Genomic DNA, 72,089 nt, shown 5'->3' with positions numbered 1-72,089 from the left:
ATTAGCTAATTCTACGTCTTCCTCATTTCAAACACTAGTGTCCCCACTAGAGGCAAAAATTCAGTGCTTGGTTTTCCCTGTCAATTAGAATTGTAAAGCACGGTCATATTTCTTTTTTTCAATTTTTGTATGGCTCTTAGTTTCCTGCCGGCATACGACGATTCTCCTAGAAGTGATTGTTCCCATTTCACCACCTTATCCTAGGTCATTCAACACATCACCTTCTTGAATGCATTGGAATTCTGCTCTCCGGCATTCACAGAACACGTTTTGTTCTGTAACGCTTTTTCTCTTATTGGTAGCACTATGGTTCTCCCCTTGCACATTCGTATTTCACTGTAGTTATTCTGTAGCACAAATCAACGACGAAAAGTTTTCTAATGAAAGTGCCATATTATTTGGATTTTATAGTGTTTAATCCTAACGTAATAACAAAGAAACCGCATGGACTACAATTTTTGTACAATGAACACTCATTGTATGAAAAAGGCTCTTCTAGCGGTTTTTATGTTACGGGAACCATCAAATATTAGACTGTTTGATGTGGTCCGACACAAACCCTCCCTAGCGTCATCTCAGTAGCAGACGTATACAACATACTCAATATTTTGTTGGAAATAATTCCGTAGCTGTTCTCCCCACCGTTCTTACCCTCTAAGGCTGTCTGCAGTACCACTGAAGTCATTCGTCGATGCATCAACAAATATTCTGTCAAACAGCTCCCTCTTGTCTACTTTTTCCACGTACTTCAAAACTCGCCAATTCTGTGGATAACCTCTCTGTTTCGTATTAGTCCACCTAATTTTCAGCTTCCTTCTATAGCACCAACTCTCAAATGCTTCCACTTTTTTTCTCCTCGGCTTCTCCAAAGCCCATGATCCATTTCCACAACATGTTGTGCTCCAGGCTCCAGAAATTTCTTCTACGACTTAACGCCAATGTTTGATATTAAACGACCTCTTTTATTCAGGAGTGTCCTTATTGCATAAAACATTCTCGGCCTGCTGCCCGCGTCAATCCGGGGTAAAACTCGAGTTTTCGGCGAGTTCCACCATCGTCTTCGTCAGGAGCTACGGGCTGCCAAAATTCCTGCAATGGTGGCGTAATATAGCTAAAGACCACTTCTGATTGGTTGGCAGTTACGTCATGCTGTCGCAGGAGTTGTCAACGTCAGCGCTGGTGGTGCCACTGCTCCCGCCGTAGCGACGAATATCTCTGGCTCTTCTTAGCATCGACAGCTCGCTTCCATGCATCGTTAAGATTATATCCACCCTCACGGTTGATGGTTTTCTCTCACTTTCTTATTTCTACAGCCTCTTTAATTACAGAGTCCCAATATGTGGAAGGCTGGGACAAAATGTATGTCTCTTGAGACAGAATTTTATGTTTCTTTTTGAGGCTCCGCTCAGCAATTATAAATTTTTCCAGTTATCGATATATAATAAGCTGTTGATGTTCTGCACAACTCCGGTCAGCTGTGAATATCACATCAAAAACACTGGGATGTTCATTTAGAAAATTAAACAAATGAGAGTTGTCCCAAACGATATTTAAGTGGTCCTGGATGTGGTATCACCATTTACAAAGTTCCTGTGGAGGAAACATTGAAACTGTTGGCTGAGCATTTTCCTCCTGGAACGATAAAGAAGTTTCGGCATGTTATGACGACCACCTGTTTCTTACACGGCGGTAAATTTTATGACATGACGGACGGAATAGCTATGGGTTCTCCGTTGTCTCCAGCAATGGCCAACTTTTTTATGGAACATTTTGGGGATCGGGCATTAAATTCTGCTCGCTTTCGTCCATCTTCGTTTTATCGTCATGTTGACGACGCGTTTATGGTCTGTCCACACAGGGTAGAAGCTCTTGAGCACTTCCAGGAACATACGAACAGTAGGCACCCGAACATCCAGTTCACCTTTGTGACAAAGAACGAGGGAAATCCTTTTATAGATGTTCTGGTGCAACGAAAGTCGAAAGGACGCCTCGGCCACTCAGTATACCGCAAGCCGACGCACAATGATTTACCTCTTAGGGCCCAGAGTTTTCACCATCCAGTGCAGAAGACAGCAGGCTTAAAGACGCAGGTACACAGCGCAAAAATCGTTTTTTACGAGGACCACTTCCATTCCGAGATTAATCATCTGAAGTATGTGTTCCCGACGAACCGCTATGGGTCAGGTGATACCAGATCAGAGTTCTCCAAGCAAAAGTAAACTTGAAAATGTTGAACATTCACGTGATGAGCCGCCGAGTGCGTTCGTTCCCTTTTGTGGCGCTACATGCAGAAAAAGAGGGAGAGTTCTGGGAAGACAAGGTATCAGATGTATTTTCTGACCTCCTAAGAAGATAAATATGTTACCGAACCTGGTTAAGGGCAGTCTCGGCATCATATTTCCTGGGACTTACAACATCCCATGTGAATGCGGCAGCAGTTACATCGGTCAGTCCAAAAGCACTGTTCCAGACCGCAATGCAGAACGTCAACGGCATGTTAAAAATCCAGAAGTGGAGAAATCTGCAGGTGTCAAGCACAGCCTCACAAACAAACAATAAATGTACAAAATTTTTAAGGCTTTCGTGACCACTTGTTGAAAAAATGCTTGTTGGCTTCTGTCTCGGGTTCTTCGGACGACTTTCGTATGATGATTTTTCTAACGTTTTGCCAGCACGAGTGGCTGGCATTGTCAAAGTTTCATCCTCCATTGCTGGTGGTGCACTGGAGAACGACTAAAACTGCTTCAACCAGAAAGAGAGAAACCTCAAGGTAAAAGGATCCTGGCTTCCTGCGCTGCAGCGAACGACCGTCGCAGATAGCAACAGCCGAACCACATCGGGAATGACCGAGGAGAAGCCCTCGGACGTTGGCGCGCCAGGTACATATAGTCTGCGGCCGCAATCTCGGCTCCAGTCCACCACCAGCAATGGAGGGTGAAACTTTGACGATGCCAGCCATTCGTGCTGGCCAAACGTCAGAAAATTCGACAAACGTCGGCCGAAGAACCCGAGACAGAAGCCAACAGGCAGTTTGTAAACAAAAAAACTGTTTGAAGAAAAGTTTTGTCCCAGGTTTCCACATACAAGGGCTCTATAATTAAAGAGGCTGGTGGAGTAAGAACGTGTGAGAAAACCTTAAACAGGGTATAACCTTAGCGGTGTACGGAAGCGAGCTCTCGATGCAGACAAGAGCCACAGATATTCATATATTCATCGCAATGTGGACGGCGTCACCATCGCAGACGTCGACAACATCTGCGACGGCATGACGTAGCTATCGACCTATCAGAAACCGTCTTTGGGCTATATTAGGCCACCACCGCAGCAATTTTGACGGCAAGTGCTCCTGATGAATACGACAGTGGAAATCGTCGAAAACTCGAGGTTTTGCCTTGAACTGACGCGGCAAGACATTTGAGAATGATTTATAGAACAGCGTCGTGGCGAAAGACTTCGTCCTCAGTGTCCTCATTGCTTGTACTAGTCTGCTTTTTATATCATTCATGTTTCGTCTGTCATGTTATTTAGCTTCTAAGGTGACAGAATTTCTTCAATTCGACAACTTCCTGCTTCCCAAATGTTACTGTTAACGCTTCTCACTACTCTCATTTCTGCTACTCATTACTATCGTCCTTCGTCGGTTATGTCTCACTCCGTAGCCTGGGTTGAGCAGACTATTCGTTACATTCAGTATGTCCTGCAATTATTCCTCGCTTTAAGTGAAGATACCAGTGACATCACTCAATCTCATGGTTGATATTGCCTCTCCATGAATGTTATTCCTCTCTTGAACCTGTATTAGTTTGCGTTATTACATCTTCGACGTATACACTGATAAGCCAAAACATTATCACCATTGCCCGCCGCGACGTTGGATGCCGCCTGGCGGCTTTACAGACAAGTGACGCGGTAACGAAAGCATGTAAGCGGAGCACCCACGGAGGACCGCCCTAGCGAAGGTAAGGGCCGCAGAAGGGAAAGCCATTGAGCTAAACGACTTTGACAAATGGCAGATTATTACTATTACGCAAAGGCTGTGGACCAGTATCTCGAAAAGGGCGTAGCTGGTCGAATGTTCACATGCTACTGTCATGAGCATCTATAGAAACAGTAGAAGGACAGTGAAACTATCACTAGCCGCTAAAGGATTGGACGTCAACGGTTATTCACACAAAGTGGGTTTCGGAGGCTGGTCTGTTCTTGCGAATAGGATAGATGGTGATCTGTGACATCTCTGCCGAAAGAGCACGACTCTAGTGCAGGGACAACTGTATCGGGGCACACAGTTCATCGTACATTGTTGAACATGCGATGGGAACAGAACCGTTGCGATTCGACCGTCGATCAACGGAAACGTGTCGGCTCTTCGAGTGAATGGGGATTTTGCTAGACTAGGTGCATAGTCGTCTCCACGAACGCCGTCATCGTGAGAAGCAGCTCGAAACGTGCAGGCGGCACGGTGGCAGGCTGGTGGGAGCAGTATTATGCTATGGGACATATTGCGCTTATCGGTATAAGCTCTGCCGTATTATCTTTGCTTGACTGCAATTACTTCCCGGTCGTCGTGTGTCCACCAGTCAGTCGGAATGTGGCAGCAGTTAGCTCGGACCTGGCAGTGTTTCAGTTGGCACACGGCACAAGATCAGTCGGGCCGCTGCAGCAGTGAGGTCCGGACTGCCATGCCTCGCCCGACAGTTGCCGACACTCATGATTGGAGTGGGGACGACTTTGGTTGGTCGTCGGTCGGTCGTCTTGCCGGACGACGTGTATTTTGCCGGCGATCACTTATGGGTCGCCTGTGATTCGTCACTGTTATTGTACAGGCACTGCCTTTAGCATTATCTAGCTCTTCGGGCAAGTGTTCGTGAAACTGCTTGTAGTTTGTGTGATTTTCATTGACAAGTTATTTTAAATGTTGTCGGCGTACTGGCTCTGTCGAGTCAGTCAGTTCGTGTGGAGCAGTGAGAAATTCTCGGCGGGGCCTAGTTTGGCCGGGGCCCGCTAGCGGTCTCTACGAGGAGTCGGAGTGTGTGGTGCTGTTCCCATTGCTACGAGGTCCGTGGCTCACCGACGATGGACACGAAAGCTGAGTTTTGATTTAACCTACCAGCATGTCAAGACTGTTCACATTGCGTCGTTTGGAGTTCGTTGTCGGCTGTTGGGATATTCCCGCGAGCAAAAACGTGGTTTTCAAGTTGGAAAATTCTAGCCACCCTCCGGTGGAGTTTCACTGCATTTGGTTATTTGAATTGAAGTGTACCAGCGGAATCTTCTGCCTTGTGGCCGTTAACGTCCCGGTTACCTGCCCTGACCGTTGACGTAAATTTCAGGCAGTGTAGATTTCTCATCGTGTTGTTGCTGTCTACCACGGTGTGTAGTTTGACAGCTCCGTGTATGATTGGTTGTGGACGCCAATATCTTCTACGTTGTTCCGTTGAACTCCCTGTTGTGCCCTGGTCGGGTGATGTGGAATTTATCTTGTCGGTGGGTCCTCTGACTGTCGATACGTTGGGTTGTCGTCGGATCTTGAATGGCTGGCCCGACTGCCAGTCTAAACTAGGCGAGCGTTGGTGTTTGATTTACAGGCCGACCCTCGAGCATCTGGGCGCCCTTGTATGGACTGCCTTTTTTTATTTGTTCTTGTTGTTGGTACTTGTATGGCTCCTAGATGGTTTTGTGTTTTAAATTAGAGTTCTTTTACTCTTAAGGCCTTTAGCCTAGTTTAAGTCTACTGTTACATGCAAGCCCTTCGGAATTTAAAAAAAAATTTGAACTTTTAAGTCTTCGGCCTTCAGCCAATTTGAATTTAGCTTGTTTACTTCAACCTACTGAATTTTTAAGTCTTCGACCTCAGCCGGTTTGAGTTTCAGTTGTTTGTTCTTAAGGCTTTCTGCCTAAATTAAAGAACTGTTGCACATAAGGACTTTGGTATTTAAAAAAAAAAGTTTTGGAGTTTTAAGTGTTCGGCCTTCAGCCGATTTGAATTTAACTTGTTTACTTCAGTCTAACTAAAGATCTGTTTTAAGATAAGGATTGCCTTTTAAATTTCTGATTATGCTTGCGTTTTAAGTTAGTAGCTTTCAGCCGTTTTTAAATTAAAGTGGCTTTCAGCCGGTAATTAAGTCCCAAAGGTTAAATCTGTTTGTTTAAAAAAATTTTGGGCTCTTGTAATGCTTGATGAAATAATAAAGTTGTATGTTCGAGTGTAACTGACAGCCCCTTTGTTGGCCCCTTTCCACAATTTATTCTATCAAAAAAATGGCTCTGAGCACTATGAGACTTAACATCTGTGGTCATCAGTCCCCCAGAAATTAGAACTACTTAAACCTAACTAACCTAAGGACATCACACATATCCATGCCCGAGGCAGGATTCGAACCTGCAGCAGTCGCTCGGTTCCGGACTGCGCGCCTAGAACCGCTAGACCACCGCGGCCGGCTTTATTCTATCCGTCCTGTCCTGCGGGTTAAGCAGGGCGCATCAGTAAGGAAGCTACAGTTTGACAGAACAACAGTAACAGAAAGAAAGGAAGTCAAAAATGGATTCAGTGGTACATAAACTATAAGGCTAAGCTATAACATCACAGGAACTGATACAAAATTTTTTGTTTACCTGAAGAGTCGTTTGTCGGTCATAGAGACTCAGATGTATGACGCTAAAATGTAATGGCGCAATGGATTTCTAAATTTTCGTTTTATTTCAGCTATGAACGTTTGAGGTACAACTCTCACCTCGAGATGGTTGCGTGCTCGTGTTATTCAAATATTCACACAGGTAGTGCCTTAGCGACATGCTGCTATCCGTTTAAATGCTTCGTAAATGTTACGTTCGCAGGTAACCTCAATTTAGATGGATAAAATTGTATTAAAACGATCAAAATGTGAAGGGAAAGTTACACTTACGTCGTTACACGCAGACGGTGGGTCTACTGATATGTCAAATGATTTTTCGTTCTCAGTTATTGGTTTTTAGAATTAAAACAATTCACGAAAATGAAAAGACGTTTACAGTAAAATGTCTCATTATTTGAAAACATGCAGCTTCCACTCACGTAAAAAATCACTTGAAAGTCTCCCTCTTTTGAATTATCACCGCAGCATTATATCTTGACATTTTCGGTTTCTGGCGCGTAATGTGTCTTTTTAATTGATGTCAATTGTTCCAATTTTCTTCACTCGTTTTCTGTCTATCCATATGTGCCTGTTGTGTAAGTTCTATCTCTCCCTCCCTCTTCAGGTACATGTAAGTATGTGTGTGCGTGTGTGTGTGTGTGTGTGTGTGTGTGTGTGTGTGTGTATGAGAGAGAGAGAGTGAAAGAGATAGAGATAGAGAGAGAGAGAGAGAGAGAGAGGGAGAGAGAGGGGGGGGGGAGGGAGGGGTTGGTTCTGACCACCAATTGGGATATGTTGACTACGATGTAGGGAATTAGCACACACACAAACAAACACATTCTGAAACTACCACACACACACACACACACACACACACAGAAAACAAAAACAAAGAAACTGGGAAAGCTGGCACCATTTACAAGAACAAATTACACGTTAGACACAAAATTGACAATAGGGATGTTATGTTACAGTATTGGGTTTTCCGCATCAGAGGAAACTGCTTGGTTCTTCAAATAATGAGTTAGATTTTTACTATAAGTACCTTTTCACTTCATTTTCAAATATTTTAAATCTCTACCTAAAGTGTGACACTCACTAAGGATGTCTAGGTGTATAAATAAAATAGAAAACACACGTGGAGCAGGAAAAAGGTGTTCTCCTACAGTTGGCTGCAAGTTGTACATAGCTACTGCGGAAAATAGCAGCCACAAGAAACCTGAAGCCAATTTTATTTAAACGAGAGAAAAAAAAACATTTATTAAGCGAAATAGACACACAATGAAGTCCGCCATAAAGGAACTCCAACCGATGATCGCAGTTCACTAACACAAAAGAATCTATACTATTATCTTCGTTATTTTATCGTTATGAAAGACAAGAGTTGCGTGTTTTAATTGGTAAGTGCGAAAATTATATACCAATAACAGAAAAATTTTTCATATAAGCTCGAAGTGATGTTCTTTATGTTTTTGTTTTGCGTTTCCTTAATTTTAGCTTCTTTTGAAGAAATTGCATTTTTAGAGATATATGGAAAACTGTATTGTTTTTTGTTTTTTGCTTTATTTTTTGGACAACGTCCCTTTGTTTCGGTTACAAGTCAACAATTTTCGAATAAAGCCTGAATTATGCAATCACAATTTCAGTCTTCCTATAAATACTGTTTATTTTTAAGTAACAGAGAATGAGTATGTAAAAGAAAAATGTTCCGTAAGTTATGTGCCCCTTTATTTATCCACACTCAGTTGAGTGAAATGATGTAACGCCCGATAGATATGCAATACACCTAACGTGCAGGTTACGAATCAACGATCGTAACTGACGAAAGCTAGTAGGAAAGCTAGCGTATTCCACGATTATTTAATATAGTCTGCGGTATCCTACTGTAGTTTCACAACTCCAATTTCAATTAATGTCGTCCGACTGGGTCGTGATTCCCATTGTTGCTTCACCATCAGCAGGCAGCAAGAGAAGGTTGCAGCGATGGTCGCTTGTAGTGGGCTGTGGGGAGAACAGTTACCGCAACAACTGCAGCATGGATAACGTCCGTAACTGTTCTCGGTGAGTGGGGCTATATCAACCAGGAACCAAAAGACCGTATATAAAGAAAAATATAAAGCACACTGTAAGTCATTAGGTCACCACAAAACCAAAGATAACCAACACGTTTACTCAACAGTTAATTAATAGTGGGTGGACAAAGAGCACTAATTCTGTCCCTCTGCTGTTAGACCTGGGAAGAGCACGATTCCAGGTAGAGTTCAGGGAAAATACTCCGTATCTGTTTATATGGTCACTTGCTAGTTTAAGATGAACAGATTCTTTAGTAACACTATCCCAGAAACGGGAAACTCACTGCAGAACGTCTGCTTTGCTACACTCCTAGGCTCAAGTAAATTTCATGCAGTCGCAGATTTGTTTGGCTATTACAATAGTGTGTGACGCTCATGCTGTCTGTGTACACCGGTCCTCCCAGATCTTGATGGACTGATCAATGTATGGCATGCGATAAATGCACGTGACACAGTACACACCCCATCTTAAATATATTAAGATTATCCTTTAAAGACCCTAAAAGTGCTCTAGTCCCAACTGGTGGTCTAAATACACGCTTCACTCTGCGTTTCTTCATAAACGAGCAATCCTGTTGGGAATGGTACTTGCGTAAGGGAAGAAAGCGCCACATCGTTATTGTCACAACGCACGGGATACGCATTGATTTGTTTCTCATTGTACCAATTCTGACGAAAATTCTAGATCAAGAGTTTTGTGAAACCACTACTGATTTCAGTATAGAAGATAGTAATTTCTCTTCGTGTTTGATGCTTACTGTGTAAGTAGGCTGTTTAGGTTCATATATTGGTAACGCCACCGCCACGTAGAGCTCTGTATGAAAATCACTGGCTGTGCTGCGTGCAGTCTGTGGCTGGTTTGCATTGTTGTTGGCTATTGTAGTGTTGGGCAGTTGGCTGTTAACAGCGCGTAGCGTTGCGCAGTTGGAGGTGAGCCGCCAGCAGTGGTGGATGTGGGGAGAGAGATGGTAGAATTTTGAGAGCGGACGATCTGGACGTGTGTCCATCAGAAACAGTACATTTGTGTTATTTGATGTCATGAACTGCTATATATATTATGACCTTTGAACACTATTAAGGTAAATACATTGTTTGTTCTCTATCAAAAGCTTTCATTTGCTAACTATGCCTATCAGTAGTTACTGCCTTCAGTAGTTTGAATCTTTTATTTAGCTGGCAGTAGTGGGGCTCGATGTATTGCAGTAGTTCGAGTAACGAAGATTTTTGTGAGGTAAGTGATTTGTGAAAGGTATAGGTTAATGTTAGTCAGGGCCATTCTTTTGTAGGGATTTTTGAAAGTCAGATTGCGTTGCGCTAAAAATATTTTGTGTCAGTTTAGTGTTGATCAGAATAGGTAAAGAGCGAAATGTCTGAGTACGTTCAGTTTTGCTCAGCTGTTTGAAAATCAAATAATGTAAGAGCTTTATCAGCACAGTAATTCAGTAATTTTTCTAAGGGGACGTTTCAACTTATGAGACTGAATTCCTGTTAACTGGAAAAGTGCATGATTACCAGTATGAGTCTCTCTCTCGTGCAGCCTATTTGGTCTCTCGCTCGTCCATAAGAGTTTCTCCACGATTGCACAAAGATAATTTCTTCGCATTTTGTATTCAGTGATAAGAATATGTTCCATTTACATGGAAAAATGTATGACTACCTTCAGGGGTCTCCCTATGCTGCCAGCTTGGTGTCCTGGAAACTGGAAAAACATGCCAGAAATGTCGTTTTTCAAGACAACTGGGAATCACCACACTGGTATGATGAGCTACTTTAACAATGGATCAGCCGGTGTACGGATCTAACAGTGATCTACGAGTTTTGGAGGATTTGGGAATGACTAAATGTGACCCCACTCCCACTAAATATGACCCCTACCCCCGTCTCCCCAGCCATCTGTCTACCATTCGGATGTGCAAATATTAACTTAGAACAAATTATTTCTAGCGTGCCAGAAGATTACTTCCTGTGTGGTCCGCCATACAGCAGTTTGGCGAGAAAAATTTCTTCAGTCTGTCGTGAAGGATATTCGAAACTGGGTTTTCGTGTTCTGCTTTCAGCTCTACGAATCGATGGGGTAATAAAAGTGATTTAACATTTCGCCAATGTGATACGAATTTCCCGCAGATACGAGGTGACTTCGCGCATTTTCTAATTCGCTATAGTTTCGAATATGTTTGCTCTTAAGAACGAAGAGCTTCTAAAGAAGTGGATCATTGCTGTGAAACAAAAGGCTTTAATCTTACACCTATCTTGCAGTTTCATCTGTGGGAACTGTTTCCGACGAGAAGATTACGTAATAACTTCGAGGAAATGTCTTAGACTAGAAGTAGAGTTATCCCGTCTTGACTTCCGGCCCATTACATGCTACCACAAACGGCCAGGGCGCAAGCTTTTAGAATTTTGAGTAAAACATTGTGCTGCTACGTTGAAGGTAATTTTATTGCATTCGAATGTTTGTGCCCTTTTACTCGTGTGCTGTAAATTTGTCTGAAAATATTTCGTACCTGAATACAGAAGTGATGTCGTAATGTGGAGTCCAAATTTTTTGGTTTTAGACTTCAATCGCGGAATATATGCCGGAACTACGCACCGTAGAAGCGAGAATTTTGTATAAAATGTTAGTAAAAATGTCTCCACACCTTAAAGTTCTATTTAATATTTCATTGGGTCAAAATTTAGTTTGAGTTTCTTTAAAATATACAAAAAACATTTGTTTCTGACTGCAGTTGGTTCTCGAGCAATAAAGATTGTGGAATACAGCCGACGATAAAGTTAGTAGACAAGGAAACTGAAACCTGCCACTTTTCGTCACAAGTTATACGACGAAAACAAAATCGTGCCCGCGAAAACATAAGGAAAAGAGAAAAGAACGTCTTTTCAGTAGGAGACGTAATATGTGCGATGAAGGAGGAGGATCACATTTCTGAGAAACTGTATAATTTTTCACCCAGCGAAGAGGAACACAAGTGGAAATGGCAAGCAATATGCTGACTAACTACCTTTCTTCCAAGGAAAAGAGGGATACAACAAATGTAAAATATCTACAATGACTGTATATTTGTGTTCACCAAAGACATATGAATATTAAAAACTAATGCTTCTGTCACGCAAAGAATTCATTTCTCAACGGCTGGCAAGTATATATTCCGAGCCAAGTTCTCTGAATAATGTATTCGAATGCAATGATTTGAACCCTGTCATAAGAGATATGTTCAAAGATTCATGCTGAAGTACAAACAACAAGGCAATAAGAAAGCAGCTAGCTTGGGACCAAGGAACTAAGGAGCACATAGTTTTCGTAGACATTTGTGAGGAACAGCCTCAGTCAAAGGAAACAATGGAAGTGTTTGATTTAACGATTTTCATGCTTGTCTGTATTAAAGTTAAATTGAACTGTTCTGTTATATACGTTCACAGTCCACTAACATTAATGGGACGACAGCCTATGATCGACGTCAAAGTGCAATAACCATTCACAGACAACATGCGGCAGCATTAGCAGTGGCCTTTTCCGATGAATCATGTTTTATCCTCCATCGGACAGATGGCAGTTGGTGAGTACGTCGTGAAACGTCAGAAAGTAATCAAACTGCAACAATCCTAGGAAAGGTGAAGGACGGAGAAGGAGCATTGTGATCTGAGTGATGTTTCCGCGGCATTCCCTAGGTGATCTCGTCATAGTGGAAGGCACATTGGGTCAACACAAGTATGTACCTATCCTTATGGACCATATTCACCCCGACATGCAGATTGTTTCTCCTCGGCACTGTGCCCTCTACCAGCAGGGCAAAGCAACGTGTCACACAGATCGCAGTGTACGTGCGTGGTTCCAGGAGTACCAGATGGGTTCACCGTACTTCTCTAGTCACCAAACTCCCCGGATTTAAACGCAATCCAGAATCTGTACGACCATCTCGACTGGGCTGTTCGCGCCATGGATTCTCAACCGAGAAACCTAGTGCAGCTGCCGACGGCTCTGGAATCGGTATGGCCTCACATTCCTGTCGGTATCTTCTTGCACGTCTCAGTGATCCAGGCTGCAGAAGTTGGTTACTCAGGCATCTGACAAGTGGTCACATTAGTCTGACTGGACAGTGTATTTATCAATAGTATAGAAGAACATAACTAGGTAGTAGTGCTGATATAGCCTGTTCCGGCGAGGCTACACCATTCTGGTGTTAGGATGTGGTATGCTACTTGTAATATATGCAAGGTAGATGTAAGTACTTTATCATCTGATACTGAGTCGCTGACTGGCATTAGATGACATGTCATTCAGAGTCTGACAAACTTTCCAGCTGAAGGAGGCTTAACACTTATCAAAAGATTGAACAACAGGTCAGAGAAATGACTGGAATTAGCAGCATAAACTAAAATGACTGGAATTAGCAGCATAAACTAAGTTCCACGTGGCAGACAGCAGTTGTAACAAGAATTGGTGATGCACATTTTAAACGTAGTAAAGTAACTGTTGAATTCATGTATTACACTGCAAGGAATTATTGTACTCTTAAGTCGAGAAATCCATTTGCTGAAGAGTATAAGAGTTCTCTGAGACTTAGCAGGCAACCTTATAGGCTTGATATCTTTTTTTTCAAAAATATTGAAAATTAGGTTTAAAACATAAAAATGAATGGTGTTCCTTTGTTGCAAGAAATAGTTTCACCTTCGGTATATTTTTCAACATGCAGTGAGTTAGATGCATAGATCTTGTTCAATTTTCTCTGAAATATTTATTAACTTACAAACTTCTGCTAGGCCACACATAGTTCTTACGTTCATGGAATTCGCCCATCGTTGTTTGGAATAACAATCCCAATCCATACCAGTTTAAATGTTCCATGTGCAAGTTGCTCTTCACTAACTGTGTCAGTTAAATGAACGAGAAATGCTTGAATTCTAAAGTGTGTAAAGAAAACATGTAGTGGTGGAAACTGAAAACGCTGCTACAGAAAATTAAGCAGAGAAGGGTTTCTCTCTTCTTAATGATAAAATTAAGTTTTCTTTATACAAAAAAAACTTAATGTACTATACTGAATGATTGAATGATATCTTTCCCTGCAACTATTGAAACAAACCGCTCGCTACGGAGGACTGTCTTCACATACTGAAGCCACTAGCAGTCAATTTTCTATCGGAATATGTAGCCCCCTACGCGTTGCTATCATACACATAAGAAAAAGGCGTTTGTAAAATTTGTCAGCCCGGGAAAGCCGGTTGAAACAAGTTACTGTGTAATGAGATGTACACCAGTCGGAGAAATTGTTCCAAATGTTTGTATCTGGGGACATGAAGCAAATACATTTACAGGACAAAATTTTGCACTGTGTAGAAAAAGAGATTTGTAAGCCATCCTCTTCCTGGTACACGTCATGATTATCACACTGGATTTACACCAGTCTCAGCTTGTTTGCAAGACGGCACCCATGTACACGCGATTAAGCCTAACAAAATATGGCAAAAAGTTCTGCTGAGAATCATGTCCGATGCAAAATTGCGAAGCATTGTGTAATGTTCAAATTTAAGTGGCTTCTATTTAATAATATTCACTAGAGGCTATTAGAGTTTTCAGTCAGTCAGTATAAGAGCAAAAAAGTTAATTGTTAATCTCTGTTTGCCCGTTTCTTCAGTATTTTCTAGAACGAAACTAAAATTCCAGTTTTTTCTTATACACTTGTTATCACTTCCTGAATAGCAGCATGAAAAAAGAAAGCAGGCTTCTGATGAATGTCCATATAAATTGAAACTTCCTGGCAGATTAAAACTGTGTGCCCGACCGAGACTCGAACTCGGGACCTTTGCCTTTCGCGGGCAAGTGCTCTACCAACTGAGCTACCGAAGCACGACCCACGCCCGGTACTCACAGCTTTACTTCTGCCAGTACCTCGTGCTTCGGTAGCTCAGTTGGTAGAGCACTTGCCCGCGAAAGGCAAAGGTCCCGAGTTCGAGTCTCGGTCGGGCACACAGTTTTAATCTGCCAGGAAGTTTCATATCAGCGCACACTCCGCTGCAGAGTGAAAATCTCATTCTCCATATAAATTACTCAGCTAAAACTATTCAGATTTATCACATAGTTGTTACAATAATAAATGTATTCATGGTCTTTCCTGAATCAGCAGACTGTATTAAAAGCATGATGATGTACTTTATTAATAACTAGCTGAGCAATTGGGTGTTAACTTGGTATTTGTTTATTCCAAACTATTAGTCTTTCTCCTCCTTTCAGCTCTATTTATCCGTCTCCCCCTTCCCCCTCTCTGTCCTCATTCCCCTTCTCTCTCTGTCCATCTCTTCTTGCCTCCTCTCTTTGTCCATTTCCTCCTTCCAACTCTATCCACCTCATGCTCTCCTTTTATCCACTTCTCCTCCATCCTCTCCCTATCCCCCTATCCCCTTCCTTCATCCCTGCCTCCCTCTGTCCCTCTCCACCGCATCCCCTCTCGGTTCACCTTCTCCATCTTCCTCCCCACCCCCCTTCTGGGTCCGGGGGTTATGATAGGCCCAAGGTATCCGTGCCTGTCGCAAGAGGTGACTAAAAGGAGCCTCAAATTTTGTGGTCCTATACGTTCAGACCCCATTTTATGGTTTGACCTGTCACTTTCCACATTCAACAGAAGTGCGGGCCATATGGGGAAGGACGCATTACGTGGTGCATTAGTTATCCATATTGCCCTTACCTTCAATCTCTTGAACCTCTTGCCTTGTCTTTGCATCTCTACCTGCAATTCAACTATTTAGGCGACAACATTTTCCGTGGTATGTCATATTCTTCCGTTGTATCCTGTCCTCTTTCGCTCCCATGACAGCACTGGATTTATCTGCGCCCAGTATACAGCATGGTAGGCAGTCCATTGTGGTGGGGGCATCACGTACCTATTTGGTGGTAGCCCCCTGAGAGCACAGGGATCGCACTGCTGATGCCTGAGCTGTAAACTCCCCACGTATGCCAAGGACTAAATGCCTGTCTTCCTAGGGTATCAGGACTCCCTGCAACGGCCTTTGCTGTGGTTGGGTGGCGCAGATGGGAAGAGCCCCTGATCGGAGTGGGTGGCATCAGGGCGGATGAACCGCGATGGAGTGGACTGTCATCTCTTGCTGGTGACCGTAGGGCGCCAGCCATCTCTAAGAATGGTAAGATAGAGTACAATGTTGGCTGATATGACCATAAATCGTTTCCCTCCCTCGTTACACCATGGGAGGAACGTAGGGCTGTAGAAAAAAGAGAGCCATATTCGCCTCAGTATTTAGTCTGTAGCAGAATGAACAGAGACTCGTTTGTACCTATGAAGCCTCAAGTTTTTGTTGAACACTTTGAGGATAAGTTTGGGGAAGTGACAGCACTGTCCAAGATGAGAAGCTGTGCTGTCTGGATTCAGGCAGCATCCCCAGCCCAATTCCGTGAGTTACTCGCTTGTGACAAGCTGGGCGATATTCCTGTTTCCGTCATTCTCCATAAAAACCTTAACATGGTCCAGGTGATTATTTTCCATCGCGACCTCCTCTTGCAGTCTGACGACGAGCTCCGCGCCAATCTAGAACGGCGGGTGTTCATTTCATCTGGCGCGTTTACAGGGGACCCAAAGACAACAGGGTTGCTACTGGTGGCATCATCTTGGCCTTTGAGGGTGATTGATTCATTGCCTGAAAATCTCAAGGTGATGGTTTACTGCTGTGACGTTAAACCGTACGTCCCTCCCCTTATGTGGTGCTTAAGTTCTGGAAATTCGGGCACATATCTTCCCACTACGCTTCCAACGCCACATTTCGAGATTGTGGACGTCCACTGCATACAGACACGCCCTGTGCGCCTCTTGCCACTTGTATCAACTGTGGAGAGCAGCGGAAAATCATGGAGTACAAGACCTTGGACCAATTGACTTACCAAGACGCTAAATGTAAATCTGAACGATTACACCCCGTTCAGTTGACGTCCACATACGCTGCAGCTGCATTACTATCGCCATTACAAGTACCAGTCATATCACACTCTGTGCCACGAACAGTGGGCCCTCCAGGCCTCCAGAATACATCCTCTCCCTTGGTGGTAGGGGAAAAATCTCCTTCTGTTGCTCCCACAGTACCTACTTCAGGAGCAAGGAACCCCCAAATGCAGGGGACATCGGTCCCCTCCCCCAACCGGAGAAGAAGCAGCCCCCTCCGACTCCTCTCATGCAGCAGGGGTCTGTAGGGACCCTCTCTCCTAAGCTCACCACTAATGCCACAGTAGACACTCGCCAATGGCTAAAGGAGCCAAAAGAGCTGCTCTGTGCCTCAAGCTACTTCAGAGAAGTCCTCCCAGCGAGCCCCTAAAGAGAAGCGAGAGACCAAGCAAAGAATGAATTATGCTAAGAAAAAGACCGTCTGGTGGCCCCAACACCGCCACTCCCTACCATTTCTGTACCTGCGGATGAGGTAGAGATCTCAGCATCTCCTGAGGACCTGGATCTCACTAGTGCCTTATCCAAAATAGCAATGGATACAAATACTTAATCGGTGGCAACAGGTGACCCTGAGGCGTACCCTGTCTGCTTGCATGCTTCATGCTTTCCCAGCCTCACAATAACGGCATCCTCCAGCGGAATTGCTGCGGTTTTTTCAACCACCTGACTGAGATACGGCAACTGTTAAGCTTTACACCTGCTTTATGCATTGCCCTCCAGCAAACCTGGTTCCTGGCATTGCGGACCCCTGCCCTTTGCGGCTATAGGGGATATTACAAGAACAGTAGCGACTATAATAATGTGTCAAGTGGAGTTTGTGTCTATGTCCTGAACTCATTATGCAGTGAACGTAGGCCCCTTCAAACCCATCTTGAAGCTGTGGCTGTCAGGATAAGTACAATGTAGGAAATAACTGTGTGCAACGTATATCTTCCTCCAGATGGTGCAGTACCCCTGAACGCATTGGTTGCACTGATTCGTCAACTTCCTAAGCCTTTTCTACTTTTGGGAGAGTTTAATGCCCATAACCCCTTGTGGGGTGGCACTGTGCCTACTGGCTGAGGTAGAGATGTCGAAACTTTACTGTCTCAACTCGACCTCTGCCTCTAATACTGGCGCACCCACACATTTCAGTGTGGCTCATGGCACTTACTCGGCCATTGATTTATCCCCCTGTAGCCCAGGACTTTTCCCATCTGTCCAATGGAGAGACCACGATGATTTGTGTGGTGGTGACCACTTTTCCAGCTTCCTGTCAGTCCCCCAGCGTCATTCCCCAGGACGTCTACCAAGATGGGCTACAAACTAGGAAGACTGGGAAGCTTTCACCTCTGCTGTCATCGTAGAATCTCCCCACATGGTACGATCGATGTGGTAGTTGGGCAGGTCGCTAGAACGATCGTTTCTGCGTCGGTAAACACCATTCTTTGTTCCTAATGGAGCCCCCAGAGAAAGTCAGTACCTTGGTGGTCGCCAGAAATCGCTGAGGCCATTAAAGAGCGTCGGCGAGCTCTACAGCGACATAAGCGGCACCCAGCCCTAGAGCACCTAATAGCTTATAAACCTTCCCAAGTATGTCCGGGGATACCAGACCCCAACAGACACTGGCATTAACATCAATGGCATATTACCTACCGACCCAAACGCAATTGCCGAGCGCTTTGCTGAGCAGTATGCTCGAGCCTCCGCACCTGAAAATTATCCCCTAGCATTTCGCACCCTCGAATATCGGATGGAAAGGAAAGTCAGATGATCAAACATCTTTCGTCCGACTACAAGCGCCATCTCCTCGTCATCTTCCACCGTATCTGGTGCGATGGCGTCTTTCTGTCGGGAGAGCACCATCATCCAGTGCTCAAACCCGCTAAAAACCGGCTTGATTTGGATAGCTATCGGCCCATCAACCATAAGCTGTTGGAACGTATGGTTAGTCGGCGGCTGTGTTGGGTCCTGGAGTCAGGTGGGCTACCGGCTCCATGCCAGGGCGGTTTCCGCCAGCGTCGCTCTATAATTGATAATCTAGTTTCCCTCGAGCCTGCCATCGGAACAGCCTTCTCCAGACGCCAACATCTGGTTGCCGTCTTTTTGGATTTACGAAAAGCTTACGACACGACCTGGCGGCATCCTTGCCACATTATATGAGTGGTGTCTCCGGGGCTCGCTCTCGATTTTTAACCAAAATTTTCTATCTCTCCGTTTTTCTGTGTCCTTGTGTGTGCCTCACATAGTTCCCCCCATATTCAGGAGAATGGGGTCCCGCATAGCTCTGTACTGAGTGTATCTTTAGTGGCCATTAACGGTCTAGCGGTATCCGTCAGGCCGTCAGTCTCACCTTCTCTGTTTGCAGATGACTTCTGCATTTCGTACTGCTCCTCCAGTACTGGTGTTTCCGAGCGGCGCCTACAGCGAGCCCTGCACAAGACGCTGTCATGGGATTCAGCCATCGGCTTCAAGTTTTCTGCCATGAAGTCGTGTGCCATGCACTTCTGTCGACCTCGCACCATTCATTTGGAACCAGTATTTTACCTTAATGATGATCCACTCACTTTATTAAAGACATATGGATTCTTAGAACTGGGTTCTTCGTCAGATGAAGCGGAAGTGCTGGCAGCACCGCAATGCCCTCCACTGCCTGAGCAACACCAACTGGGGTGCATATCGCTCTACGCTGCTGTACCTCTACAGAGACCTCGTTCAATCCCACTTTGACGATGGGTCTGGTTTATGGTTCGGCGGCGCCCTCAGCTTTGCGTTTACTAGAGCCATTGCACGATAGTGTCGTTCGACTGGTAACAGGAGCTTTTAGGACGAGTACGGTGACCAGCGTCCTGGTGGATGCCGGAGTCCCTCCATTGAAGTTTAGGCGTGCACAACTGCTCGCGAGTTACGTTGCACACTTTCGTAGTTCTCCTGAGCATCCAAATTGCCATCTCCTTTTCCCATCCACGGCGGTGCATCTCTCGCATTGGCGGCCCAGATCAAGGCTTACGATTGCGGTTCTCGTTCGATCTCTTCTGTCTGAAGTTCTTGCCTTTACCACCTATACTCCAGGTCCATTCACGTACTTCCCCATGGTGTACACTTAGGCCGAAGCAACGCGTCGACCTTTCACATGATCCTAAAAACTCAGTTAACCCCGCGGCTTTCCGCTGTCACTTCCTCTAGATTCTTGACATGTAATGGGACCATGAAGAGGTTTACACTGACGGCTCGTTGGCTGATGGTCACGCTGGCTTCGCGTATGTTCATGGAATACATATTGAACAGCACTCCTTCCCAGATGGCTGCAGCGTTTTCACTGCAGGCCTGGCGACCATTTCTCGTGCTCTTGAACGCCTCCGCTCATGCACTGGTGAGTCGTTTCTTCTCTGTACTCACTCCTTGAGCAGCCTAAAGCTATCGACCAGTGCTACCCCCGCCATACTTTGGTGGCGACAATCCATGCCATGGAACGGTCCAGTCGATCCGTGGTGTTTGTGTGGATCCCAGGTCTCGTCGGAATCCCAGGAAATGAACTTGCCGACAGGCTGGGCAAACAGCCTATACGGAAACCGCTTCTGGAGATCAGCATTCCTGTAACTGACCTGAGATCGTTATTACGCCGCAAGCTTTTTCAGCTTTTGGAGACGGAATGGCATAATCTCAGTACGTGCAACAAACTGGGTGCCCTTAAGGAGACTATGAACGTGTGGAAGAACTCCATGCGGACCTCTAGCAGGGACTCTGTGATTCTCTGCCGGGAGCATTGGCCATACGTAGTTAACACATGTCTACCTCCTCCGTCGCGAGGACCCACCTCGGTGTCACGGTAGCTCACATATGACCGTCCTCCACATCTTGCTGGACTGCCCACACTTACCAGCTCTGCGGTGGACTTTTAACCTTTCCAGCACCCTACCTTCTGTTTTGGTGACAATTCCTCAACAGCAGATTTAGTTTTCCGTTTTGTTCGTGGTTTTGTTTTATCACAGCATCTAAGGGTGGGCATTTAGCCTTCTCTCCGAGGTTACCACCCTCCCTCCATTTTAAGTCTGTCGCACTTTCTTTGCATTTCTTTGTCTTGGTGGTCGTCTTTTCCCTACATGTGTTGGTGGAACATTTTAATGTGTTGCAGAGTGGTTGGCTCATCCTCTTTTATTATTGTGATCAGCCTGCCCAGATCATATGCTCTAAAGTTTTAATACCTCCTACTTTTCATTGTGGTGTGTGTTTTACCCGTTTTTTGTTCGTTTTATTCCCTTTGTTTTTAGGTGTAGTGTTGGGTACTTTTGTACCGTGAGCCTTGCTTGCGTCAGGAAAAACGGACTGATGATTGTGTAGTTTGGTCCTTTTATACCCCAAACTAACCAACCAACCAATCCATCCTCCCCCCCACTCTCTGTCCATCTTCTCCTGTTTGTGTCTCTCTCTCTGTCCCTCGTCCTTGCCCCTCTCTCTGTTAATCTGCATCTCCTCCCTCTGTCCATTTCTTCACCTCCTCCCCTTTTGTCCATCGCCCCCTCTCTTTCTGCCCACCTCTCCCTTTTCCCTTTTTCTGTCCATTTGTCACTCCCTGTCTGTCTATTCACCTGCTCCTCCTCCATTTCTCTGTGTGTCTCTTCCTCTCCCTATCTCTGTCCATCTTCTACTCTTGCCTTTCTCTATCTGTCGTCTCCTCTCTATGTCCGTTACACCCATTCCTGCTTCGATCCATTCCTCCTCCTACCTGTGCTCATTCTCCTCCTTCCACTCGTTGTTTTTCCGTCGCCTCCCTTCTTTCGCCACGTTATCAAACTGAACGCAATAGAAAGCTGATGATTCTTACCCCTATAGCATTTCTTTCGAGATTGTAACTACAGTTAATACACTCCTGGAAATGGGAAAAAGAACACACTGACACCGGTGTGTCAGACCCACCATACTTGCTCCGGACACTGCGAGAGGGCTGTACAAGCAATGATCACACGCACGGCACAGCGGACACACCAGGAACCGCGGTGTTGGCCTTCGAATGGCGCTAGCTGCGCAGCATTTGTGCACCGCCGCCGTCAGTGTCAGCCAGTTTGCCGTGGCATACGGAGCTCCATCGCAGTCTTTAACACTGGTAGCATGCCGCGACAGCGTGGACGTGAACCGTATGTGCAGTTGACGGACTTTGAGCGACGGCGTATAGTGGGCATGCGGGAGGTCGGGTGGACGTACCGCCGAATTGCTCAACACGTGGGGCGTGAGGTCTCCACAGTACATCGATGTTGTCGCCAGTGGTCGGCGGAAGGTGCACGTGCCCGTCGACCTGGGACCGGACCGCAGCGACGCACGGATGCACGCCAAGACCGTAGGATCCTACGCAGTGCCGTAGGGGACCGCACCGCCACTTCCCAGCAAATTAGGGACACTGTTGCTCCTGGGGTATCGGCGAGGACCATTCGCAACCGTCTCCATGAAGCTGGGCTACGGTCCCGCACACCGTTAGGCCGTCTTCCGCTCACGCCCCAACATCGTGCAGCCCGCCTCCAGTGGTGTCGCGACAGGCTTGAATGGAGGGACGAATGGAGACGTGTCGTCTTCAGCGATGAGAGTCGCTTCTGCCTTGGTGCCAATGATGGTCGTATGCGTGTTTGGCGCCGTGCAGGTGAGCGCCACAATCAGGACTGCATACGACCGAGGCACACAGGGCCAACACCCGGCATCATGGTGTGGGGAGCGATCTCCTACACTGGCCGTACACCACTGGTGATCGTCGAGGGGACACTGAATAGAGTACGGTACATCCAAACCGTCATCGAACCCATCGTTCTACCATTCCTAGACCGGCAAGGGAACTTGCTATTCCAACAGGACAATGCACGTCCGCATGTATCCCGTGCCAACCAACGTGCTCTAGAAGGTGTAAGTCAACTACCCTGGCCAGCAAGATCTCCGGATCTGTCCCCCATTGAGCATGTTTGGGACTGTATGAAGCGTCGTCTCACGCGGTCTGCACGTCCAGCACGAACGCTGGTCCAACTGAGGCGCCAGGTGGAAATGGCATGGCAAGCCGTTCCACAGGACTACATCCAGCATCTCTACGATCGTCTCCATGGGAGAATAGCAGCCTGCATTGCTGCGAAAGGTGGATATACACTGTACTAGTGCCGACATTGTGCATGCTCTGTTGCCTGTGTCTATGTGCCTGTGGTTCTGTCAGTGTGATCATGTGATGTATCTGACCCCAGGAATGTGTCAATAAAGTTTCCCCTTCCTGGGACAATGAATTCACGGTGTTCTTATTTCAATTTCCAGGAGTGTATGTGAACCCAATTCGACTGAATCGTTACAGAGATCTGGATAAGTTCTTTACCCGCAGCTTTGCTCGCAAACACGTGCATCAAATACATTTCAACTATATTTAACATACGTCACGAGTATTTGCACACACATTTCACCTGTATGTCTAGTGAATTTTTGCCCTGGAGTTACATTTTCACGCAGCTTAATGTTTACGACGTCGTGTTTCTTGCACTACGCGCTGTACAACGATATAATTTCGTAAGTACCTCCAGTGGTATATGTGCCTACTGTCTTAGAAATGTGTTGAAATAGGCTTAGTAGTAAAGAAACAATAAATTAAAACGTCATGCATAATGCGAGTGTTTATCACGCATATCAATGATTATGACGTAATGTCTCCTGAACTATGTATGGAACTATGACACATTCGACTAGGTAGATTCAGCAGCGTATGTGCATAACCGTGCGTCGTACAATGACATATTCTTCCAGGTACGTTGAGTGGCTTATGTGCATGCTGTTTGCGGAACGTGCTGCGAATACAGTTAGTAGGAAAGCAGTAAGAAATTGAAACATCAGGCATGTTGCAGCAGCTTTACTGCATGAAAAGCAAAAACGTAGGGTGCGGCAATTTTTTTTCATTTCTTGATTTTTGTAGAGGTCGTCAGCGATAAAAAGTTTCGAAAATTTTGAAATTGTGTGTAAAGTTTGCTGCAAGACTAACTTCTCATTCTCACATACTACTAAGGGTATTCTCGCTATTTAGATTTTTTTCCCGTCAGGTTTTGTGTGTGTGTGTGTGTGTGTGTGTGTGTGTGTGTGTGACAATGATTTTTGTTTGTACTGAACCGTCTGATGAACCTTGAGGAGAAGAAAATAGGAGAAAGAATTTTCCAGAAAATGCTATCAGGAAAATATAATACACTGTATTTGTGGAGGTACATGGATGACATGCTCTACTTGACACATTAACCAGAAAGTAAAATAGAACTATTACCAGACATAAACACATTACACCAAACATTCATTCAGCATTTACGGGGAAAACACCACAGCAGACAAAATATTACATCAATCATGTAACCACACAGGCCCAGAAAAAAATCTGCCCTGAGACATATGATCAACAGGTGCCATACAGTACCACTTGACAACTATAATCAGCAGCTGGACATAATTATTCAGATAACGTTTTACGGATCGGAGGGCGTAATGTTAGATCCCTTAATCAGGCAGGTAGGTCAGAAAATTTAAGAAGGGAAATAGATCGGTTGAAGTTAGATATAGTGGGAATTAGTTAAGTTCGTTGTCAGGAGGATCACGACTTCTGGCCAGGTGAATTCAGGTTTATAACTACAAAATCAAATAGGCGTAATGCAAGAGTGGGGTTAGTAATTAATAATAAAATAGGAGTGCGGTTAATCTTCTATGAACAGCATAGTGAATGCATTATCGCAGGCAAAATAGGAAAGTAGCCCAGTGAACCACAGTAGTACAAGTTCAAATGCCAAGTAGCTCCATAGATGAAGAGATTTAAGAAATGTATGATGAAACACAAAAAATCATTCAGATAGTTAAAGGTGACGAACATTTAATTGTAATGGGTGACAGGAATTCAAAAACAGGAAAAGGAAGAGAAGGAAAAACAGTAGATAATACGGAATCGGAGAATGAAAGAGGAAGCCACCTGGTAGAATTTTGCACAGAGCATACTATAACCATCGCTAGCACTTGGATTAAGAATAATAAAACAATGGTTTACACGTGGAAGAGATCTGGAGACACTGGAGGTCTTAAATTTGATTATATAATGATAACACAGAGATTTAGGAACCAGATTTTAAACTGAAATACACTTACAGGGTCAGATGTGGACTCTGAGCACAATTGATAGGTTATGAATTGTAGTAAACTGAAGAAATGGGAATAAGATAGAAAATTAAGAAGATTGGACCTGGATAAGTTGAAAGGACCAGAGATTGCAGAACGTTTAAGAGGGAGCATTAGCCAAAGGTTGACTACAACAGGGGAAAGGAACACAGCAGAAGGCGAACGGGTAGCTTTACGAGATGACATAGTGAAGGTAGCAGAGAATCAAATAGGTAAAAAGACAAGTAGAAACCCTTGGATAACAAAAGAAATATTGCATTTAACTGGTGAAAGGAGGAAATACAAAAATGCAGTAAATGAAGCAGTCGAAAGAAATACGATCATTTAAAAAATGAGAATTTAAGGAAATGCAAAAAGGCTAAGCAGGAATGGCTAGAGGAAAAATGCAAGAATTTAGGATCATATTTCACTGGTGGAAGGATAGATACCGCCTACAGGAAACAAAGTAGGCCTTTGGGGATAAGAAAAGCAGCTTCATGAATATCGTGAACTCAGATGGAAAATCAGTCCTAGGCCAAGAAGCGAAAGCTGAAAGGTGGAAGGAGTATAAGGAGTACATGGCCGGCGTATAGAAGGGAGTTGAAGGCAATAATTTGGAAAGGGAAGTGGACGTAGATAAAGATGAGATGGGAGATAGAATCCTGCGAGAAGAATCTAACATTGTTCTGGAAGATCTAAGTAGATGATATTCCGTCAGAACTGCGGAAAGCCATAGGAGAGCCAGCGATGACAAAATTCATCTTGTGTCCAAGATGTATAAGACAAGCGAGATACCTCAGACTTTGAGAAGAATGTAATAATCACATTACAAACAAAACAGTTGCTGAGAGATGTGAAAATTATCTATCCATCAGTTTAATAATTCAATGTTGCAATATACTAACACGAATTCTTCACAGAACGATGGAAAAACTGGTAAAAGCCGACCTCGGGGAAGATCAGTTTGGATTCCAGACAAATGTAGAAACACGCGAGGCAATGCTAACCCTACGGCTTATCTTAGAAAATAGTTAAGGAAAGGCGAATCCATGTTTATAGCGTTTGTTGTCTTAACTAAAGCTTTTGACAATGTTGCCTGAGATACTCTCTTTGAAATTCGGTAACAAAGGTAACATACAGGGAGCGCAATTTATTTACAACTGATTCAAAAACCAGACGGCAGTTACAAGAGTCGAGGGTCACGAAAGGGAAGCAGTGGTTGAGAAGTGGATCAGACAGGTTTGTAGTCTTTGCTTGATGTTATTAAATCTGTACAGTGAACAAGCAGCAAAGGAAACAAAGAAAAATTTGGAGTAGGAATTAAAGTTCCAGGAAAAGAAATGAAATCTCTGAGGTGTGCCAATGACATAATGCTATCAGAGACAGCAACGCACTTGAAAGAGCAATTGAACAGAAAGGGCATCGTCTGAAGCAGGATATAATATGAGCATCGATAAAAGCAAAACAAGGGTAAAGGAATGTAATCAAAATAAATGAGGTGATGCTACAAGAATTAGATTAGGAAACGAGACACATAAAAATAGCAGATGAAGTATGCTATTTGGTCAGAAAAATAACTGATGATGGCAGAAATAGAGAGGATATAAAATGTAGACTGGCAAAGGCAAGAAAAATATCTATGATGATTAACATAGGACGAAGCGTTCTCTGAAAGTATTTGTGTGGCGTCTACCCATGTATGGAAGTGAAACATGGATGATAAACAGTTCAGACAAAAAGAGAATAAACGGTATCGAAATATGGCCCACTAAAGAAGAATGTTGAAGAATAGATGGGTAAATCACATAACGAATGAGGAGGCAGAGAATAGAATTGGAGAGACAGAAAATCAATGGCACAACTTGACCAAAACAAGGGATCATTAGATAGAACACATTCTGAGGCATCAAGGGATTACGAACTTAGTAGTGGTGAGGAAGGGGGGTGGAAGGTGGGGGCGAATTCGTAGAGGGAGACCAAGCGATGAATAAAGTAAAGTCAGAAGGGCGCAGGTTGCGTTTGTGATCCAGAGATCGAGAGCCTCACATAGGTTAGAGTAGCATGGAGAGCTACATCAAACCAATCTTTGGACTGAAGACCACAATAAGAACAGGGGCAAAAGATAACGGATATGAAGAATACCTCGTAACAAAACTGGACAATTAAATCTAGACCAACTTGAAAATACAAGAAGCACAGAAATCTAGTGACCCCCAATACTCACCACAAACACACAATCACACCGTTACCACCATCACGCAACTAGGGAACAACCCACAGGGAAACAAACTGACATACCAAACTGGGGACATCCTGAAGGAATAAGGAATAAAAGTTGCATACCCAAGCAATAACTATACAGAAATGTCCAAAAAAGTAAGACCACAGTAACATGTAACAAAAATCTGTCGTTTACCAGCCCCAGTGTAACAACTGTGATGATCTGTATTTAAGAAAGTCAGAATTCTTTAAATAATGTATGACCAACACGAAACAGCATGAAAATAAGGCACCAGCCATTCAATATTTGCAAAACACCACATGCAAGAAAAGCACCATCCATCCACAACAGATAAAGACATGAAAACAGACATATTTAGCAACAACAAACATCTCCTAAACCTACGAGAGAACTTACAAGTTCAAAAATCAATAAGAGAGTAGAAACACATAGTAAGTGACGGAACAAACATTAGCAACCAGACGCTATATAAACTAAAAAAAATTATATATATATAAAGTCCAACACATACCTGGTGAGTATAAGAGGAATGAAGTAAACAGACAACTGAGAATAACGTAAGAATTAGCACTGGTTATAATAGTAAGCAAAGGATGCGAAATATTCATGATTTATAATGAATAAAATTGTGAGAGAAAGAAACTATTTTTATCCAGTGACTTCTGAAGATGCTTTAGAATGAATCGAAACGCTTCTGATCTTAATACGACTTTCATTACATTTGCAAAAGACGGTAATGTGGTTCGTTGGAAAAACCCATGGATTAGCGATATGCAAATATACAGGGTGGTCTATTGATCGTGGCCGAGCCAAATATCTCACGAAATAAGCGTCAAACGAAAAAACAACAAAGTACGAAACTTATCTAGCTTGAGGGGGGAAACCAGATGGCGCTATGGTTGGCCCGCTAGATGGCTGCTGCCATAGGTCAAACGGATATCAACTGCGTTTTTTCAAATAGGAACCCCCATTTTTTATTACATATTCGTGTAGTACGTAAAGAAATAGAAATGTTTTAGTTGGACCACTTTTTCGCTTTGTGATAGATGGCGCTGTAACAGTCACAAACACATGGCCCACAATTTTAGACGAACAATTCGTAACATGTAGGTTTTTTAAATTAAAATACAGAATGTAGGTACTTTAGAACGTTTTATTTCAGTTGTTCCAATGTGATACATGTACCTCTGTGAACTTATGATTTCTGAGAACGCATGCTGCTACAGCGTGATTACCTGTAAATACCACATTAATGCAATAAATGCTCAAAATGGTGTCCGTCAACCTCAATGCATTTGGCAACACATGTAACGACATTCCTCTCAACAGCGAGTAGTTCGCCTTCCGTAATGTTCGCACATGCATTGACAATGCGCTGACGCATGTTGTCAGGCGTTGTCGGTGGATTACGATAACAAATATCCCTACTTTCCCCAAAGAAGAAATCCGGAGACGTCAGATCCGGTGGACGTGCGGGCCATGGTATGATGCCTCGATGAACAATCCACCTACCATGAAATATGCTATTCAATACCGCTTCAACCGCACGTGAGCTATGTGCCATGTTGGAAGTACATCGCCATTCTGTCATGCAGTGAAACATCATGTAGTAACATCGGTAGAGCATGACGTAGGAAATCAGCATACATTGAGCCATTTAGACTGCCATCGATTAAATGGCGACCAATTATCCTTCCTCCCATAATGCCGCACCATACATTAACCCGACAAGATCACTGATGTTCCACTTGTAGCAACCATCGTGGATTTTCCGTTGCCCAATAGTGAGTATTATCACGGTTTGCGTTACCGCTGTTGGTGAATGACGCTTCGTCGCTAAATAGAACGCGTGCAAAAAATCTGTCATCACCCCGTATATTCTCTTGCGCCCGGGGAAGAAGTGTACACGACGTTCAAATTCATCGCCATGCAATTCCTGTTGCACAGAAATATGGTACGGGTGCAATCGATGTTGATGTAACATTCATAAAACCGACGTTTTTGAGATTCCGCATTCTTGCTTTGTCTGCTACTGATGTTCGGATTAGCCGCGACAGTAGCTAAAACACCTACTTGGGCATCATTATTTGTTGCAGGTCGTGGTTAACGTTTCACATGTGGCTGAACACTTCCTGTTTCCTTAAATAACATAACTATCCGGCGAACGGTCCGGACATTTGGATCATATCGTCCAGGATACCGAGCAGCATGCATAGGACACGCCCGTTGGACATTTTGTTCACAGTAGCCATACATCTGCACCGTATCGACCTTTTTCGCAATTGGTAAACGGTCCATTTTATCACGGGTAATGTATGACGAAGCAAATACCGTCCGCACTGGCGGAATGTTACGTGATACCACGTACTTAAACGTTTGTGACTATCACAGCGTCATCTATCACAAAGCGTAAAAAGTGGTCCAACTAAAACATTCATATTTCTTTACGTACAACAGGAATATGTAATAAAAATGGGGGTTCCTATTTAAAAAACGCAGTTGATATCCGCTAAACGGCAGCGCCATCTAGTGGGCCAACCATAGCGCGATATGGTTTCCCCCTTCAAGCTAGACGAATTTCATTCTTTGTAGTCTTCTCGTTTGATGCTTATTTCGTGAGATATTTGGCCTGGTCACTATCAATGGACCACTCCGTATAAGTAGCGATAGTGTTGTTTACACAAGATGTAAAAGGGACATAGATAACTCATGTGAAATAGTTCCCGACATGATTATGGCCTCACGACGGGAATTAATAGACTTTTAACGCGGAATGTATGTTGGAACTAGACGTGTGGAAAATTCTATTTCGGAAATCCGTCCCTCCCCCCCCCCCCCCCCCCCTTCCTTCCCTCTTCCCACACCTGATACAGGTAGGCCAGCAGCGGCACATTACGCCACCACTCTTCGGCCACAGAGAGAACTAAAGATACAAAAGAAAACTATCGTAGAACAAACAGGGTGGATATACAGACGTAGACATACAAAATTAAAACACACGAAGCCGTTCATGGGCGCAGAGTCCAAGATAAGAATGTTCAGGTACGTGGACACGCACAGAGATGATAGTGGTACACGCGAACGTTGGAGTACGAACAAATAAACACTGGAACACTTGACCACGAACACGACGCCACAAACAAACACTAGGTGATGATCTCTCGCGCGTGAATGTCCACGTATCGTGTGCGAGTCCAGGGACCTGCCTAGAGGGAAAGAAGGGGGTGGGGGAGGGAGAGGGGAAAGCAAAGATGCCAGTGGCAGAGGAGATGGTAGGAGGAATGGAGGTATGGGGGTAGTGGAAGCCCAGGGGAGTAATGGGGAGCAAAGGAGGAGGGAGGGAAGTGGGAGAGAAGGGAGAGAGGGTGCCCATAGGAACAAACATAGGAAGAGGGAGGGAGGATCAAAGTTGGTAGGAGGGGTAGATAGAGGGGTGGAGGGCATCATCAGGGAGGGGGAGCTGGCGGAAGCCACATTGGGAGAGGGTATGGAGAGTGGAGAGATTGAGAGCAGGTGGGACGTGGAAATACAGGCGCGGCAGCGGACAGAGGCGGGAGAGGATGGGAGAGACCAGCGGGTGAGGAGGATCGAGTTTATGGGAGGTGTAGAGGATCCGAATCCGTTCGAGGAAAAGGAGGAGGTGGGGGAACGAATAAGGTCGTACAGGATCCGCGTGGGGGAGGGGAGACAGATGCGATAGGCGAGGCGAAGAGCATGGCGTTCTAGGATCTGAAGGGATTTGTAAAAGGTAGGAGGAGCGGAGAGCCAGGCAGGGTGGGCGTACGCATTTATAGGTATGGAGGATGGTGGAGGGGTCCAGACCCCATGTACAGCCAGAAAGGAGCATGAGGAGACGGAGTCGGGAGCGTGCCTTGGCTTGGACTGTCCGGAGGTCGGGGGGTCCACGAGAGGCAACAGTCGAGGGTGACGCCAAGGTACTTAAGGGTGGGGGTGAGGGCGATAGGACGGCCATAGATTGTGATATAGAAATCGAGGAGGCGGAAGGAATGGGTGGTTTTGCCTACAATGATCGCCTGGGTTTTGGAAGGATTGACCTTAAGCAACCACTGGTTGCACCAAGTGGTGAACCAGTCAAGATGGGATTGGAGAAAGTGTTGGGAGCGCTGCAAGGTGGGGGCAAGGGCAAGGAAGGCTGTGTCATCGGCGTAGTGGAGAAGGTGTATGGGGCGTGAAGGCGGCAGCACGTCCGCTGTATACAAAAGGTAAAGAAGAGGGGAGAGGACAGAACCTTGGGGCACACTGGCAGAGGGGAAAAAGGTGTAGGAATCCGTGTTATGGATGGTGACATAGGAAGACCGTTGGGAGAGAAAGGAGCCTATCAGATGGACATAGTTCATAGGAAGGGCGAAGGATTGGATCTTGAAGAGGAGACTGCTGTGCCACACGCGGTCATAGGCTCGTTCAAGGTCAAGGGAGAGGAAGATAGTGGAGCGACGTTAATTAAGCTGTTCAGAGAGGAGATGAGTGAGGTGAAGGAGAAGGTCATCGGAAGAGAAGGACAGCCAAAGGCCACACTGGGTAACGGGAAGGAGGTGGTGCTGGCAGAGATGCTGGTGGATACGTCGGGTTAGGATTGATTCCAGGACCTTGCTGAAGACCCAGGTAAGGCTGATGGGACGGTAGGAGGAGACAGCAGACGGCGGTTTACCGGGTTTAATGAACATCAGGATAAGGGAGGTTTTCCACAGGTCAGGGTAGTAGCTGGTGGACAGGACTACATTATGGAGCCTGGCCAAGGTGGAGAGGAAGGAGGCAGGAGCTCCACGAAGGTGGCGATATGTGACACGATCGTACCAGGAGCGGTGTTCGTTTCGTGCGGAGTGTAGCGATGAGAGCCTGTGTAGTGATAGGGGCATTGAGTTCGGTGTGTGCAATGTTGTCCAAGTACTGGAAAGCAGGTGCGAGGGAAGGGACAGAGGTGTCAATTCGATCGCTGACATCCAGGAAGAGGGAGTAACCGAACTGGGGATCGTTGGGGTGGTAAAGACATAGGAGAGGTAGGAGGCAAAGTGATTGGCCTTACTAAGGTTGCCAGGGAAGGGATGATTATCAGGAAGGAGAGGATAGTAGTGGGGGGGGGTGTAGATCCGGTAAGGCGGCGGAAGGCTGTCCAGATCTTGGACGAGTTTATAGGAAGTGCAGCATTTAAACGGGTGCATGTCTGTCGCCAGTCCCGGCGTTTCTTCGCCGCGAGCAAGTTTCGGATGTGTCGCTGGAGTTGCCTGTGGCGTCGTAGTGTGTCCGGGTCACGCGTGTGGAGGAAGGCACGGTAGAGACAGCGTGATTCATGGAGGAGGAGGACGGCCTGTGGGGGTAGGGTTGGAGGGTGGGGGTGGATGGCGACAGAAGGGATGTGGTCCTCCACAGCCTCAGACAAGGTCTGCTGGAGAAAGGAGGCGGCATAGGTAATATCATCAGAGTGGCGGTAGGTGAAGGGGTGGCCATCGACCTGAGTAGATAGGGTATCCCAGGAGGCATTCCAGTCCGCAGGGGAATAATCATTAACGTACTTTGGGGGAGGTTTATTACAAGGGTCAGGGTGGGGGCTACGATCGTCTGAAACGGTGAGGGCGACAGGGAGATAGTCACTACCAACGGGGTTCAGGAAATCCACCACTATGTGGCCAATGGGGTTAGGGGAGGAGAGGATGACATCTGTAGTAGTATTCAGGGTGGGTGTGCTGGGGAATGGGGACGAGGTCGCCTTGGAAGGAGGAGAGGAACCGATGCCACCGCCGTAACTGGGTGGCGGAACGACTATGGATGTTGAGGTCGGCGGCGATCACGTAGGAGGAAGGGAAGAAGAGACTAAGGATCAGGTGTTCGGTGGGGTAGGGAAGGTTGGAGCCGAACTGGGATCTGGCGATGGTGAACAATGGCAACTCCACCACACGCTATCAGGAAGGGGTTATCGGAGCAGTGAAGGTGGCAGGCCGAGGTATGTACTGTGTGGTGGGGCTGAAGAAAAGTTTCATTGAGGAGGAAGGCATCCACGCGGTGGTTGGCGAGGGTGTGCATGAAGAGGTTCTTGTTGATGTGAAGGGAATGGATGTTGTTGAATCGAAAATCCTTAAGGTGTTCAATTTTTCAAGAGCGACAGTGTCTAGAGTGTACCGAGAACATCAGATTTCTGGCATTATCTCTGACCACAAACAACGCAGTGGTGAATGGCATTCTCTTATCGAAAGAGAGCAGCGACGTTTGCGTTGAGTTGTCACTGCTACCAGAAAAAAAACATTGCGTGAAGTATGGCGAAATATGAGTTAACCAGCTGTAGTAACAGACGACCGACACGAGTGCCTTCGCGAACGAGACTGGTCAGATGAGTCCTGATTTCAGTTGGTAAGAGCTGATGGTAGCGTTCGTGTGTGGCTCACAAATCCACGGACCCATGTTGTAAATAAGGCTGTTGATGGCTCCATAATGGTGTAGGCTGTTTTTACATGAAATGGACTGGGTCCTCTGGTCTAACTGAACATATCATTGAGTGGAAATTGAGCATCTGGAGCCCTTCATTGACTTTAGGCCCCGAAACAACGATGGAATTTTTATGGATGAATATCCGTCATGTCATCAGGCCACAATTATTCACGATTGGTCTAAAGAATACTCTGAACAATTCGAACGAATGGCTTCCCACCCAGATCGCTCGACATGAGTCCCATAGAACATTTGTGGGACATAATCGAGGGTTCAGTTCGTGCACAAAATCCTGCACTGAAGCACTTTCGCAATTATAGGCCGCTGTAGAGACAGCAGGGCTCAGTATTTCTGCATGGGACTTCCAACCACCTAATGAGTCCACACCAAGACGAGTTTCTGCAATATGCCGGCCAAAATGAGATATCCCAGGACTTTCGTCGAAGCAGTGTACAACTTGTATATTTACAACTACGAAAAAAGACTGAAAAACAAAGGGACGACATGAATTTAAAAGTTGAAAATTGAAGATGAAAGTGGCATTAATCATTCAAACAACATGAAATTTAGTAGCCGAAAGTTTTGTGCTGTCACTGTGGGTGGCTGTTAAGAAACCTGTGGTAAACAGCCATTAACAACTGATAACAGAGTGGGAAAACACTGAAAGCCCTTGAAGGAGTGGTTTAATGGTCGTGTTAATTATCAATATGCCACTGTCCGCTCAAAATGAAAATTCTGCCAATTCATTTCGACCAACATTGAAGACAGTAGCACGACAAATATGACAAACTAAGAACATCTGTCTTCAGACTAGGAAAGCTAGTGCAATATCTGTAATTCCTCAGGTACTTCTGGTAATAAACCCATCATTGACTGAAGCAAAGTGTGAAGCAGGGAACTGTCGGATGAACACAGAATTGCAATTCTTCTTTGGATGACATTCACAATGCCAGAATAATTCCCTCCTTCACACAAGCTAAGAATTTTATAACCTCTCTTTTTTCATTTTATTGCTACAAAGGTAATAAAAACTGTTTAATTGTGAATATGCGTTTACTGCGTAAATCTTGCAGGAAACTGACTGTCACTTGCAACAGTATCCCCAAAATATATCATCTGTCACATTGCATATGTAGCTCTGTAATCAAAATATACGATACCATACGTAGCATACAGAAGTGTTCGTTTTCTCAATAATGTAAAATCATTTAAATGTTCTATTCAGAGAAATACAAAGTAAAACTTGCGGTACATGTCGCAGTTACACTGTGTGCCGACGTAAATGTAGATATGCAATACCTCAGTTCTGAAAAAAAAGTAAATGGAAAGCAGGTGCCTATTAATATTTAGACTAATATGTAATGCGTACTTTAATTTTTCAAACATACTCTTCGTCTTCAGCAGTTGTGCGTCTAAGTATACGGCGTGAATAAAATTAAAATTTTCGGGGTTGTTGGGCGACGTCACATTTTTTTCTAAAATAATCTACTTTTCGACCTCTCTGCTTGGATCTTCTTCAGTATGTTTCGCTGTCCAGTATTGCTACAACATTGTCAGAGACCAGTGTCGCGTTCTCTTATAAAGGGGAGCTTCCCGCGTTTATGCTGGAGAAGTAGGAGTATTGGTTAAAATTCTTGGTTAAAATCCCGTTGGTGGCCCATCGCCTTAGGCTAAAATTCCCGCGCTGATGCAGAAGAAGGGACGTTATTGGCTAAACTTTTATGGATATTATTGGTGGCCCATAGTCATTGGATAGAAAGGCACTATTTTACACTTACGCTGGAGAAAGATTATTGGTTGAAATTCCTGCTACTGCTATTGGTCGGCCATCATCATTGGCTAGATACGAAACGGGCAGAGCAAGAGAAGGGAAACGTTTACCCAAAATATTATTGTCTGCAGCGCGGGAATATTAGCCAAAGACGATGGCCCACCAATGGTAAGGACAAGAATTTTAACAAATACTCCTTCAGCACAAACGCGGGAAAATTCCCCTTTATAAGAGAACGCGACGCTGGTCTCTCACAGTGTTCTGGCAATAGTGGACACCAAAACATCCTGAAGAAGATCCCTGCGGAGGGGTCGAAATGTCGATTATTTTAGAGGAAATACGACGCGGCCTAACAATCCAGAAGATTTTAACTTTAATGTCAAGGGGCCACGAGCCGGCCGCTGGTGGCCGAGCGGTTCTAGGCGCTTCAGTCTGGAACCGCGCCACCGCTACAGTCGCAGGTTCAAATCCTGCCTCGGGCATGGATATGTGTGATGTCCTTAGGTTGGTTAGGTTTAAGTAGTTCTAAGTTCTAGGGGACTGATGACCTGAGATGTTAAGTCCCATAGTGCTCAGAGCCATTTGAACCAAGGGGCCACGAAAGGCTGCTGACTTATGCAGTACGGAGTGACCTTCGTTCAAAAGGTGTCTGCTTTGATTGCGTATTTTGTTTTACTAATTACACTTACTTAAATTTTTAAAAAATAGAGTAATTTTTCGTTCTATAGCATGTGAAGTGTAGCAAATCATTGAGAGAGTAAAGCAGAATCAAACTTCCAATCAGCCTGTCAGATGTCCAGAAGTGTCGCCGTTTTATGCTAAATTTGAAAGCGTTCCTTCTATTGATTTGCAGATCCTTTTCTTTCCCATTACGACCATGCAGATACAGTAAGGGGAGCTCGCGTGACGTCACAAACTGGATGCCTTCGTCGCCGTGTTAGCCGCTCAATATATTAACTTCCGGTGAAGCGATTTGATCAAAAATATCAGCTTGTTTCATTTGCGGGTGTGTTGATCATTTTGATTACAATCTAAAACGAAAAAGCATTACATTCCAGTCGTAAGTGAACTCATTACAACCATGTATTCCTTTATATACATATAAATTTTGGTTGCGCTGTTTATGAAATCTTGTACATGGCTGCACGTTTAGAGACCGTGAGTAGTTACAACTGAAAGAAAAACAGCCCTCGGTCAATATTTTTAACAAATTAACCTGGTTTCGACACTGCTAGGAGTGTTTTCCTCCGAATTGAAATCAAAGAATGGTCTATATTCTACGTTTCCAGTCATAATTCTGTGACTATATTATAGAATATAGACCATTCTTTGATTTAAATTCTGAGGAAGACACTCCTAGCAGCGTCGATACCAGGTTAATTTGTTAAAAATAGCGACCGAGGGCTGATTTTCCTTAAATTGTAACTTTTATTATAGTGATTTTATTTCTGCCATCTGACTTTAGACTTGTTATCAGTCCAATTCGGAAAGCTCTCTGGACTAACTCTGTGATCAAGAGAGAGTGGTAACAGACAAAACATAACAAAATATGTTCTCAGAGGGCTTAGACCGAACACCAGTTCCGGCAGCTCTCATTTAAAGAAAAAAAAATACTTGGCTTCAAAACCTAGCGTATCATATCACATACTTCTCTTCTAGGGGTACACACTGGGGAGACAAAAATTCATATGATAGAGATTTGCACGTATACAGGTGTCGGTAGCACCGCGTACACATGATATAAAAGGGCGGTGCACTGGCGTAACTGTCATTTGTACTCATGTCAGAAAGTTTCCGAAGTAAGTATGGCAGTGCAATGGAAATCAACGGACTTTGAACGCAGTATTGTAACTGGAGCTACCTGTAGATGCATGGGATATTCCACTTCGGAAATCGTTAGGAAATCCAATATTCCGAGATCCACAGTGCAGAGGATATCAAATTTCAGACATTACCTCTCACTACGGACCACGCAGTAGCCAACGTCCTTCACTTAATAACAGAGCAGCAGCGTCAGCGTAGACTTGTCCGTTTTAACTGACAAGCAACATAGCGCGAAATAGCCGCGGGAAACAATGTGGAACGTATGACGAACGTATCCGTTAGGACAATGTGGCGAAATTTGGCTTTAATGGGCAATAGCAGCAGACGGCCAACGCGAGTGCCTTTGCAAAGAGCTCGACATCGCCAGCAGCAGCTCTGCTATGCTCGTGGCCGTATCAGTTGGACCCAGATGAGTCCCGACTTCAGTTGCTAAGAACTGATGGTAGGGTTCCCAGACGGCGCGAACCCCAAGAAACCATTGACCCAAGTTGTCAACAAGGCGATGTGCAAGCTGGTGATGGCTCAAAAATGGTGTGGGCTCTGTTTACATGGAAAAGACCGGTTCCTCTGGTCCAACTGAACCGATCATTGATTAGAAATGTTTCTGCTGGACCACTTGGAGACCACTGTCAGCCATTGATGGGCTTCATGTCCCCAAAACCGAAGGAAAATTTATGGACTACAGTGCGTCTTGTCACCAGGCCGCAATTGTCCACGATAGATTTGAAGAACATTCTGGACGATTCGAGCTAACGACTCGGCAATCGGTTCGCCCAACATGAATCCCACAAACATTTATAGGATATAATCAAGAGGTCAGTTTGTGTACTAAATCTTGCACCGGTAACAATTTCACATTTATGAGGGGCTATAGAGACAGCAGGGCTCAGTATTGCTAAGGGACTTCCAACGACTTGTTGATTCCGTGCCATGTCGGATTGTTGTACTACGTGTGAGAAAAGAGGTCCAACACGGTATTAGGAGGTATCCCATGACGTTAGTTACCTCAGTGTATGAAAAGAAGAAAATTACATTAAAGTGGCGAAATGCGTCATATTGCTGCGGCAAACATCCGCGTAAGACCCCAACCAATTTTATGTGACGTAGCGTGTGAAAGTTGCTGGATTTGTACGGGTTACTCCTGTAACTGAAATATCAGATCTGAAGATGGTTCTCATTGAACCGAAACCGGTCATATGAATAAAAAAAATTTTGCAATCAAGACGGATTCTAAGTAACATTATAAAATCACTGATTGCTGTTATCCCATAAGACATTATGTCTATTTTTTCAAAATCTTTTACTTCCATGTTTATGACACTTCGTGCTAAACTTGACATAGCGACCAGGAAACAACAGGATCTTTGCATGGTGTGCTCAAACAGCTAAAGTACTACATCCACTTTAGATAAAGGCCACTGGTGCCTCCCCTCACAACAGCTTTAGTTAAACTGCGACGCCGCAAGTGGAAAAGAACTGCAGCGTATGCAGTAAAGCAACATATGCTCGGAGATGTAAGGGACGTGTTTAACTATCGACTGAATGTTTGTCGTGCATCCGGTGGAGCGGTACTGAATATTTGTGAAAGACGATGAAAACTTTAACCTGAACTCAACTATAAAAAAAGTACTCTAGGGTTGTATGTGCACCCATGTCATGGGCATACCCAAGCAAACTCGCATGGTTCTTTGGAAAACGAAAGTTTTGAAGTTTTATGCGGAAGTAGAAATTCATCCCAAGGTTCTATATTCGTGCATGCACAAGTGACTACAACAGTGTGTATAATTTATTAATGCCTTTTGGACTAAAACTGTCTAGATTCCTTATTGAAATTTCTTTATTTATAACAACGTTTCGGCTGCCGCATACATCAGACATCAAAAAGCTTAGAACATATAAATGAAAGTTGTGTGTCAATATTGAAATCTACTTTTAGAGGATCAGAGATTTTTGATGTCTGATAATGGAGGTAGTAGAAACATCGCTATAAATAAAGAAATTTTAATAAGCTATGCAGATGGTTTATCCACAAAATATTCACAATGATCGCAGATTCTTACAGAATTTCTATTTCCTTTAGTAACAAATTTTTAATAGGTAATAGCCGTGTAAAATAATTTGGAATAAGGGAAAGGCTACAAAGAGAAGGGTAAGCTTTTGAGAGTACAGGGAGTACCCTAATAAAATATCCGCCTCTGCGTTGCCTCGTAAGCTGATAACCGTGCAGCGCTGCTACCCCCTGCCATATACTCGCCTCCGTGAGCCCCGCCACATCGACTAGGTCGTAGCACGTCTCGCATGGATTATGTAAATATGGTCACCCGATAAAGCGTATCGCATCTGATACACGTTGCCTGAGTTGCCCCGTTCTGAAAATGGCAGTATAATATTGTACGGGGATCTTGTTTTTATTGTTTCTGACCGCCGATAAAATGTAATTTATTATTCAGTGTTTTCCCTCCCTTGCGCGCTGCACGTACCAATAAAAATCTCCTGACTGTAATAAAATGCTCGATTAGGACTTTATCATGATGAAAAATACCATTTCCAAGATTTCAACCAACGTAGCTCTATAAAACATGGCACACATTTGACATGGGTGAGTGGTACGACAAGTGATAGGTTTAAGCTGTTGTGTGTGGTATTTCTAGCTGCAGAGGAGCACTTTGTATAGCTTATGTGGGGAAAAAGTATCTTAGGTTGTGTACTTATACTTTCTGTGCTAGCATATCACTTATCTGGTTCCCCCCTGTTAAATTATTTCCGTGTTCGTCTGCTTCGCATCACTTCATTTCTCGATGTTCCATTTTGTTTACACATTTAAAACATTTTCTTAAAACTATCACAAAATCTCTGATGATCTACTATAAAATAAATTCTGATTACCTATCATGAAACAATTTCCGTCTATTACACCTCGCAATTACTGAAATTTTTAGCATCGTCTGAGACTGATTCGAAGATACGAATTTATGGAAATCGCTCACATTCATAAATATTTCACACCTATGCCATTTATGTCGTATTTAAATACCTCAGATTAAATAGTAACATCTCTAGTTTAAGTGGATGACTGCTTCTATCTTAGAATACGTCAGAAGCAGTAATGAAATGTTTCAATATTAGACTGAAAGAAGTGTCTTTGCTATTATGGCGCACTCGCAGAAGATAGAGAACTAAGAATAAAGTTTAATTCCAGACAATAAACTACAGTGCTGATAAAGCATACTGACGCATTAAGAGGCAATGAAATGAAGGGGCATTTCTTAGAGCGTCAAGACAAGAAGGTAAACAAAGAATAAAGTGTAGGAAATTGTGGAGAAATGTCACATTATGAAGCGGCAGTCTGTCATTTACTGAGAGGGTACATTAACATGTCGATGAACAAATTGAAGAGTAAAGTAAATTCAAAAAAAGACAAACATCGAGTTAGGTGGAAAGGACAAGAATATGTGTTATAAAATACGTTTCCAAGAGGCCGCATTTCATAAGGAGCCGGCCGCGGTGGCCGTGCGGTTCTAGGCGCTCCAGTCCGGAGCCGCGCTGCTGCTACGGTCGCAGGTTCGAATCCTGCCTCGGGCCTGGATGTGTCTGATGTCCTTAGGTTAGTTAGGTTTAAGTAGTTCTAAGTTCTTGGGGACTGAAGACCACAGCAGTTGAGTCCCATAGTGCTCAGAGCCATTTTTTTTCATTAGGAAGGAAGGCCGTCGTAGGATGTATTTCTCCTCTGGCTGTAAGTAGTATCAGATTTGACTCAGGCTTGCTCTTAACACTGTTATGGCACTACGAATCATTATGTTATACAGTGGATTAGTTTACTGCATACGTGATTTACTTCGGAAAACATAAACCAAACTGCGACTGTGAGGCTAGCTGGTGCACGAACGTTAGCTTAACTGTAGGAACAACGCAGGAGGACTCAGGAATCTCTTTTTATTAATTTATTGCATGTATCTGAAACAGAATTACGGAAATATGCGTTTCCAGGGAAACCTGGGCTCCAACAACGAAAATCAATTACGCGTAAGGCACTGGTAGTGAAAGTACGTCAGCAATATTTCTCATTCATAAATGAAACGAGAATGTAATTTAGGAACAGAGTACTTTAAACACGATTGACAACATTACACTCCAGGAAGAATAAGAAGCTAATCCGCAGAGAGAAAGAGGAGCTTAGATTCTTTAAAAGTAAAACCCAAGGAACAGGCAAGGAAAGTAAGTGGATGAACGTAAGAAACAGGAACTTAGACCGTCGGAGATGACATTGCACAGTATTTACAATAGGTGAAAAAATATTTTTAAAAATCTAAGAAAGTACTTCAAGAGAAATAACATTCCCAGTTAGTGTCACAAATTCAGTGATAGGTTTATAGCAGTTACTGATCCATTTCATTACCTCTGTTTAATCGATGTGCTAAAGGGAATGTGAATATAAACAATAATCATCAGGCAATGATCACCGACCACTTCCAATGATTCTACGTTTCAGATGTAACAACATTCAATTTAGCAGAGCCTTGATGACTCATTGATGTTTGTTATTCACCCTCGTCACCTGTCGAATTTGAAATACCTCAATACAGAATCGAGATTATTAAACGGCTGCATTTCATCTCAATAATTATGCAATTTACATCCAATTAAAATTGTTGTCATATTTGCAGTTTTATTTTATACGATGATTTTTATGTTAATTTACGCTATTATCCGTGAAAATGGTACAATGAGCATATAACCCTTGTATGTAATGAGACCTTGCAGAGCAACCACGGGTTTCATGTGATACAACAACATGACTGCCCCAATCATCACTGAACATTGTGCATGTTTCACTCTTGGGACGCAAACAAACACGGGCAGAAGCTGGAAATAGTGTGCACCAAGACTCACCCGACCAAACAACACTCTTCTATTGCTTCGTAGTATAGATTCTATTGCTTAGGCACCTCAGTTTCCTGTTATGGATCTCTCGCATTATTGATATAGGTTTTCGCAATCCAGCTCGCGCTGCGATTCCCTGCTTCTGGAGATCTCTGTGTTGTTTCTTTGCTGGCAGGGACTGTGGGAACATCGGAACACAACAGAATCGAAGCATTAGAGATGTGCTGCTGCAGAAGAATGTTGAAAATTATGTGGACTGATAAGGGAAGGAATGAGGGGGTCCTCCGCAGAATCCGCGGAAGAAGGAGAGGATAATAGGACATCTGCTTAGACTTCAGGGAATAGTTTCCTTGGTACTAGATGACGCTGTAGAGGGTAAAAGCTGTAGAGGAAGAGAGAGATTGGAATATATACAGCACATAATTGAGGACATAGATAGCAGTTGCTACTCCAGAAGAAAAGGTTGGTACAGGAGAGGCATTCGTGGTGGTTTGCTTCAAACCAGGAAGAAGCTATGTTGCACTTCTGAATGGGACGTAGTATTTTAGTGAATTTTTACAACGTAATTCCATGGATATGGCATTGCGTGTCCCATTTTGAGAGTATAAATTTCATATGCTGTGAAGCCGCTAAGACCCATGCTCAAGTTATAACCGGTTTAAAGTGATACAATTTCGGTCGAAGGTTTTGGCGATGGCTACGGGAAGCAGCAAATACTTCATCGCAGTCCAGTATTAGATTGGCTAATCGCATAACAATCAAATCTTAACAGAACCGATATGTGGCCCAAATCGCGTGACAAACGTCAGCGGTAACTACGAGGGGTGGTCATCAAGTTTCAGTTATGACTTCCAAATTTTAAACTCACGTAATAAACTTTTTGATAAGTAACTTCCTGCCAGATTCAGACTGTGTGCGGCACCGAGAGTCGAGCCCGGGACTTTGCCTTTGAGGTACACAATCACGAAGACCGAAGCTGCGCAGTGGTTAGCACACTGGACTCGCATTCGTGAGGACGACGGTTCAAAACCGTTTCTGGTCATCCAGATTTAGGTTTCCCACGATTTCCCTAAATCGCTTTGGACAAATGTCGGGACGGTTCCTTTCAAAGGACTCCGATAACTTCTCTGTTTAGTCCCCTTCCCCCCACATCAACCAACCAACAAACAAATCAACCAAGCACGACGCTCAGCTTTACTTCCATCAGTACCTCACACCGATAACTTTTACTTGACCGCGATAGGCAAAGGTTCTGAGTTCGAGGGTTGCTCTGACACACAGGTTTAACTTGCCATCAGGAAGTTTCTTACCTGCACACACTCCGCTACATAGTAAGAATTTCACTCTGGAAGCTTTTTGATAGTTTGTAGGTACAAATTTGCACGTTGGTAAACAGCGACATTCCCCTACAGAGCACCGTAGCACATCTTTAAAGCAGCCAAAATACAGTGGGCTAATTGTTGATACAATAGAGTATACGTGCAGTAATCCCTTGAGGGCAGCAGCAGAAATATTGAACCTTTACCCGCACTGGCGAGCCTTTCCCTGCTGCAACTGTTTTGCACTTACGAATGAAGATTCACCGTACCACATCCCCCTCAATTAATGTGCTCCGCCATTTTGTTTTGGCTGCATTTGCAGTTCAGTATGGTACTGCAGCGCGGATATTCCAACTAGTATCAAGCCTGCAAACATATACCACCAAAGAAACAGAAACATAACTATTGAGTTACATGTTTTTCGAGGAGATACTTAAGACTGTATGAATACGCTTCGTATCAGTAAACTGTCTGTGGAGCTTTGCTGTAATACCAAAATTGCAGTTTTAGAAAAAAAATTGTTCATTGTTACTTGCTCAGAGCGACAAATCTGCGCACGATACGTCTTTCTATTTGTGTTCCTTTCCCGGTGATGAAATACCTCATCGCAAAATCGCCGAGCGATGTAGCGCAGTGGTTGGCGCACTGGACTCCCATTCGGGAGGACGACGGTTCTACCTCGTGTCCGAACATCCTGATTTAGGATTCGCTTGATTTCCCTAAATCGCTCCACGCAAGTGCTAAGATGATTTCTTTGAAAAGGCACTGCCAGTTTCCTTCCCCAGCCTTGACACAATAGGAGCTTGTGCACCGTCTCTAATGACTTCGATGTCAACGGCTAGTTAAAGTCAATCTACCTTCTTTCGCTCCTTTATGGTATAATCATTGACATTGCGACGGGGCTATGAGAGTATGGAGCAATATGTACTGCACAAGTGATTCCAGTTTGCGAATTTGTAGAAAAGAAATACCAGTGGTAAAGCAATCACAGGTAATTCTTGAAAGATGGATAATCTGATGACTGTATCAAGCCATGAGGAAGCAGTTACCAACAACGCTGTACCAACACATACAGTTAAGCAGTGCAGCAGATCACCGAAAATAGCGCTCTACTGCGAGGCCGAATCCTCTATGAGTTTGGAGATAGAGGAGATAGGGCCGTGTTGCATGAATCATAAACTGAAATAAGGGGCGCAGCTCACAATAGCACCCTGTCAAGATAACTTACTATGAAATGAGTACTTCGAAGAATGAGCGCCAGATGGATCTGAGCTAAGAGAACAAATCTGTCTGATTTCTGTTTTTTTTCCATAGTCTTGAAAATGGGGTACGTTCAAATGTTCAAATGTGTGTGATATCTTACGGCACTTAACTGCTAAGGACATCAGTCCCTAAGCTTACACACCACTTAACCTAAATTATTCTAAGGACAAACACACACACCCATTCCCTAGGGAGGACTCGAACCTCCAACGGGACCAGCCGCAGAATCCATGACTGCAGCGCCCAAGACCGCTCGGCTAGTCCCGCGTGGGTAGGGTACGTCAGGTGTGAAATATTTGGTGTGGGGGAACTGGCACTGATAAGCGAAGCCTTTTTTCACTTTTCTCACTCACACTCTATTGTCTCGAAAGGTATATTTTGGTCCTATTCCGTGCATCGATCTACAATATTCTTAGACCAAAAAGGGACCATGAGACTGACCTGCGTTGCCAGTTCGCGAACTTCTGGTAAGCCATCGTTCTGGTGTATCGGCATTCTAATTGTGCTGTCCCTGCACATACACTGTCCAGACACGTTGATGTAACCACCAGTCAAAGCTTGAATAATCACCTTTCGCAGTGCAGACGTACACGATGAGGATCAGTGTAGATCCATACCATGGCCAGCTGTGCTAAGACTCTCGCTTCAAGATTTGTGGCGCGAACAGCCCAGAACTTCTCGACTGGATTTAAATCCGGCGACTCTGGTGTCCAGAGGAGTACGCAAAACTTCGAACCACGCAGCTGCGTGACTCATTGATTTCTCCTGGTGGTAGATGGCGTCGTGCCGAGGGCAAAACAAACTGCATGTGTGAGAGGACATGGGCTCCAAGGTTAGATGCATACTTCTGTTAATCCACTGTGCACGACGAGATCACCCAGGGAACTACACGACAACATTCCACAGGCCATAACGCTCTCTCCTTCGACCTGGAACCTCCCTGCTGTTCTTGCAGGGCCGTACACGCCACCGACCATCTATCCGATGAAGCATAAAACTTGATTCGTCTGAAAAGGCCATCCATGGTCACTCAACGGACGTCTTGTTGCGATACTGGCGTGCAGTCTCCAAAACTGGTCGCCCATTGACAGCAGTCAGCTTGGTTGCCTGAACCAGGGGGCCTACGGCTCATGACGCAGGGGCGATAGATGTACGGTCATTGAGGAGACACTGTAGGTAGTCCCGTGTTTCAGCTGGGTGGTCAGTTGGTCAGTAGTTGAACGTCTATTCGTCCGTACACATCTTCGTTCACCCCTCTCATCTATGGCCTATGGTACACCACAGTTTTCTCGGTATCAGTTTTGAATAGCGCCAGTTTGTCATGCTCGGTTACTTTACCTACGGCGACACGCGAACAGTTCATAAACTTATCCGTTCAGGAAATGCTTCCTCCATTAGCCCGAAAGTCAATGATCATATCTGCTTACGATCTTACCCTCTGGGACGTAGATAAATCGTTCCGTTTTCGCATTACTGCAACAACTGCACTGTTAACAGCGTCCCCCCGACGTTCTTTATATTCCCTCCATTGCTTGTGGTACCATCTGCCTTCTGAGTGCTTACTGAACATTAACGTCGTAAATACGGAACGATCACATTAATGTGAATGTACCGTCTATGTTCCATCACATTATTTGTTGTTGACAATGCAGACTCATTCGCAAGAAACTACAACATTTGTACAGTATTTTACAGACTAAGACGTAGCCGCGAATAAAGACACTGATCCAATAAGTACTGAATTCTTTCTGTAATACTAGTCAATAATCAAAAATAAACTGTCATAGGATTTTCGATTCCGGCCCATAATGACCATCTTAAGACCTGATTTAAAAAGTGTCTTATATTATCCTAATATGATTAATCCAAAGCGGCTCCATCGTAACATACAGATGAGCCAAGCTAACTTTATTTATATCTTACGAGGATGGGACTTTGGTTTAATCATATTCGAATAACACAAGGATTCATCAGTTTCAATCACATAATCATTACAAGCCGAAATTGATTGTTCAACAACTGGTTAAGTTTTTCAAACAGAATTAAGGAATAAAATTCATTCATGGGCTGTAGACGGAAAACGATGTACACTTGGCTGGTTTAAGACTTGCTTAGGCATTGTACAGGTGTCTGTTCATTATTTAGACATTTAATTTTCAGTAGGCTTCCAGTATCACTGAAAAAGTTGAGTGACAATTCCGAAGTATTCAAATGGAGGTTGCAGGTCTTCCTTGTGACAAACTACTTCTATTCCGTTGAGAATGTGTCATCTAATCGTATAATCTCTCACATTATTACGTGTTTTATTAATTCTTCCATTCTTCTGTTCATTTATTTTGTAACTAACATTTTGTGAAATATGCAGTATAGCGAATCGTTCAATGACCTGGTAGATTTTCCTCCCGTGGTGACGCGGAACCTGATAACTAAATACTAATAAATAAAAATTATGCATTGCAAACAACCTGCTGTATTGACAGAACTACGTTTCTGTGGAGGGAGAGCTGGAAATTGATAATTTACAGGTACGGATCAGTACTGTGGCACCTCACTATAAACTTGCCTCTGTTTCGGCTCACACGATATTTGCTAGTCTTTACAGAAACTTACGTATGAAGATCACTTGAAATATAACACTCCAGCGATCATTGTTTTGTGAACCGAGCTAGAGAAATAAAGTTTTGTTGGAACAGCTGGTGGTTCCAGCGCACTATTTCAGGTACTTGGTAGCTCTAGACTGTTGCTTGAAGAAAAACATAAGATAAATAAAAACTAATTTTTAATCAAGAAGATGCGATTTTCTTTCGATTTATTTGGTATCGATATCGGACCAACTACTACTCCGTCGTGCAGCAGTTTAGCAGTGCAATCGACGTTATACCGGGTGATCACAAAGTCAGTATAAATTTTAAAACTTAATAAACCACGGAATAGTGTAGACAGAGAGGTAAAAATTGACACAAATGCTTGGAATGACATGGGGTTTTATCAGAACAAAAAAAAAAGTATTGCTAGTCGCGTGAAAGATCTCTTGCGTGCGTCGTTTGGTGATGATCGTGTGCTCAGCTGCCACTTTCGTCGTGCTTGGCCTCACAGGTCCCAAGACCTCAGTCCGTCGGATTATTGGCTTTGGGGTTACCTGAAGTCGCAAGTGTATCGTGATCGACCGACATCTCTAGGGATGCTGAAAGACAACATCCGACACCAGTGCCACACCATAACTCCAGACATGCTTTACAGTGCCGTTCACAACATTATTTCTCGACTACAGCTATTGTTGAGGAATGATGGTGGACATATTGAGCATTTCCTGTAAATAACATCATCTTTGCATTGTCTTACTTTGTTATGCTAATTATTGCTATTCTGATCAGATGAAGCGCCATCTCTCGGACATTTTTTTAACGTTTGTATTTTTCGGTTCTAATAAAACCCCATGTCATTCCAAGCATGTGTGTCAATTTGTACCTCTCTATCTACATTATTCCGCGATTTTTTCAGTTTTCAAATTTATACTGACTTTTTGATCACCTGATATATCACGATAAGTATGTCGTGTTATTACACCCCAACGTCCACTGGTGTGTTAATGCCTGCACTATTTATATGTGCAGGATACTGTGATGATAAATCCCAAAGACGTGCAAGGGAAGAAGTTGCTTAGTCTTCATGGTTTGTTCAATCTGATCGTGTCATCTACTTGGCCAGTATCAGTTCCTGAAAAGACTGAATAATTGCTGTGCCATTCATTCTATTCGTCATGAGACGTATAACGCAGCTACGGAAGCTAATCAGCCGTGTTTAAAACTCTAATCAGGCAACTTTAGAAATAACATATCAGTTCCTTGCCTAACTATTTTCCTCTGTCTGAATTTGTTATCTGAAGACCCGCTCCTCCTTGCTATGTTAACCACAAGCCGCTTCGCGACTGACAAGTGTATGTGTTGGACAGCGGCAGCTGTATGCGGTGTGGGGCCGTTAGCACTCGCGGGCTGAGTTGTCCAGCCGGCCGGAGATTTACGACCAGCTGTGGACGCAGCAGCAGCAGCACGCAGGCTGCCGTGCCGCGCCGTGCTGCCTATGTTGCAGGCGCGCTACGCGTCCCGCGGCAGCCGTATTTCAGCGGCAACTGTGCCACGGCGCGCTACTGCACCCCGCTGAATTGCCGCACGCACAGCATAGCACCGCCTGCTGTGTACATCTGCCGCCGACCACTCGCAGCTGGCCACTGAGAATAGCTCTGACAGCTTAATGCAAAGAACACACCTGTCCTCCCAATCAACCACCTCCCCAGCCTCCCCCATGATAGCGAACAAGCTCTGCCATGCAGAAAGTCAACGGTAACTCTGCCGAATTCCCACCACGTCTGGAGTTACATGGTGCTGGAACTACAGTACACTTTTCTATAGCAATTTTTGCGTATAGTATTCAGTTTAACTTGAACTTTCTAGGTGAATGCATACTGTTTGCAAAGGGAGTATAGGCCTGTGCTACAATTGGCCACTTCTCCTGCGGGGTTAGGTCAACTTTGCATTTCAAAGTGGGTAGTCTCCATTTTTATTACATATTCGGATTCTACGACAAAGAAATAATTACGGTTTACTCAAACCGCTGTTTCGCATTCGTCGTAGATGGTGCTGTAATCGACAAATACCAAATGTACCTGTTTTTGCAATTAGGAATTTGATTCCACATTTCATTTGCGATATCATCGTAAATTAAATGGGAACAGAAAAATATTACATCCACGTCGTTGTCTCTGGATCACGCTAAACGTATTTTCCAACCATACATATTGTACTGTACGGTCAAACCTGGAACATTAAAGTAAATTTCTAACATTAATCTCAACCGTTGGAACAAAAGGATTTACATTTACGACACCTTGCCTCTCACCATTGCTGTGCTTGATTTTTGTTAGTATCCATGGAATTTGTGCCAGTCATTATCACTTCATGGACATTTTACAATGTTTGCGGGTTTTTATTCCGCAGGTAGCCGCGTTGCGGGCAGCGCGAGCCATACGGCGACTGGATGGATGCTCACGCCAACGGCAGGATTCCTGGGCGGCTATCGAAATAAGGCGTTCCCATGGTTTGTGGACTCACCACAGTCAATTTTGTAGGTAACAGAAAAGTTTGTTTCCCATACAAGTAGCTTATTTCACAGAAATGTCAATCTCTAGCCATACTGTTAGCACTGTACAATGACATTAGCAAAACTCAAGTAACGTTTGAACATTAGTACCAATCGTTGGAAGACAAAGGCGTACATCTACGTCTTAAATGAAATCTATAATCAAATGTGTCGGTTCTTAATGGCAAAAACAGGCAGAAATGCTATTTCTTGATTACAGCGCCGTCTACCACGAATAGGAAACAATCGTTTGAGTAAGTAGTATGTATTTTTTCGCGACGAATCAGAATGTGCAATAAAACGTGGGAGTTCCTATCTGAAAATATAAAGTTTACCACGCCCACGCAGGAGAGGTGGGTAGATGGAGGCCTGTTGTTGCACAAACAGTCCCCTTAAATAACATCAGATTTTCGCCAAGAACAATTGTTTCGCACGATGCCTCATTTTTGAGAGATTTATCTGTCTCATGTTAAAAGAAGGACTCTGTATGCTAAACAACGATAGGACAGTGTACTGTACCGCAGTCAGCTGTCGAGAAAACTGTAAATACAGCTAATAATTTCGATTGTTACTTAACATCATCAGGTGCAGGAAGTTTTTCAGTTACACTATTTTCTGACTACGTTCCTTTCAATCTGCATAACCAACAACACGAACTGACTTACAGACCTCAATACATACAATTTATATAAGGTTATGGAGTTCAAATGCGTTAATACTACTGGACTCACGATGTTAAAATTCTACGTAATGAGTTCTGGTGTCCAGTTCCTATTTCAGACCTTATGTAAAAGAGATGAATTCTTAGCGGGTGACGTTTAGACCAGTGTGAGTGGTCAACATTTATCTACTAAAAGATAACGCTGAGTACTGAGTTGTCTATGTGCTCTACGGTCTTCGTAAAAGGGGAAATTCCACAGAACCAACAATGATGTTCAGTATTTTCCATCTTCATGCGTAAACAACTGTGCGATACAGTTCCGCACTGTCGCCTGATAAACAAAGTAAGAGCCTACGGAATATCAGACCAGCTGTGTGGCTGGATTGAAGAGTTTTTAGCAAACAGAACACAGCATGTTGTTATCAATGGAGAGACGTCTACAGACGTTAAAGTAACCTCTGGCGTGCCACAGGGGAGTGTTATGGGACCATTGCTTTTCACAATATATATAAATGACTTAGTAGATAGTGTCGGAAGTTCCATGCGGCTTTTCGCGGATGATGCTGTAGTATACAGAGAAGTTGCAGCATTAGAAAATTGTAGCGAAATGCAGGAAGATCTGCAGCGGATAGGCACTTGGTGCAGGGAGTGGCAACTGACCCTTAACATAGACAAATGTAATGTATTGCGAATACATAGAAAGAAGGATCCTTTATTGTATGATTATATGATAGCGGAACAAACACTGGTAGCAGTTACTTCTGTAAAATATCTGGGAGTATGCGTGCGGAACGATTTGAAGTGGAATGATCATATAAAATTAATTGTTGGTAAGGCGGGTACCAGGTTGAGATTCATTGGGAGAGTGCTTAGAAAATGTAGTCCATCAACAAAGGAGGTGGCTTACAAAACACTCGTTCGACCTATACTTGAGTATTGCTCATCTGTGTGGGATCCGTACCAGATCGGATTGATGGAGGAGATAGAGACGATCCAAAGAAGAGCGGCGCGTTTCGTCACAGGGTTATTTGGTAACCGTGATAGCGTTACGGAGATGTTTAACAAACTCAAGTGGCAGACTCTGCAAGAGAGGCGCTCTGCATCGCGGTGTAGCTTGCTCGCCAGGTTTCGAGAGGGTGCGTTTCTGGATGAGGTATCGAATATATTGCTTCCCCCTACTTATACCTCCCGAGGAGATCACGAATGTAAAATTAGAGAGATTAGAGCGCGCACGGAGGCTTTCAGACAGTCGTTCTTCCCGCGAACCATACGCGACTGGAACAGGAAAGGGAGGTAATGACAGTGGCACGTAAAGTGCCTTCCGCCACACACCGTTGGGTGGCTTGCGGAGTATCAATGTAGATGTAGATGTAGATGTAAAACTGGTATGCATATGGTACAGAGGGGGCACGGGCCCTACGATCGATATATAGTGCTGCCAGCGCTGACTGTGGAGAGGTGAGAGGCGAAAATGCACCTGTCGTCACGTGTTTGGGTTTTCTACACTATGATCTCTCTTCTTCCTCTGAGATGCGAGCAGGTGACCAATTTCTCATTAGATATTTCCGAGAACATTTATTGAACTAGCCGAACTCTGCTCTTTTGTCCTTTGTGTGTCGCTACGAATAAGGGTCCCCTGCACTTTCCTTTTTCGGACACTTACTGACGAACAAGAACTTTCCACGTCCAACTTGTGCACCGCCATAATACTAGAGACTTGCCTGAGCGAAGTGTGGTTCGTAGGTACTTTCAGAGAAAGGTGTGACGTATGAGGAAGCTGCAGAAAAACTAGAGGTGACTTTGCGGAAATTCTTTATTATTTATTCAGCTTACAATCTTCTGAGTGCGCTTTATTTTCTTGGTGCGTTCTAGTTTTCTCTCGTAATATTCCAGCGCAGCGGCTGAAGGCGAAGTGGTGCAGCGTACGGTGAATAAAGGCTGCTCGGGAAGCCGAGTGCCGAGCTGGAGGCGCTGTGTTGACAGCCGTGAGGGAGCACCCCTCATGAGTCTCTGTGGTGCGAGGCGGCGCGGGTGGCAGCTGCAACGAGGACGTCAGGCTGCGTCACGCTCCAGGATCCCGAACGTAATGGTCAAAGATCGACATCCGGGTAAGGACAAAGATGGCTGGACCGTCACGTCGTATTCCTGGAACAGTGGCAAAGTGCAGGGCTGGCTTGGCATAAGTACGTTTAAGCGGTATGAAGCGATTCGTGCCCGGTGGAAGTAGATGCGTCCGCATCGTCGATGTAGCTCAGGTTCGACGTCACATGACTGCCCAGCTGTTCGACACAATGATGAGCCGGCTCAGCCACGCTTAGATGCTGCTTCTCCCTGTTGATGTCATGGTAACAGCGGTGAATAGTCTGGAACCGGCCGCCTACCCTTTAGTCTGCAATACTCCCTGCACGCTGTCCCCGTGTCGGAACTTGAGACCTGTCGACACAGACACTGTTGCGAAGCGACTGACCACGCAGTCCACTTGCCAATGTCTGACTCGGCTGTAGCCCGATTCCTTCCTGGCGCTGCATCTCTGAGTCTATCTCATTTGTAATGTGTCGCATCGTGACTGAAAATGACGTAAATCATCAGATGCTTCTTATTATCACTTGGGAGGGATTTAAGAAGCTTAATTTGTGAGTTACACACATACCTACATTCACCAGTTGTTACTATTTCATTTTCACAGGTTAAGGTCTTTCGAAGTGAAAGCAATTATAATTTGTCTACGAATCTGCTGCCAACACTACCACATCGATTATTCTCAGTTACTCAGAAAGTAGTATCATTGGCACCTATCGCCAGGCATAAGTTACACATTGAGCTGAACGCCCACTGAAAGCTCTTGTTACATGGAGCAACCTGCTGTACCTTCAAGGCAATAACATGTACCAGAGACATGACAGTCCAGTTAAGAGCCTATAAGACACTGGCAGACAATTGTACACACTGTACACAATTGTACAAAAACTACTGATCTCTGGCAAAGAAGCAGGCCAGATTCCGTCATAACGAACAGAGCCTCGGGTTATTACCTCCTATCCGACGCAGTAAATACCAAAGTTCTCCACCTCTGAATTCACTTGGTTATTACGTTCGAAGGCGTTAATACCGAAGTACACGTGTTAGATGTTCCAACATATGATACTTGCTGTTCCCGAGAGGGCAACATCCAAGTAACCATGACCCGCCACTCGCGGTACTTTGCATTGGCCGTATACCACATCGCTCATGAGGAAACTGGGTCATATCATCACTTCTGAATGAATGGAGAGCCATAGTGTGCATCTGTTCCTGATAATCACTGCTGAAACTTCTGGATGCAACGGGCGACCTTTCCGGTGGAACCAGGCTCAGGTGACTGAATGGATTCCGACAGCGCAGTGCATCCCAATGGGTCACAGCGAGTTATCGTCATCTTCCGTAATGGCATCGGGGACGCTCTATTGCAGTTTGGGGCATCATATCGTGCAACGGCTTCGCCTGCAGACTGTAGAGTCACCTGCTAAACTTCAACTGAATTGCTGAGGTAGCAAGTTTGCCAGCGAAACCGTCAACACGAGTCAGCGGAGGTCCTCTGTGTCACTAGCACGCGGCGTCAGTCGCCGCTGATGAGAAGACACAGTACTGTAAATCTGAATCAATGAATTTTAACTTGATAACCATGTTTCAGCAGCACTGAAAGACGCTCTACAGGTTCCCGACAACGTCGAGGTATCTCCGATCAGCACCCCTACATAACTAAGAATGACCGGGTGCGGAACTGGCAATATACGCTATTTATTTCTGACTCTAGTATGTACTGCCTTTTCGAACGTAAGTGTTCGTATCCACGGTCGTTTTACGTGACGAGCAGTAAAGTGTTCGTTCTCATCTAGAAGGGAACAGGATTTTCTCAACGAAAAATGACATGGCGGAAAATGACCTTGCGCATCATGGCTATTTAGGAAAGAGTGAACTAGAAAATGTATTCACCACACCTTTTCCCACCTCCTTCATACCGCCGCCAGAGAATCCTAGCACGCTATGGTTTTCTTCATCTGGTGGTAAAAGTAAAATTCACTGGATCGCAACAGTTGGATTATTACCCTATTTCGATTTAATTACTGCGCAGTTTCGGATATGAAGCCAAAGTGCACATGTTTGTTTTAGTAAGGACGATTTCGTAAAGACGAGCTATAGCACGATGTGATCCAACGGTTGATTATCGGCATCAACGAATAGGTAAAGGAGGCTGTGCAATCTGGTCAAGACGATGCAACAGTCAAAGGTTGAGGTACATAAAAGCGATCGTGGTGGACATAATATGTAGCGTGTATGCAGAGATGCAAAAAATTGACAACATAGGAAACGGTGTGTAACGTAATAAAACAACATTTTGTATGTTACTTCGAATATTTATTACTGTATTATTATATTTATTGAGTCATATGTAAGGGACTTGTGTGAAATAATTATTTAACTAATGTTACATATCTCATATGTGTATAATATATGTTTTGTCCTTGTTTTTAGTATTATAAAGAAAGGTTAGTTGAGTCGGTCAAAACTTGAAAATATGAAACTGGTCTTTAACTGAGGAATCTTAATACTATTTCTGAACGCTGTCTTATGTCACTCAAGTACTCAAGTAGAGGAGGTACATCACCTTTTACTTTGGCGCCTTTTCATCCCTTGGTGTGCTATGTTAGGAGAGCGGCAACACTTTGATGAAGTAAGTCGGAGGCAACGAACCGTCATCATGTGCGATGGACTGCGTTGCACAGTGCCCAACGAAGGGTTCACTGTAGTAAGTCGTCTCTTTTATATTTTTCCCTCGGACTCAAGGTTTCCGAGGCATTAAAACGTTAATGTTGCTCGCTCCAAAAGTTCAGTTATGGTTATGGAAAGCAATATGCCGAACTGTAGCTTGATCAGATCTTGATCAGAGACAAAGATACCCTCATAATCAATGACAGTCTCATCAAAGAGGTATCATCAAAAGTCTTGCGTGAATACCGTAGGGACAATCAATGATTAGGGCATATAGCCAAAGACCTATACGCACCTGTCCCATTCCGCCGGGGCGCGGACTCGTCGACCGCCGTGACGGTCGGGATCCGCCGCGTCTTGGATTAGGGGGGAGGTCCGTTACCACCCGATCATGACATCGCAAACCGATTATGACTGGTAGGATTAGGTTAGTTTATAAGTAGAACTTAAGTTAATTAATAAGTAGGAATTAGTTTTTTGCAACACTGAAGAGATAACTGCAGCGAATTCAAGTTCTAGAGCGAGCCCCGTGCCAGGGGCATGCCCGCTGGGGTTAACTCGGTGGGCACGGCCAAACAAAGTAGGTTTATAGCGCTGCAGGTAGTCTAGTTTGGTAGTTCGTCTAGCAGCTTTGGATCTTCACGAGTAGTTGTTTACAAACAATAACTAGTGTAGACACTTCCTGTAGAATTGTACATATGCTGCAAATTGTTGCATTTAAATATCAGCCACTGATGTTCCAGGTGGTGGGTTGATGTTGTATCGCATTATTGTTGAAACAGAGATTATTTAAGAAAAAAGCGGACGATCTCCCTGAACACATCGACGTTCCTGGTGTCGCCTAGCGCTTCTCCATGCCTTCATCCGTTTGCAGGTGGATGCGTAATATAATGGGCGGCATTAATAATGGGACAGCAGACCCCTTTAGTTACCATCTGCGGAGATTTGTCGTCGATACCTGCAAGAGGTACTTCAGATGATTGTAATGTCCTACAGGCGTGAAGTTGGTGATAACTTCATCCTAATCGTTGACAGTGCAAGATCGCTCCGTACTCTAACAGCATCTCGGTATCTTCAAATATGCAAACTAAACCGAATGCATTGGTCAGCACATTTCCCATACGTGAACGCAACTGAGCACGCAAGGGACCTGTTGGAGGTGGCCATTGCACACCGTCCGAATCCATCCTACGCTCTCCAGGACCCCACTGAGGCTGCTATTGTGGCGTGTGACCCCATACCCCAAGGTGAACCTGGCGACCTTACCCAGAGAATGCCTCACTACTAAAGACTCATAACCATCATCATGAGAAAGATTTTCACTATTTTGGTTTTCAAGATATGCACTTAGAAGAGGGCCTCCTTAATTTAGTAATGATTTTTTGTAACCAACGAAAATATTTCTTGTTTTCAGAAGGAATTATGTTTATTTTGTTAATAAGGTATTGTACAAACCTCAATGGGTATATTATAAGAAGTCATTGTAGTGTACACTGTGATATTCCAACCTGTTTTGAGGTGTGTATGTATATGTACCCTAAAAATTGAATGGTCCAATGCAACACGTCGAAACACACCCTGAAATTTTTTACAGGAAGAATTCACCTAAAGAAATGTCCTATCGGTGTGGCCGAGTGGATTTAGGCGCTTCAGTATGGAACCGCGGGACCGCTACGGTCGCATGTTCGAATCCTGCCTCGGGCATGGTAGTGTGTGATGTCCTTAGGTTAGTTAGGTTTAAGTAGTTCTAAGTTCTAGGGAACTGATGACCTCAGATGTTAAGTCCCATAGTGCTCAGAGCCATCTGAACCGTTTTTGAATGCTCTATCACAATTTTAGATGATAAGGCGCACTGCAAGCATTTTTTAACAAAATGCTGAAAATTTCCAAATTTGTAGCTCACCAGGCAGCTGGAAAACCGTATGTCCCAGTCGCAGCTGTAACAGACAGTGAAAGCGCAACATGGTGGGCGTATATACTTGCCTGACGGCACATCGGTACTTTTGTTATGTCTCACGGCGATAAACGTGTGTAGATTCTATCCATTTTGTGCAACACTGGCTACAAAATAAAATAATTTGCTTACGGGCAAATGTTTAATTTTGTCTGGCAACTTCTTGCGGCGGCTTCTCTCTCACTACCCTCCTACATGAGCTCTACTAAAGTGTTAAAAACAGTGACGGAAGGCACCTCCAGAAATCTTGCAGTCGCGATAACGTTGGAATGTCAACAGCGGTCCACAAATATCCGAGCGGAGGGAATCAGCGTGGAGTGGAAGTCCAGCGGAAGTCGATGTCGCCGCAGCCGAGTCCACCCTGCCCAACCCCCCGCCCCCCCTCAACCCCTTCTCTCGCACGGCAGGGTGGCGTCATTTCTGCGTCACTGTCGGCGCCTGCTCCGCCGTTTCAGTCAACTCCTCTGGACGGCAGAGAACCGTGCGGCGTCCAGGCGACATGCCCTGCGCGTGTTATCTCCTCACGGCCGTCATTTCCATCCGGCCGTGGCGCCTTTCGGCCTCTTTGTTTCAGTGCGGCCCGTGGCGCAAAAAGGAAGAGGTAGTAGGATGCAGAGTGAGTGAAAGAGACGGGGAGGGGAGGGGCGGGGTGGCGAGGGAGAGAATGAGCGAGGGAAACAAAGAGACTGCCAGCAGCAGCGGCAAAGGCAGAAAACAGCAACAGCCGGGCTATCGATCGAGTTTGGCGCCCATTGCAGCCAGAGATGTCGGCGCCGAGATCTCCAGAGCTATCGTTCCGTGGTAGGTACAGATCAGCGTAATCATCAAATATGTTATCTGCAGCAATATGTCAATAAGGCCACAGTGTTGCAGGTGCGTGACTCTCAGTGCGCTGCCCGATGCTTTCTGTAAACGATTCCTGCAGCACTGGTCTGCGTATAAAACTAAACTGTACGCAGTTCCGGCTCGTATTTCGGTGCTTTCCTTCCAACCGTCGCTTAGTCGTTAAAAAAATTTCGGATAAGCGTGAGTAACACTCGTACACCGAGGGTTCCGTACAAACTTAATTATTTATACAGATAGTTCCTGAACGTCGGGAATCAAGATTTCGACGATTTTTGACTGTTGTCGATATCGATACTGGCAAGATATTGGTCCCGGGCACTCCAAGATTTTCACAAATGACAAGAAACTTTTTTTCCTGTGAGACAGTTACAAATTAACACTTTTCGGATTTTCTCCTTTGCTTGCGCTGTGAAACCTTGCATGCTGTCAAAGTTCACCATGCTAGATTGCGAGCATGAAAATATGTGACGTAAAGGATGCACCTTTTGAACGCTTTGACTTAAAGCTTAAATTTTAAACACCACCAAGTGAAAGCAGACAATATGTGACATGAATTTCAAACTGACTCACCTACCCGTTTCTGTGAGAATACGGGACAGACAGACAAACAGATAAAAAATTACAAAAAAAAATTTGTCGTGTATGTGACATGAATTTCAAACTGACTCAACTACCCGTTTCTGTGAAAATACGGGACACACAGACAAACAGATAAAAAATGACAAAAAAATATTTGTCGTGTGATATGACTACAGTTTATCAATTTTCGGTTTTTTACCATTACCTGTACAGTGAAACCTTGCTTCTTGCCAAGTTTCACGATTCTAGACCAACAGGGAGTACCGTTCAGGTTTTTATGGGTGAGTTTTGTACCAAAATGTTTGGTATAAATGGCTATACTCTTTATTACGTTGATTCACAAGCTTTAGTTTTTTACACTGCCTAGGGATCACAGACCTAAGTATGTAAGATAACTGCTGGTAAACCTTTCGGGATATGTGGTAGTGGTCGAAGAAACTCATCTGTTCCTGACGTTTCGTCCAGGACTGCGTTGGACATCCTCATAGGCGCTTCTCCGCTGAGTCTTGCTGACTGACCGGTCGGAAGTCCGAGAGCGACATATAAAAAAGGGGGACATGGTCGAGGTGGCTGAAATAAAATATCTGAAGTAAGCCTTATATAAAAATGGTTACTCAGAAAAAGAAATGAAGAGAATTTTGCGACCAAGGAACAGAAGACCGAAGGACAAGGACGAACCACAACGACGTAAAAATACAGTTTCTCTCCATTTTATTAAAAAAGTTGCGGATCAGATCAGTAAGATTTTACAGAAACGTATCAGACCGGTCTTCAGTCCAACAAAGAAAATAAGTCAAGTACTCCGATCTGTGAAGGATTAACGCCCTCCCCTGTCGACCTGTGGTGTATACAAAATTCCGTATACGTGTGGTAAAGTTTATATTGGAACTACCAAGAGGAGCATAAATACACGGCTAAAATAGCACATAAGTCTTTGCTGACTAGGAAAAATAGAAAATGGTTCAAATGGCTCTGAGCACTATGGGACTTAACTTCTGAGGTCATCAGTCCCCTAGAACTTAGAAGCAATTAAACATAACTAACCTAAGGACGTCACACACACCCATGCCCGAGGCAGGATTCAAACCTGCCACCACAGCCGGCAGGAAAAATAAGGAAATCAACTGTAGTAGAGCATGCTTTTCAGTCAGGAAACCACGAAGTGAAGTTTTCTGGAACAGAAGTTTTATCTACAACGTTAAATTATTATCCACAACTATGTAGAGAAGCCATTGAAATTTTTCAAGCTTCTGGATAATTTTAATAGGAAAGAGGAGACAATGAAACTTAGTGACATATGAACAGTAGTTCTGCAGAATTGCTAGAACATTTTATCTTTGACGAGACGAAAATCGATAGTTAAATTTTACCTCTGACAAGGATTATTTCTACTTTTTCTGCTGAGCAAAATGTCGCAAACGTGAGGTCGTCAAAATCAGGGAATTGCAAGGCGAGGTGGAATTCGAAGTCAAATCATCAGTGATGCAAATGGCCCTGAAAGGAATCGTGGTGCAGAAGCCATAAAACTTGAACCGCGGAGCGATGGAAGAAATGTATTTAATCGGATGAATCGCTTACACACTGTTTCCCACTTCTGTCCGAATTTACGTCCCAAGAGTCAAACATGGCGAGGGTTCGGGGATGATTTGGGAGCCATGTCGTGATATTCCATGGACCAAATGGTTATTCGCATTATGTGACAATTATGGCTGACCAGGTCCATCCCAATGCACAAAGTTTTTCCTCAATGGTGATGCTGTGTTCCAAAATGACAGGACCCTGCTCACACGGTAGGCATCATCCAGGACGGATTTTTAAAACCATTCAAAAACCAAACCACTTAAAAAATTTCTTAATTTAAGACGACGGGTTTCAACAGTCATTGCTGTCACCTCTTTGTGTTGTAAAACATTTTAAAGAAATTTTTATGCCATCTTGGCTTTTGAATGGTTTTTAACAATTAAAACTGGTTGCTCTTCAATACTCTGAAAATTAGAAAATTCAGGGCTGCTTTTGTGAACCCAAGAATGAAATGTCACATTTAACGTGGCAACAACAAACAATAGATCTCAAGAACAAGATTTTCACTCAGCAGAGGAGTGTGCGCTGATGTGAAACTTCCTGGCAGATTAAAACTGTATGCCGGATCGAGACTCGAACTCGTGACCTATGCTCTACCAATTTTTTTTTAATCTCATTCAGTTCGTTTTCGTTCGTTGTATCTGCTCGGGGTGGCCGTCGCTAGACACCCGTATCAGTTCGTCATTGATCCAATTAGTCAGTTTTTTTTAATTACAGAGGGCAGCTAACCCTCTGACCGAACACGCTGAGTTACCGTACCGACGTCCATCTGAGCTACCCAAGCGTGACTCACGTCCCGTCATCACAGCTTTACTTCTGCCAGTATCTCATCTCCCACCTTCCAAAACTTCACAGAAGCTCTCCTGCGAACCTTGCAGAGCTAGCACTCCTGGAAGTAAGGATATTGCGGAGACATAACCTAGCCACAGCCTGGGGGCGTGAGTCGTGCTTGGGTAGCTCAGATGGTAGAGCATTTGCCCGCGAAAGGCAAAGGTACCGAGTTCGAGTCTCGGTCCGGCACACAGTTCCAATCTGCCAGGAAGTTACGTATCAGCGCACACTCCGCTGCAGAGTGAAAATCTCATTCTGGAAACATCCCCCAGGCTATGACTAAGCCATGTCTCAGCAATATCCTTTCTTCCAGAAGTGCTAGTTCTACAAGGTTCGCAGGATCCCTTCTGTGAAGTTTTGAAGGTAGGAGACGAGATACCGGCAGAAGTAAAGCTGTGAGGACGGGGCGTCAGTTGTGTTTGGGTAGCTCAGATGGTACAGCATTTGCCCGCGAAAGGCAAAGGTCCCAAGTTCGAGTCTCGGTCCGGCACACAGGTGTAATCTGTCAGGAAGTTTCACTAAATATCAATATTACTGAGCTTTTGTGGTTTACTTTAGAGAACAGCGCAAGTGATTACTATCCACCACCACCATTAGTACCTGAAATTTCCACTACTTACGAGGAAGAATTATGTAAGATTTACTTGATAACCGTATGGGTCCTGTATTTATCCTTTCCAAGGAAACTGTTAACTATGAACACCTGGTTTAAACTCCCACCTAGAAGACTATATACAATGAAGTCCCCAATAGACAGACCTGGGAAATGTGTGAGAAATCATATTGTTTTCGTATTAGTAAATAAAAGTCTCGATAACAGTGGTAAATCAGTAAATAGATACCTATGACCAGACATTAACTCTGGTCACACACGTCTTGTGGGAGTTTTTAACGTTTTAATGAAGCGTGTAAAGAGATTGAAAAAGAAGATCTACAATTTCAGGAAAATAAAAGATCCTATAGTAAAACAGAATATACGAAGAGAACTCAACTTAGCTGTTTACACGGAAGACACAGGTAACAGTGTCAATTTAGACTTTAGCAAATTACAGAATAATGGACAGCAAATAAAATTAAAGTACATGAGACCAGAGAGAAAAAGAAAAAGTCATGGATGACGGATGAGATACTAAATCCTATGGAGGAAAGGAGATGAGATAAGGGAAACCCAACGGAATACAATAAGATAAATAAGGACACCAGAGCTACGAAATCGAGTTTTATCAAAGTAAATTTGATAGTTTCAATGTACACAAGAAAGTCGCAGAAATAACAGGGAAATACAGGAAGATCATCAATAGAAAACTAGTGGATGAACCAGGGAACTTGACGGGGAATTAAAAGACAAGGCAGTAGATGTGTTTTTATACAAGGGCAAATGAAATAAGTGGCACAGATATACTAGAAATAGAGTTTCAACCTGCTATCAGATAGATGAAGGATGGAACGGGTATGGGACCAGTAGAAGCGGAGTTCTTAAAACTGAGTATTGAAAATCGTGCAAAATGGTTAACCAAAATTATCAGTCAAATTTATGTATATGGAAACATTCCATTGGAGTGACTGAAATCAGACGTCATTACTCTCCCCAGAAAGCCAAATGCAAAACAATGTGTAGATTATCACATGATAAGCTTAATGAGCCTTATCTTGAAATTGTTTCTGAGGGTAATATACAGAAGAACATATAGACTTTGTGAGGAACAGGTAGCCGCTAATCAGTTTGGGTTAGTTAATGCCGTGAGTGTGAGAGAAGCCTTCTTCAGCGCACAAGTACTGTTTCAGAGGTATAGAGATGTAAATAAAAATGTATTTGTTTGCCTAATAGATCACCATAAGGCTTTTGATGGAGTAAAACACAACAAATTGATGGCGATTTTTGAGAAATATTGGAATGGAGGAAAGAGATCTGCGAATCATCAGGAACCTGTCCCGAAAACAAACAGCGGTGTTTTGTACTGATGGGGAACACACAGCAGGAGTCAAAATTCTCAGGGGAGTAAGACAGGGGTGTATCTCGTTACCCATACCATTTAGTACGTACACAGAAGTCAAATTCCGAGAATCCTTGGAAGAAGTAGAAGAAGGAATTGTGATAAATGGAATAAGATTAAACAACATTCGATATGCTGATGATACATTTGTATTTGCTGACACTATCGAAGCATTATAATTATTAATGAATAGAATTATTGTAACAGTTAGCGGTCAGTATGGGCTTGAAATAAACACCACAAACGCAAAACTCGTGGTCTTAAGTAAGGAAAATATTACAGGAGTCAACTAAATCATAAACCAAAGAACTATAGAAAGGGTAAAACAATATACATAACTCCGAACCGTAATATATGAAAAGAAATAAAGATTCTCACTGAGAAAGCTAGAATAGTGTTGCAGGAAATGAGTGCTGTCTTCAAAAGCCATAATTTAATGTTAAGGAGAAAAATTAGACTTTTGCACTGCTACGCGTATTCTCTCCTCCTATATGGGATAGTGACATGGATCCTAAATAAAAACATGTAGAAGAAATTGGAGGCCTTTGAATTGTGGCTTTACAGAATACCTCGGATCCAGAGAGTAACAAACGAAGATGTTTTGAGAAGAATGAACACTACACCTAAATTAATCAAGATAGTGAAGTGCCGAACGTTGCAATATCCAGGATTTATCTTATAGAACACAGATGGAAATGATTTGCTACAAAAAATACTTCAAGGGAAAATCAACAGCCAAATAAGTCCTTGAAGAAGGCGAATACATTGGTTTATCAACTTTAGATGCTGTTTCATCATATCTTCAACAGAACTGTTCTGTGTTGCTACCAACAAGAGAAGAACAGCCATCATGATCACCAACATCCGAACCGGATAGGCACTGAAACAAAAAGAGGCAACTGGAAGATATTTTTGAAAGCCGCATTAGGCATGACAATGTACCGTGTTTTCGGCGTTTCAATATATTTATCCAACGACTATCTCCTTGTCCAGGTCGTAAGACTGTCATAGTCTTATTTAGTCTCTTTAAAGACTGGAGAGTGTGATACAACTATAGTAAAAATTGCTCAGAACACCTCCAAGTGGTCCCAACCAGAGGGAGTGTTCATGTAATATCATCTGACAAACTCATCTTCAGCTGATCTCAGTTTTATAATTACAAATGATCATGAATGCTCAGGTTCCTGATGAAATAGGTTTCATAATCAGGCTTTCCTTTTGTCAGTAGCACCGAGAAACATGTCAAAACCTGAAAATGAATAACGTTCCAGAGTCCAAGGGAGCCCCTACGGCATTCTGTACAGAATGCTCGCCTGATTGAGCCCCTCATTCAACTAAAATAGATCATAGATACATCAAAGAAAAAAATTGTGTATCCTAGTTAGAACTAGCTCTGTAGATGATGAAGAAATTGGTGAAATGTATTATGAGATAAAAGAAATTATTCAGGTAGTGAAGAGAGACGAAAATTTAACAGTCATGGGTAACTGGAATTCGAGAGTAGGAAAAGGGAGAGAAGGAAACATAGTAGGTGAATATGAACTGGGGCTAAGAAATGAAAGAGGAAGCCGTCTGGTAGAATTTTGCACAGAGCATAACTCAATCATAGCTAACATTTGGTTCAAGAATCATAAAACAAGGTTGTATACATGGAAGAATCATGGAGCTACTAGATGGTATGAGATAGATTATATAACGGTAAGACAGAGATTTAAGAACCAAGTTTTAAGTTGTAAGACATTTCCAGAGGCAGATGTGGACTCTGACCACAATCTGTTGGTTATGAACTGTAGATTAGAACTGAAGAAACTGCGAAAAGGTGGGAATTTAAGGAGATGAGACCTGGATAAACTGACTAAACCAGAGGCTGTACAGAGTTTCAGGGAGAGCATAAGGGAACAATTGACAGGAATGAGGGAAACAAATACAATAGAAGAAGAATGGGCCCCGGGAGTAGACAACATTCCATTAGAACTACTGACGGCCTTGGGAGAGCCAGTCCTGGCAAAACTCTACCATCTGGTGAGCAAGATGTATGAGGCAGGCGAAATTCCCTCAGACATTAAGAAGAATAAATAATTCCAATCCCAAAGAAAGCAGGTGTTGACAGATGTGAAAATTACCGAACTATCTGTTTAATAAGTCACGGCAGCAAAATACTAACACGAATTCCTTACAGACGAATGGAAAAAGTGGTAGACGCCGACCTAGGCGAAGATCAGTTAGGATTCCGTAGAAATGTTGGAACACGTGAGGCAATACTGACCTTATGACTTATCTTAGAAAAAAGATTAATGAAAGGCACACCTAGGTTTATAGCATTTGTAGACTTAGTGAAAGTTTTTGACAATGTTGACTGGAATACTCTCTTTCAAATTCTAAAGGTGGCAGGGGTAAAATACAGGGAGCGAAAGGCTATTTACAATTTGTACAGAAACCAGTAGGCAGTTATAAAAGTCGAGGGGAATGAAAGAGAAGCAGTGGTTGGGAAGGGAGTGAGACAGGGTTGTAGCCTCTCCCCGATGTTATTCAATCTGTATATTGAGCAAGCAGTAAAGGAAACAAAAGAAAAATTCGGAGTAGGAATTAAAATCCATGGAGAAGAAATAAAAACTTCGAGGTTCGCCGATGACATTGTAATTCTGTCAGAGACAGCAATGGACTTGGAAGAGCAGTTGAACGGAATGGACAGTGTCTTGTAAGGAGGATATAAGATGAACATCAACAAAAGCAAAACGAGGATAATGGAATGTAGTCGAATTAAGTCGGGTGACGCTAAGGGAATTAGATAAGGAAATGAGACACTTAAAGCAGTAAAGGAGTTTTGCTATTTTGGGAGAAATATAGCTGATGATTTTCAAAGTAGAGAGGATATAAAATGTAGACTGGCAATGGGTAGGAAAACGTCTCTGAAGAAGAGAAATTTGTTAACATCGAGTATAGATTTAAGTGTCAGGAAGTCGTTTCTGAAAGTATTTGTATGGAGTGTAGCCATGTATGGAAGTGAAACGTGGACGATAAAAAGTTTAGAAAAAAAGAGAATAGAAGCTTTCGAAATGTGGTGGTACAGGAGGATGCTGAAGATTAGATGGGTAGATCACATAACTAATGAGGAGGTATTGAATAGAACTGGGCAGAAGACGAGTTTGTGGAACAACTTAACAAGAAGAAGGGACCGGTTAGTAGGACATGTTCTGAGGCATCAAGGGATCACAAATTTAGCATTGGAGGGCAGCGTGATTAAAAATCGTAGAGGGAGATCAAGAGGTGAATACACTAATCAGATTCAGAAGGATGTAGGTTGCAGTAAGTACTGGGAGATGAAGAAGCTTGTACAGGATAGAGTAGCATGGAGATCTCCATCAAACCAGTCTCAGGACTGAAGACCACAACAACAACAACAGTTAGAAGAAAATTAAGGTCACATGGGTTGGCAAGAAGGGTAAAAGAAGTGATCCACAAAACTACCGTCCAGTATCTTTGACACCAGGTACATGTAATATTTCCGAACAGAATTTAGTACTAAACGAGTGCTTATTATATAAAGTGCGTAAGTGGAGCTTCAAAAACAATTTGTGACTGGATTTAGGATTTCTTTGTAAGGAAGATGCACCATGTAATCCCGAATGAAGAGTCATTGACAGATGTAGAAGTAATCTCACCCCTGCCGAAGGAAAGTGTTTTGAGACCCTTGATGTTCTTTTTTGTATATAAATGATATGGCAGACAATCCTCATAGTAGCCTCAGACATTCACGCAGATGACAGTTATATATCGTACACTATAGCCCTAATAAACCTACGTGCATTTTCACACTTATTTATCAGCATACATTTTTGTATCAGGAGCAAATTCTTTTTCTTATTTCTTCACGCATTTCTATTCATTGACATGTTTAGGGGTATATTATGTTATGTAAAAGTAGTTTTTGTAAAAATGTTCTTACTATGAAAACATATACGATGTAAATATATATTGTTAATCGATACAAGTGCTATGTCCAGGTAGTATTGACGTATTTCTGTTCGCTGACATGTTTATGGGTATATTATGTTGTGTAAAAGTAGTTTTTGTAAAAATGTTCTTACTATGAAAACATGTAAGATGTAAATATATATTGTTAATCGATTCAAGTGCTATGTCCAGTTAGTATTAAATGTAATATGTGGCATCAACGAAGTAGGAGAAGAAAGGTAATTGAGAGTGGAGATTTGGGTAGGAAATAGAAGTACGCTAGAGATGGCGGTTTTTATTAAAGGAAGTAAAGTGAAAACCTGGGTGAGTAGTAATCTGGACTGTGTTGGTAAAAAGAGGATTAATCGAAGTTTCGATCTATATATTAAACTGTGAAGTTAGCTTTCAGAGTAACTGCCACATGTTGTAAATTTTTGCGGTGTCGATGAGTATTTGTGGTGCCTTAGATCTGTTTGACGAATGCACATGAAGCTTTGGTTACTAATTGCACACGAGGATGGTGGATGTACCTATTATAGAAATTCAACTACAGGAACGAGATCGGAAGAGTTGAGTTTTCTTGATGAAGATATGCGGGCCAGAAAGAAGAAGAGAAGGCTTCTAGAAAAGTTCAATTGTGGATAATGTCTACGCAAAAATTTGAGAAGTTTCGTAACTGTTGGACCTTGTATTAAGATGAACCAGCGAGAGAAGCGTGAAGAAACTGTTAGCATCAGAAGTTAATTATCTCGCTGGAAAAGCAGTTGAACATATTAACGGATTGTGGCTACCAAACAAAGTGTATATACACCTAATTATTATATTGCGTGAACATTCGAAGCGGAAACGTAATTATAAATATCAGATAATTTATGAGGACCCATCCCAAGGCTTTAAATGTGCACATTCTCAATACAAATAAATTCAAGTGGGCATGTACTCTTCATCAACACAACATTGTGTTTATCGTGAAACATCCCACAAATTCCATCCAGCGGTTTCCTAGGCACTACCTAAAACTATTATTATAACTCTGATACCATCCAGAAGTAAGATATTTGGAGGTAATCATTTTCAATGAAATTTATGCAAAATGGTCGCCGAGGGCCGCCACTTTTAGTAGCTATCGACATTCATCTACTACAGTAGAAGAACACAAATTACGTAGCTTGCAGCAGCGCAGATGGACTGACGTCAGCAAGGTATGAGGATACATCGCTGTCCGAAACAGCAATATAACAGCAGATTCAGCATGCATCAAGAAAAAAAATCACTGCCGTTAATCACTTTAGCGGGAGTCACTAACGAATTAATCAGGGTTACAGAGCTAGCTTTCTGCTGGAGGAAATTTAATATAGTAAAGACAGTTCATAACGATGGAAACTATCGGAAATTTTTAGCAAAACGTTTAGTACGATACCATAAGAATGGTAACCTGTCTCCCAGCCAAACTTTTTTGTTGAACTACAGTGCAGGATGATATATAAGTAATTGTATCTACTTCCCGGATGAAATGTAGGCAGAAAAACAAGAGTAAAATGTTAAGTGAGTTTTTGTCTGAAATTGGTTTATTTCGGCGTAATGGCGTAGAGTAGGTAGGCCTATCACACGCACAACACCAACAGTAGGAAATCAGTACTTCTCAGAAACGAACGACATCAAGAGACCCGAAATTCAACACAACTACATGCTGCACATTTACCCCAGAACATGTACAAAATGATTTCTATCCAGACGATGATAGTGACGTGCTCGACATCTTGTCGCTCTGTTCACCTCGTTCTGCGCAGTTGCACCACCATTCTCAACTCACTACTGTAGTTGTGCTACATTCTCAGTTGCTACACCATACATGAGCTCACTGAGATAGCTACAAAAGCAGATGTCCAGGAAGGGGGTGGGGGTGGGGGTGTTACAAATCCAGAGATCTTTCAGGCCAGAGAACTGGTCCTACACGACCTACTCATTTATCGGGATAAGCAAAATTCAGATATTCTCTTGCCTCCTGACTGATATGTGCGGGGTCACCCTCGTGCGTAAACCGTAAGTTGGTTGACGTAGATAGTGGGGCATCATGAAGCAGACCAGCTAGTTCATGTTTCAAAAACTGTCGATTCACTCCGCCAGTCAGGCGGTCCGAGTAACTGATTGACCACTATAATCACACCAGATGATCACTCCGAAAACGACGTTGATATCGTCGCGCTGTAGTTATGCGGGGATTCTCATACGCCAACACTTGGATGTTACGATCATTCACGACATCCGCACGGATAAACAGTAGCTCTCATACGTAAACAGTACACGATGACAGAACATTGGATCAGGTGCATGGCTGTCGCTTAATCACTGACAAATTCTGAAGTCGGGGTAGTGTGCAGGTGCCAGCTCCGGTTCCTTTTGCAGTCGAAGTGGGTGAAACTGCTGTCCCGGAGGAGGCACCATACAGTTGGTTGAGGAACCCTCACGGTGGCACTTGTATGGAGGGTATTTATGAGCATCCACTCCACCCAGTTGAGGGCAACTTATTCGATGCACACGACGAATGCCGCATTCTCTTAAAAGCTTGTCCACAGCTCTGAATGTCTGATCTAAAAATCCGCGTATTCACCGCTCGAGTACGTTATCGTACAGTATACAACGACTGCAGTCTGTGAGCTACCGGCCGGATGAATGGACGTAGAGCGTCTGTTGTCGCTACAGCCGGCCGCTGAGACCGAGCGGTTCTAGGTGCTTCACTCCGGAACCGCGCTTTTGCTGCGGTCGCAGGTTCGAATCCTGCCTCGGGCATGGATGTGTGTGATGTCCTTGGGTTAGGTAGGTTTAAGTAGTTCTAAGTCCAGGGGACTGATGACCTCAGATGTTAAGTCCCATAGTGCTTAGAGCCATTATGAACCGCTACAAAACAACAACGCATTAGAGTACAACGACGTCAAGTAAACAAAGCTATAATAATAAGCGAATACTAGGGCTTCGTCAAGAGACACACAGTCACTCCATTCAGCGACATATATACACATTTAAAATAGTTTTGCATCACTTCGGTTCCGAGACTTCCAGAACCTGTACACAAAATTGGAATAGAGATCAACATTAACATCATTTCCGCCCTTTTTATTGCTCATGAAAACCACACATTGCATGTTATACCATCATACAGCGGGAGCTTCAGAGGCGGTGGTCCAGATTACTGTACACAACGGTACCTCTAATACCCAGTAGCACGTCCTCTTGCACTGATACATGCCTGCATTCGTCGTGGCATACTATCCACAAATTCAAGGAACTGTTAGTCCAGATTGTCCCACTCCTCAACGGCGAATCGGCATAGATCACTCGGAGTGGTTGGTGGGTCACGTCGTCCGTGGACAGCTTTTTTAAATCCATCCCAGGCATTGTCGATAGGGTTCATGTCTGGAGAACATGTTGCACACTCTAGTCGAGCGATGTAGTTATCCTGAAGGAAGTTATTCGCAAAATGTGCACGATGGGGGCACGAATTGTCGGCCATGAAAATGCCACCCCGATATGCTGCCGATAAGGTTGCACTATCGGTCGTTGGATGGCATTCATGTATCATACAGCCGTTACGGCGCCTTCCATGACCACTAGCGGCGTTCGTCGGCCCCACACAATGCCACCCCAAAACAGCAGGTACCTCCACCTTGCTGAACTCGTTGCACAGTGTGTCTAAGGGCTTCAGCCTGACCGGGTTGCCTCCAAACACGTCTCTGACGATTGTCTGGTTGAACGCATATGCGACATCGGTGAAGAGAACGTGATGCCAGTCCTGAGCAGTGAATTCGGCATGTTGTTAGACCCATCTGCACCGCACTGCATGGTGTCGTGGTTACAGAGATGGCAAGGATGGACATCGCCATCGACGTTGGGAGTGAATTTGATTACCATGCAGCCTATTGCGCACTATTTGAGTCGTACACGACGTCCTTGGCTGCACAAACACCATTATTCAACATGTTGGCGTTGCTGTCAGGGTTCCTCCGCGCCATAACCCGTAGGCAGCGGTCATCCACTGCAGTAATAGCCCTTGGGCGGCCTGAGCGAGGAATGTCATCGACAGTTCCTGTCTCTCTCTATTTCCTTCCATGTCCGAACAACATCGCTTTGGTTCTCTTCGAGACACCTGGACACTTACCTTGTTGGGAGCCCTTTCTGGTACAAAGAACCAGTGCAGACGCGATCGAACCGCGGTATTGATCGTCTAGGCATGGTTAAAATAAATACAACAGGAGTCGTGTACCTCCTTGCTGGTGGAATGACTGGAACTGATCGGCTGTCGGACTCTTCTGTCTAATAGACGCTGCTCATGCATGGTTGCTTACATCTCTGGGCGGGTTTAGTGATGTCTCTGAACAGTCAGAGGGACGTTGTTTGTGAGACAATATCCACAGTCAACGTCTATCTCCAGGAGTTCTGGGAAGCGGGATGATGCAAATCTCTTTTGATGTGTGTACGTACAATTATATATAACGTATAATTGCCTTACATCCACAAAAATATTTATTCTTTGGCTGCATCAACGTCCTCAACGAAGGGCGACGTCCCAAAAAATAAATTGTTGTTGTTCCCATTTCCCGGTTCCGACGAGAATATTCCAGAGGTTTCCCTTGGTTGTAAGGCGTATGCCGGAACAGGTAGGCTTCCCCCACTTATTCCCAGTTTAGAACCCCCATCTGCCAGACTGTCAGTTTGTCTGATATTTGGCTGAGTAGAACCCTTTAATGGGCAGGAACTCGAATAGCCAGCTGTACTCCTAGTAGTGGCAAATGAAAAGAATAACATATCCTACATGTGACATTAACTACAGACACAATAATTTTGGTTCACTGTTCCTGCGTGTTTTTATCTAAATTGCCATGTGATTAAATTCAACCATAAGTTCTTTTAGTGTTCTTGTAGCGCGTATGAATGAACGATTGGCTATATGAATATATATAATACAAGCATTTTAAAAGAGAAGGCAGTATTTGTCTATTGGAAGGTAAAGAACCCGCAGCATTGACAACATCGAAGATGATGTAGTAACTTATCACAAGGTATAGCAGATATAGCAGAAAATAAAAGAAGGGACTGAATTCAGTTAGGTATTTTAGCACAACGTCAAGGAGATGCTGCAAAACATAAACTGTCTAGACCAAACTGTTCCATGAAAGGCTACATTTCAAGAGCTAGTTTTAAATGAGTAATTCTTTTAGTGTTCTTGTAGTGCGTATGAATGAACGATTGGCCATATGAATGTATATAATACAAGCATTTTAAAAGAGAAGGCAGTATTTGTCTAGTGGAAGGTAAAGAACCCGC

Source organism: Schistocerca americana, chromosome 1 (genome assembly GCF_021461395.2).
Source record: "Schistocerca americana isolate TAMUIC-IGC-003095 chromosome 1, iqSchAmer2.1, whole genome shotgun sequence".
Lineage (NCBI taxonomy): Eukaryota > Metazoa > Arthropoda > Insecta > Orthoptera > Acrididae > Schistocerca > Schistocerca americana.
Note: the sequence above shows the minus strand (reverse complement) of the source record.